The sequence below is a fragment of the Ambystoma mexicanum genome, chromosome 6p (genome assembly GCF_040938575.1).
Source record: "Ambystoma mexicanum isolate Mex_15411 chromosome 6p, UKY_AmexF1_1, whole genome shotgun sequence".
In the NCBI taxonomy this organism is placed as follows: Eukaryota; Metazoa; Chordata; class Amphibia; order Caudata; family Ambystomatidae; genus Ambystoma; species Ambystoma mexicanum.
Genome location: NC_090935.1, coordinates 122,587,515 through 122,659,603, shown reverse-complemented (window position 1 = coordinate 122,659,603; position 72,089 = coordinate 122,587,515).

Genomic DNA, 72,089 nt, shown 5'->3' with positions numbered 1-72,089 from the left:
TCTAAGGAGTCCCCTTCTTTTTTTTAGGAGTTATTCGGGACTAACAGTTCCCCTTGAATTGCGTTGTGAAGAACCTCTCTTGAAGAAAGAGTCTGAATGGTCTGCAATAAATTTGCACACTGAGATAATTAATTTGAGTAAGTATAATATTATACATGTTTGTTTGCATCTTTGAGGTGGGCAGATAGAGATGGACACTATGCACAGATGCAGACAGGATTAATCCAGCAAGCAATGAAAATGGGTGTCAAGAATTATCACTCATAGACATTGATACAATGATTACTGTTTAGAATCAGTTCTTCACATTGAGTGTAGTAAATAATCAGAGGGAATAGCCTATTGTAGTAGATTAAAAATATATGTCATTTTAGTGTGTTTTGCTATTGTGTATTGTATTTTAGGTGGTGATATTCACCCTACTTGATGCTTACAGGAATAAGGAAACTCCCTACAATTTGTCCTGAAGAAGGTTGCAAGAACTAAGGGGCGATGAATGTCGACGTCCCGAAAATACAACCGAAACACGTGTAGAGGCATGCCGGTGTGATTAGGAACACACAGACTGAACCATCAGAGGATTGGATAGACGACTTTTGTTCATTGTGTAAATAGAATTAGAGGCGGTCCATGCAGGAGGCCAAACGATATATATGCCAATGATTTGGTAAAAAAGTAAAAAGTAGAATGGATGGTAGGAGAGAATCAGTATGAGTGGAATTTATAGATATGTGTTTGTCCAAATGTTTTATTAGTATTTTATATGAATTTTTGACATGCAAATAAAAGTTTTTAGAAATTGACAATTGATCATTTATTGGTATTTATGAAGAGATAAATGTATTGAGAGGCTATTCCCTGTTCTGTTGGTCCATTTTTGTTGATGACTTATGGACAATACATATGCTAGAGACAATCCTATGCTCTGGGTACTCACTACCAATGTTTGGAATGGACCCGCTAGGGATCTGGTCAGGGAGACTTTCTGGACAGGAATTCAGCTTGCACACCGGACTCGTCTTGTCAGCGATCAGCACGGCCCTCTGGACACCGCACGGTGGGACTGGACTGGATCTGATGGGTTCTGGTTCTGCAATCAGCAAGGCACTCTGGACACCGCACGGTGGGACTTGACTGGATCTGACCGGTTCTGGTTCTGGTTTGCAGCTATCTGGTCACAGCACGGATCTACTGGGTTGGATATTTGGATTCTGGCAAGAATTCTTAGCAAGAAAGAAGCACAGCATAGCCAGGCTGTTCGCTGTTACCCTTAGAGGTCTGGGGTAAAATCTCGTTTCTGGATTTTTAAAGGCCAAGCTGAGAATGGTTCAGCTTTGGAAATGGGCCTTTCTGTTTTCAAAGTTCTAGAGTCTGGAATATGGATTTCTCTTGCAAAGTGCTCCACCAGCAATCGGATGGTGGGTGAATGTCTGAGTCTTTCTATGTCCTAAGCTGTCTCTATTTAAGTATTTCCTAAAGGGCTGGGTATGCCAAATTCTACTAGGCACACCCCCTTGGTATTCTATTGGTTAGAGTGTTTCCTCTCCCTTGATTTGAGAAGAAAGTGTCATCATGACGGTGTGTTTTATGATCCAGGGAAACTCTCCCCTTTGTTTCTGCACATGAAATCTATTTGTCATACCAGACATATTTACAATTTTACTAACTTAATAGCAACAGCATATTTATATCACAGATGTGGTAGAGTAAGTATTCATCCAAGCCCCATCGCGGTGAGAGGTTGAGTCTAGATTTGGCAATTTTTCGCACTTTTGGTCTCGTACCCAATGTCGGATTTGTCCACAATTTTACACATATGTGGGCATGAAATCTGGGCATAATCATATGAAGTTTCATGTTTCTGACATCACCACAATTGATACAAAACCACACATTCTGCAGTCATGTCCCTGAATATAGCACAGAGTTCTGAGTACTTTTAAAACGTGACCAAAAAATTTCACATTAACAGTACTGTAATTTTAAAATTTTTACAAAATCGCACAGTCCTTTGTCAGCCCTTTTCAAAAATATACTTTTCTGTGCTTTAAGAATAAACAACACTGTCTATTCCCGCCCCCAAAGTTCCTGGTGGCTCAGAGCAATCCCTTCGTCTTTCCTCTGGCAGGGGGCTACTGTTGCCTCTTTCCTCCGGTAGGGGGATACTTTCCTCTCCGATTGACCCTCCCCTCTGTCCCCCTGGGAGGGTCGATCGGAGAGGAAAGAGGTCAGCCATGCAGGGCCTGATCGGTGATACCCAGCTTTTGATGGAGCCGGTTGAGCAGGATGGCATGGTTGACTGTGTCAAAGGCAGAAGAGAGATCCAGTAATATGAGGACAGAGGGGAGATTTGAATCGAGGTTGGAGAGCAGGTCTTCACGGATATTCAGGATAGCTGTTTCCATGCTTCTGGCTGCTCTGAAGCCAAACTGATGGTCATGGAGGCAATCAAGAGAATCAGTATGAAGATTAAGCTGGGAGGTGGCCAGCTTTTCCAGGAGTTGCCCAGGAAAGGAGTGATAGAGATCGGGCGATAGTTAGCTGGGTAGGAGGGGTCGGCTGAGGGTTTCTTGAGAAGAGGGTGCAAAAGAGAGTGCTTCAGGGGGAAGTGAAGGCTCAATTGGTGAAGGAGTGTTTGCTAAAGTCAGTCAGGGCAGGAGAAAGTGTGTCAATGTGGTCCTTGCATAGATTTGAGTTCTCTAGAAACCTCATCAATGGAGAACAGAGGAAAGGCAGACAGAGAAGGAGGGGGGAGAGGTGGCCAAAGGGGGCCAGAGGTAGAGTAGAGAGTAGAGGGAAAAGGAGGAGAGGACGAGAGAGTGGAAAGGATGCACTGAGTTTTAGAGATTAAATGAGAAGCCAGGGCCATGCAGTGGGCCTGGGAGGGGACAGGAGAGCTAGAGACTGCAGAAGGATTGTACAGCTCCTTGCAGATGTGTAAAAAGCACTCCCAGTCTCCTTGCTGGGCACAAAGTCATAGGCATGTGCACAGCGGATAGAAACTATGGCTAATGCGAGAGGATCAATGACTGCCACCTGCTCCTGCCACTGTTTACTCTGCCCCACACACAAAGCCAATACAACAACAATTTATGGGGTTCACATTTGCTGCTAACGCCCTCATTGCAGCAAAATAACCGGAAAATTATAACACACAAGATGTTGTGATATCCTGTGAATTCCGGTGAGCCAACTCACAGAAGAATCCCAAAATCTGCATACTGAGTTGCAGGAATATTGCTTGCAGACACAATGCACACCTGATAGATACCACATGTGGGAAAAAAACATATACAACTGTTTTCTATATGTGTTCTCTCACTGCCGGATTAAACCCTTTGGAGGCCCATAGGCAGTCAAAATATCGGGGCAGCCCCTCGCAAATTATCTCCTAATAAATATTCTTTTTTTTTTGCACTGCTTTATTTTGATCTGTTGTTGCAGGTCCCCTAAAAGGTGTGGGGTCCATAGGCCGGTGTCAACTTGGCCTAATGGATAATCTGGCATTGTGTTCCCCGCATCCGCCATGCCCAGTGATCGAAGTGTATGAAAAGAAGTAGTGGAAACTGTGTACCGCGCTGGCCCGCCCCCTCCCCACAAACCCCATCGCCACGCCCCTTCCCACATGCAATCAAAACCCCCCAAACACATGATCTGCTGGTTATGCGGAACATTTCAGTGCAGTGCACTGAAGTGCACGTTTCCACTTCTTCCTACAATTAAAAAAAAATAAAAAATCATTCCGGAATGGTTTCTTTTTAAAATAAATGTATAGGAACAGTAAAACTTAATTAAAACAAGTATAGGAGCATCGCTCCCAACCGCTTACGCCAGTTAAACATGCCTTGAATGAGGGAGCATGCAGTGTTGAAAAATAGCATGAAAAGTACTGATTTATCAAAGAAAATGTCACTTCCATTGCCAGGTTCACATGGCTTAAAATATTAATTAAGAAATGTAGGATTAACTGGCCACCAGGGGGCGCACGGATGAAGCCAGCCTCCGTGTGAGCTCCTAACCCACGGGCCCCCACAAGTGAATTGAGCCCCCACTTTGGCCCCCCCGTGCCCAACAACGACACCCGGAGCCATTGGAAGCGCCCCCCCACCCCTTGAGCGAAAACCCGGCCAAAATCGGCCTCCTAGTCCACGAGAAAAACTCCGGAGGAATCGACCTCCCCCTGCCGGCAGAGACGCAGACACAGGAGAAGGCCGCGGCCCAGGGCGCTGGACTCCGCCCCCGGCCCTCACCGAAGGAAACCAGCGCGGCACCGGGGCTCCGCAGAGGGGAGCAGCGGACCGCCGCCCGCCCCGGAACGCGTAAAAATCGGCACCCCCCGGGCCTCCAAGAAGCGGACTCCTCGAACGGCCGATCCCACACCACCAGGGATCGGCCCCGCAGAGGTGAGTGCCCGCCCAAGCGTAGGGGCCTTGGACAGTACCCGCCTGATTAGGCCAGAACAGCCGCACGGCCAGGAACCCCCCCCCCCCGCACAAGCAGGAGTCCTGAACCCCCCGGGGCCAGGGGAGTCCTGCCACGAACCGTGGCCCTCCCAGCTGACTGGAACACGGGGACCGACCGGGGACGGCCCTAAATTGGTGAAGGTGCCGCGGCCCCACCAGCTCACGCACCGGCCGCAACGCGGGCTCCCACGAAGCCGCGACACCCGCCCAGCTGCAGAGGACCCGCGCACCAGCGGGGGTCGAGGGAAACATCGCGGCCCCTACTGCCCGTGGTGGAGCATAACGAACCATCCACGGTCGCCCCCCACGCAGCGTGCTCGCCAACACGTCAAAGGGGACGCGGAAGGTTGGGCCCCCACTCCTGGGGCGTGTGCCCTCTTCTGGAAAGGCCCCAAGCGACGAGCTGAACGGAATAAGCACAAGAGGCCCGACAACTGGAACACAGGGCATTACACGGTGGCGCTTGCCCCCCTCCAACATCTGCACCTCAGATCCTCGCCCTGAGACTAGGACCCACACACCTCCGACAGTGCCCTGCTACGGGACGACACCGACGCCCAACACCCCCCGAAAAGACGCTGAACCAGTCGAGGGACATAGATCAGTGCGGAGGGTAGAGCCCCTGGAAATAGGGCGTGTGCCTCCTCCCACTCCCGCCAAACGAACCCACGCCACGACGACCTCCACCCGGGTACTCTCCGACACCCACCAAGTGCCTCTCATCACATTGGTTCCGAGGGTAAGGCCCCTGATCCAGGGGCGTGTGCCTCCTCGTGGGATAGCCCTCCATGAACATACCAAGCAAGCTTGCCAAATACGCCTACACACCGCCAGCCCAGGCTCCCGACCCTGGTTCAACGATGTCGGTAGAAGCCATCGAAACGGGTGCAGCTGCTACCAAGGGGGATATCGCCGCCCTCTTAACCGAAATCCGAAACATGGGCGCCAACCTAGGCGGCAAAATGGATAAGATGACCCAAAGGATAGATAATATCGAGGAGAGACTCGAATGGGTCGAGAATAACCAAGCCTCTATTGACACTCTAGAAACCCAAATGGAGCTCAGAATACGAAACATAGAAAGGAAGGAGGACGAGATTCGCCTAAAGATAGACGATTTAGAAAACAGAGAAAGAAGAAACAACCTACGGTTTTTCGGGATCCCGGAGAGGGAAGGGGAGACAGAGGAAGACCTCAAGCAAACCATACATGACATCGTCAAAATCCTGACGGCGGATGAAGACATTGATGAACTCAAAACCGAGAGAATCCACAGAGCCGGCGGCCCCCCAGGAGGCCCGAGATCAGTCCTTGCCAGATTCCACAGATACCAGGACAGAACGAAGATACTCGCTAAGGCCAGGTCTGGAGGCGCTCTTACACTCGGGGGTGCCCAGATTACAATTTTCCAGGACCTTTCATCACTGACGCTGGCACTGCGCCGCTTATGCGGTCCCCTCACGAGATGGCTAAAAGAGCAAGGCACGAGATACAGGTGGGGATACCCCTTCTCCCTCGCGTTTGAACACGGAACCAGAAAATTCCTACTACGTTCCGAAGAAGAAATTCGAGAATGCACGGCCGACCTCCTCGGTCAGGCCCCGGAAGGGGGGACTCAGGGAACACCAACCCAAGACAGGTCACGCTGGGAACTTCAGGGCCCGAGAAGAAGACGAGTAAAGGGCTCCAGAAAGTATAGGCGGCCCAACGACACACCTGAACACAACCAATGACATACTGGTTCAAGCTCTAAATCCTGACGAATCAGGCTTTCAAGACCCTGGCAGGGAACCTATTTACATAACGGATCATCGCACCCCCTAGCTCACGGTTCTACCATACGGGGAATGAACTGCCAGTCCAGTAAGAAGAAGATTCCGGGGATGGCTGATCCCTGAAACCGCATGTATCATAGAAAATGCTAACTCGAAGTTGGAATATCTGTTGTTTGACACACAGTTGTTTGTTACGTAATTACACGAGAGGGGGGGTGGGGGCTCAAAAAGGTTACCTAGATACTATAAGTTAACGGGGTCGTACGGTTACGACCCTCACTGGTGGTCCGACAGTAGACCGGTTGTTCACAGCCAGTCCAACTCGGACGCCGTCACGGACAGTTACAAACCCTCATCGTAGGATTAAAGATCGACGCGATGGAACAGAGGGTGATGGGAATGAAGACCAATACCCTACGGGGAAGGGGAAGGGGAGGGAAATGGGGAATGACAGACAGAAGCACATATAATCCCACTTCCAATACAGCAATTTCTTACAATGGGCTTCACGACGATGCGAAGAAACTCCACAGACGCACTGATGGCATACAGACATGATAAATCAAATGACACGCAGGGTAAACTTAAAATCGGCACGCTGAATGTTAAGGGTCTTAATTCCCCCACCAAAAGGTCACTGGTGACGAGAGAGTTCCGGAGGGCTGAACTAGACATCCTTTTCTTGCAGGAAACTCGATATAGCAGGGGAGAGGAGAGGAGGGTTCTCTATGCCAAGCTGGGAGCGGAATATTGGGGCTCCGGCCCGCTGAAGAAGGCAGGAGTTGGCGTATTAATCAACAGAAAGATCCAATTTGAACTCTTAAAGTCGTGGACGGACGTCAGCGGTAGAGCACTAGCCCTGGTGGGCAGCATACAGGGCACGGTTGTAACCCTAGTTGCAATATACGCCCCCAATACAGGCCAAGACAGATTCCTGCAGAAGATAATACCTAAAATCATGTGCGAAGCAGAAGGCCAAGTAATTATCGGAGGCGATCTGAACACGTGGATGGACCCGGAACAGGATAGACAATCGGGCTGCTCCTCGACGCCCTCGCTCACTGGTCCCAGACGCCCATTAGCCGCGGACATGATGACCGCCTACAACCTCACCGACGCATGGAAACATGCCAACCCCAACCGAACTGGCTTTACCTTCTTCTCAGCGCCACATGCAACCTTCTCCAGAATAGACTATGTATACCTAACCGCTGACCTCATCGAGGCGATGACCGAAGCTGTCATAAACCCTGTCTCCTGGTCGGACCATGATATGGTCACAGTCACCCTCGACCAAATGGCCCTTCCGCGAAGAAGTTCCAAATGGTGCTGCAATGAAACCCTCTTCAAGGACCCCATCTTTCGAGAACAATTAGAGCAGGACATTACCCAAGACTTTGCGATCAATAACACAGGGGAAACCTCTATGAACACAGTTTGGGAGGCAGGCAAGGCGACCTGGAGAGGACTACTTATCCGAGAAGGAGCAGCTAAAAAAAGAGAAAGACAACTAATAGAAAACAAGATCCGGAACGAAATCACACAACTGGACCACACGGCACAAACGGCCGATCAGGATAGACCGCGAAAGATTAAAGAAGCCAGCGCGAAGAGGGAGGAATTAAGACAACTAGAGGCGGGAAGCATAGCGCGCAAGCTACAGCATCTGAAGCAGAAGCACTACGAACATGGGGATAAAGCAGGCGCCCTGCTTGCCGCAAGACTACGAGGCCAACGCCAAGAGAGGTGGGTGCCCACGATTCAAGCAGAGGAGAACTCTGACGAACCACTTTCTCCCAGCATCCCTGAAGCTTTTGCCGACTTTTACGAAAAACTATATTCAGCACGTGCCCCCTTGCGCACGGAAGCTATAAATGAATACCTGGAGCAGGCACCCTTGCCCACCCTTCCAACGGATACTGCACTCACATTAGAAGCCCCCATAACAGCAGAGGAAATCGAAGAAGCTATCAAAAGACTCCCAGCGGGGAAAGCCCCCGGAAACGATGGATACACGGCAGGATTCTATAAAACCTTTAAGGATGCCCTCCTCCCATTCATGGTTACCCTATTCAACAACATCCTATCTTCCGGTGTGGCACCCGACTCCTTCTCCGAGGCGCTGATAAAAGTCATCCCCAAGGAGGGTAGGGACCCAAAGTTGTGCGCCTCCTACCGCCCAATATCCCTATTAAACATCGACGCCAAAATCTACACAAGAACCCTGGCTGCAAGACTGGAGTCACACATGCCTGCAATAATCCACAACGATCAAGTAGGCTTCATTTTAGGCAGACAGGGAGCAGACTCCACCCGGAAAACCCTTCACCTAATCCACGAGGCCCAAACTTCACAGAGCAACCCAGCGCTACTCTCGATTGATGCAGAAAAGGCATTCGATAGAGTCGACTGGCAATTCCTCGAGGCCACATTGCAGAAGATAGGCCTAGGCCCCACACTTCGACGAGGGATCAAAGCAATTTACAAGTCTCCAAAAGCATCGGTCTCCGCGAACGCCCAATTCTCCCGATGGTTCCCCCTTAGCAGGGGTACAAGACAAGGTTGCCCCCTGTCGGCGATACTCTTCGCACTGTCCTTAGAACCTCTTGCTGTGATGCTACGAGCTGATCCTGCAGTAGAAGGAATCCAGGTGAACGGTAAAGAATATAAGTTAGCCTTGTACGCGGACGACATTCTGCTCCACTTGTCAAACCCAACGTCCTCTGTTCCGAGAGCGATCCAGCTAATAGAGGAGTACGGCGTGCTGTCGGGATTTAAAATCAACAAATCCAAATCTACACTTTTTCCACTCCATGAACCATCGCCGGAACACCAGAGCGCCCTGGAGCATCTCGGGCTGATTGTCGGAGGCCCGACATTGAGATATCTGGGAATTAACCTAACGCGACACCTCGACGGCCTCTACGAAGCCAACTTTCCCCACCTCCTCGAGGCTCTCAAGACCGATCTCAAGAAATGGAAACCGCTAACAATATCATGGATGGGACGCTTGAATGCGATCAAAATGGTGTCCCTCCCACGGTTTCTCTACCCCTTTCAGGTACTGCCTATCACAGTTCCGGATCAATTCTTCAAGCAAGCCAGAAAGGCCATCCTACACTTTCTGTGGAACGGAAAGAAACCCAGAATCCCCTACGATGTCTTAATACTGCCAAAAGAGCAAGGAGGGGTTGGCCTACCGGACATAGAGCGCTATTATCAGGCCACACAGCTCAGGATCTTAATCCCACATCTGCGAGAAAGGAAAGACCTCCAATGGGTCCAACTAGACAACAACGTTCTATACAATGTCACGCTGGCAGAGTGGTTATGGGTCCCCAGATCGAAGCTATCGAAGAAACTGCGCAACCATCCAATACTAGGCACGTTGTGGAACATATGGAGGAAGGGAAGAGCAATGTTAGGAGTCACCACATGGCCCTCGCCACTGAGCCATCTTTGGTCCCCCGGAATTAGGGAGGAGATCCCGGAACATGCCAGATATCAATCCTGGTTCGATGCCGGCCTCGAAAGGGTCGGTCAGCTGTGGAGAAAGGGGAAATTCATTTCGATAACGGAACTAGAGGAGGCCCTCCAAATCCACCCGATACCAGTTTTCCTGTATCTACGTCTGAAGGGCGTCATATCCAGAAAGGAATGGAAGGATACCACGCAGAGAGAACTAACGCCCTTTGAAATGATCCTAGACACGACTACTAACTCCAAAGGCCTAATAGCAAGAATGTACAGAGCCTTAATCACTAAAGACAACGCACCGAATCATCATCTCAAAGCAAGATGGGAACGAGACTTTGCCAGAGAGTTCGACCAGCAAGCCTGGAATAAAATATGTGAAACACCAGCCAAAATATCAATCGCGGCCCAGTACAAATTGCACGCCATAAAATTACTACATAGATGGCAATACGACCCACAAAGACTGTCCAAAATGTTCCAGACCTCCAGCCCCAGATGCTGGCGACATTGTGGGATGAATGCTGATTACTGGCACATGTGGTGGGATTGCCCCAAAGTCCGCATCTACTAGCAGGAGGTCCTGGGATGGATCAAGCAGCTGGATGGCATAAATAGGGAACCGTCTCCCCTCCTGATCCTGTTTGGCCTTGAGGAAGAAGAAGACGAAATGACAAGAGTGAAAGGTCTAATATCTCCCCTCCTACTTGCGGCAAGAGCTGCCCTTGTGATAAAATGGAAAGCCCCTCGCCTGCCCAATAAGAGGGACTGGATACAGATTGCTACAAATATCTACAATATGGAAAAAATAACAGCCATACTACATGACAAAGCGGCGCGACAGGAAGAAGTCTGGCTCGACTTCACCACAAAATACATCACACGCTCGACCATGGAAGATTCGACCCGACAGGGAAACTGCTCCTGACCCAACCCACCAACCATTGAAAACGGAATGACCCATTGATGGCAACCCTTGCGTGTCACAGACCACACAGGAGAACAATGCTCGTAAAAGGATCCAAAACGCGCGTCACGCAGCTCATTACGACCCGAAACACTAATGCCCCGAAGGAAGTGGACATGAGCGATAGGGATAGGGAGGGAGGCAGGGAGGGAGGGGGGTCGGGAAGGTTTTTCTTCTCTTCTTTATCTTCTTTATTCTTTCGTCCTTTTGCTTTCTTCAAGAATGAGGAACGTTAATGTTGATAAATGTTGTTAAGGTGGAAGTGGAATGTCTAACGAAGGTTCGCCCAATGCATGATGTATTCCCACCTGTATGTTCATATTTCTTGTTAAAAACCAATAAAAGCCAAATTTAAAAAAAAAAAAGAAATGTAGGATTAATGTATTCCAACTCTGTAATCAGACCTGAGCGGTATTATGACTGGTCCTTTGTTTTAATGTTATCCTTTGTTTCAGATTTTTTTTAACACTTTATTTAGTATTGCACACAAGTACAGCACATGCATATATATACATCACATTACTACATTGTATTACCTCATACACAGTTATTTCCTTCAGAGACCTCACTAGCATTTTCGGCTTTATCTGCCAGGTATTGTTTATATCTTGCCCATATATTTCTTGGTTTGGATGAGGGCAGAACAGTTTCTATATATAGTTCTTCTGTATCTTTTGTCCATATCATGTCCCTGTCCCAGTCCTCTTTGGTTGGTGGGATTGCACTTTTCCACCTCATCAGTATGGCTCTCTTAGCTTTAAGAAGGCCCAGGTTTAACAATTTCCTCAATATTGGATTCATTTTCCCCACCACCCCAAGCATGCAAATCCCCGGGGACCATTCCACCAGTGGTCTGCCATCTCATCTAGTGCTCCACACACCCGACCCCAGTAGTCTTTCAGCTTTATACATGTCCAGAGCATATGGTATATATTTGCATCATCTGCATTACACCTCGGCCAGGTTCCCGGCGTATCCCGGTAAATCCGCTTTTCTATTAATAAATCCTTCAGATGTCTCAGCCCATAATGACTGCAGCCAATGTTGGATGTATAATGTATGGCCTACGTCGGACAAACCATGTTCACCTTTTTTGAAGATGGTAATCTTTACTCTTATGAAAAAAATAAATGTGGACTTGAGAAGAGTGGACTTATCTAGTGATAACCTGTGATGATAAGCAAAGTGTGAGGACGGGGGCATGCACAGAAACCGTGGTCACAGCAGGGGATGGGACTGGCGGGCAAGCACTTTTAGTAAAACCTCCAAATGTATTAGATTGACAGATTAACAACCCATGGCATTTTAGGTAGACCACATTATTATCTAAAAAGAGACCCTGAGATTAGTGTGAAGACAACTTTGGAAATGGACCCTTAGATTGGAACAACAGGATAACTGCACACCTTAACTACACTTAAGTGCCCCTTATCGGGCAGTATGTGGAGATGACATTTTCAGACAGCATCATAAATAACTTGACACAAGGATCCCCCAAAATATCCCCTTTCCATATACATCTCTTTCATTTTAGTCCCATTTCCGAGCAAGACCTGACCACTGTTGTGAAGGGCCTAAAACTGTCCAGATGCAAAGGGGATATCTGTCCTGCCACCCTGGTCAAACAATGTATAGAACCTCTCACCCTTCTCCTTATTGCCATTATTAATACCTCCTTTGCTGCCAATACTGTCACATCCACCCTGGAATAATCCTGGATTACCGTCCTGCTAAAAAATCCATATGTGATCCAACCATTAAACAAAAAGTACCAACCCATCACTTTTGTCCCAATCCTCTTGAAAATCCTGGACAGAATGGCTTACACACACATCCAGGTATTTATGTAAGACCACCTCATCCTCAGTACTCACCAACCTGTCTTCCATCCCTTACACAGAACAGAAACTGCCCTCCTGGAACTAAAGAATCAACTGGATTAAACCAATGATGCATGAAATCTCTCTCTCCTGCTATTACTCAATCTCTCAACAGCGTTGGATCTCGTGTATCACAAAAATGATACCACCATCTGACCACAGTAGCCTGCTTCTCTATGGAAACCAGCAACTGGGTCTCCTCCTTCCTTGACAACAGAACAGCCAGAGTCTTCACTGGTGAAGCAGTATACCCCCAAACCCTAACAATTGTGGTGTACTGCAGGGCCCTTGTGTCGCCATTAACGTCTATTATGTTTATACAAAACCACTCTAAGACCACCCCAACGCTCTGGGTATCTCGTTCATGAACTATGAATATGATATGCACCTTCAAATCCCCTAACAGGCATCTATGCCAAGGACTACACTACTGTGAATTCAGTTTACAAAATAATCCAAACTCGAATGGCTCAGCATAGCCTTTGCATGAATGCCGGAAACACCACACTCCTTCTAGTCGCCCCCCAGCCTGTCTCTCAAACTTTGATCCTGCATACCACCTCTTCATCATACATGGCCACAAGATTCCTGTTTCTACCTCAGTAAAAGCACTTGGCATCTACCTGGATGCTTCAATTTGCATTGACCCGCCAAATTACATTTCTTATGCAACGGCATACACCACAAAATGTATACAGGCGAGTAGAACTTTCCTGTCTACTGCCAACCATCTGTTTGTTGGCCAAGCTCTTGTGGCGGCTTAATTGGACTACTGTAACACCTTACTCTGTCGAACTTACGAAAATAATTTGTACAGGTGCCAAATTATCCAAAACAGCTCTGGACCTTAATAAGTCTGACGATCACTCGCCAGCCAGGAGAGCGGTCTACTGGCTCCTTGTCTGGAAAGAATCAAATTCAAATCCCTCACAATTGCCCATCACTGTCTGACAAACAACGCCCAACCCTACCTAACCCAGAGGATCATGTAATACACACCAGCCAGACTACTCATATCATCCCAAAGTCACCTGCACCTTACCAAAAGATATAGACGGAATGGTGCCAGTGGGCCCAGCTTCTCTATCGTGGTGGCCACCCTCTGGAAGAATTTGCCACTTTACTTAGACATCCTATTAGCTATTCAGAAAAAATCTAAAAATGCACCTGTTTAACTAACCTTAGACATGTACTTACCTGCCATCTCTGCCTACCGTTTTACATGTCTCTAACTGTGTGACCCCTGGAAGTACTGCAGCGGATTGCACACCCTGTGGGTACATCAATAATGAACCACAGGGGGGCAAACCTCTACTTAATCATCGTAACTGCAACCTGGAGTAAAGGCCCATCAGATGATGTAATCCAGGCAGCAGAGAATGAGGATCAGTGTGTTCCACTTGTTCTCGCACACAGAGAGATCTAAATGGATTTCATGGAATGAAATTGAACTCTGGCTCCCATAGAGACAGTCATCATCTGACAACTACTCCACACCTCTGTAAATGCTGACATTTTGCACAAGTGCAAATCATGAATTTGCATGCACCCATTTCTGAATTCTATTTTTAGGTATGGCTATTAAGTGGTGCAATATGCACTGTCTATAAGCCAAAACTATTGCCATGGGAAGTGATGAAAGGAGAGAGATGGGTTGTGAGGAAGGCCACACAGCCTATTGGTGTTGTTTGGTTTTTAACAGGCCATGGACATGCTCCTCCAAATGCCAGTCCAACCTACTCCTGAACCTCCCCTACCACAACATTTCCAGGGATCTACTTTAGATAATTATTTTCTTGTTAAGAGGATCCCATTGTTATTTCTAAGAAGTGTTTCAAAAACGAATGACATAAAAGCATCTGTATACCCCATTCTTACTGTAATAAGAATATCTCAGCTACTTGATTGATAAGCAATCGTTATGTCATTGCATTGGTCCTGCGCACTTCAATACTTTTAACCAAGCTTTGACAAAGCCAACAGTGTTGGCTCTTATATAAGGTTTACATCGACATTTCCCAGGCTCTGTCATTATACGCTGAGTTACTAACAACGTTTTCCAGCTGTTGTCATCTTATGTCTAGGTAGTACCATTATAAAGGTGCCTGGAAAATGACTTCCCATTCAAACACAAAATCAATTAAAAACTGTTGACTTTGCCATCAATTGTTTCATTTTTAAAATCTGGCCCCTTACCTCTTCATTTTGTATATTTATACATGTATGGCAGGTCTCTAGAAAAGCCCTGAAGACAACGAAGTATACACACAAAGTGTGTTACTTGAATGTGCATGTGTTCAATAGCTGCTCAGAACAAGTCCTGGCACCAACTGATGCTTACGACGATCCTGAGCGAGTCGTTTTTCGTTGTGCATCCTGTAAGTGCAAAACACTTCCACATATATGGTACAGCCAAACATTACAAAGTTTCAATCCTACATATCTTTCCTATATTTGTCACATAAAGCGCACAGCTTAAGATGCCCCATTTCAAAGTGGGCCTTAGAATGTTTGTAATAGCCAACTCGATCTTCTAGTCATTAGAACCACACTCTATTTGGTTTGAGGCCCAGAAATGCATCTAAACAGCTTATTGTGTGAGCCACAGATTTTCTCAAGGTTCAGCAGGACTGCAACCATTCACAACACCCTGATTCGACCCCATCCCAAGACAAAGTTTGGGGAGTACACAGAGGATTGCAATATGCCCCAAAAATAAAAGGAAAACTGCTGTTTTGGCCACAGGAACTGCATGCTTATTCAAAGTGTCTCAACATTGGTATGCAGGTTTAAGCCAGGTCTCAGACTAAGCTCACGCCCAGCTCGAAACCAATAATTGGGTCTATCGGGCTTTCCAGGGGAAATGTGGGCATTAGGCAAAACCGATGGCCACTTCTAGGACAGGGCCATGTGACCCAAGTATGCAGATAGGGATGCCTGGATTGTCACCAGAGACCATAGCAGGTAGATTGGAGGTGGCCAGGGCATGACTAAAAACATCAACAGGTTGAAGAAGTCCTCTGAGACCATATGGATGTCACAATGGTGAAAACACTGTACCTCTGCAACAGTTATACCACAACATCCCATCCCAAATTGCCAAGAATAATCTAGGATTACCCCTGTCCCAAGTATGGTCATAACAAATATAGCATAATTATTAGTGTCTGTCCAAGACCAGAGAAAGGAAACCATTATCTTTAGAAGATTTAGAACGGCCTCAAAATATTTAAATCAGTACCCCAAATATACAAGATGGCAAACAATCTGAATTTGGTATAACGGGCAAGTGGCCATTTTAAGTGCACAACATATTTGCTTTACTCGGATACATGCTTTAGAATGATATGATATGATAGGTTATTCATAACGCTCTTGATACCCAGAGGTTTCCAAGCACCGACCGGGTATCAAACCTGTATTGTTCTGTGTCATCTTGCTTCCAAGGTGAGCACGTTTCCCCTGAGCTATCCTCCCGAGAATAGCAGCTTGCGCCTTCTTACCAAAGCCGGACAAAACCCCTTTCCAATACCACCCAACTGTAATGGTGTTAGCGCAAACCGCTCCGGCATTATTAGCGCGGGATCACGGGTTGGGCATTAACGGTAGATCGACATTCTCCATTGGGTCCACTGGACCCAATGGGGCATTTCGGTGCAAATACCGTACGCTACTGCAGCCGGCGGTAATTGCGCCAAAAATAGGGCTCTCAATGGGATCTTCACCTACAGCAAAAGGTTGGATGAAAAACAGCCCATTTAGGGCTCGTGATCGGGCCAACCCTTAAATGCATTGATAATAGCATTACCGACACATTCAATGGCGAGCGCCCAACTCTTGATGAGGCCCGTAGTGTCTTGTATGTTAAAGCTTGCACATCTGTGCAGCTCAAGGTTGAATTATGTGAGCACTCTCTTGTTGGAGACGCCATATAGCCAATGTCCCATATATATAGAAGATGATGGACAAGCTTGTTACCAGCCAGCTTCAGGTATACTTAGCAGAACGCATATCAAGCCCCTCCACAATGCCTTGCTTACCCATGGTGCAGCCTTTCAGAATTATGCTAATGATACCAGTTCACATTTAACATATCTGTTAGCCCAATCACATTCTAGGCATTTAATTGTGATTGAACTAAATATGTGTTTAGATACCTTTGATTGGAATAAGACTCTGGCCGTTGAAGACTCATGCCGCTGCCATCTCAGTATATTCTGTTCAGTTAGTCCGTCAAACCTTGGATTTAAAAAAAAATCTGGTCTAACAAAGCACCAAACACTTTCTCCAGGTAATTTAATTGAAAATAGATGGGCGATAATGTGTCTCTATTGAAATCCCTCTAAAACAGAAAAGCTCTTTGTTTCTTTGAGACTAAGCTTTAAAGCCTCTTCCAAGAATTTGAACATTCAGGGCAATTCTAGCTCAAGGTAAATTAAAAGTAAAATAATTAGGAGCACTGTTTGGTTCATATTTTCATATGCCTGAAAATCAGATAGTCAGGAGAACTGTTTATCATCTCCTTCTCCAGATTAAACTATTTTTAACACTGAAGCATCTAGTACATATCACCCATGCGATTATATTTTCAAGAGTTGACTTCTTTAAGTACGTATTTATAGAAGCTCCTCAATAGGTAACCGGTTGCCTTCAGACAGTGATCACTATTTATGCAAGGTTCATTACAAATGCCCTGTGGAGGCAACACATAACTCAGATATTTCTAAATCTGCATTGGCAAACTTTTGTTCCCAGAGTAAAGTAAATATGTGATTCTTGTAGATCAAATGGTAATGAGCAACTTCACCTTACACATTTTTTTCTAAATCAATACCCAACCAAGTTCCGAGAGGTCTCAGTGGAAGAAATGTATGGTTGTGCCAAAAGTCAAATGTTCTCGTGAAATGGGACATTCTTTTACCACTGAAACATGGATTTTGTGGAATTCTCTCCCTGAAGAGAGGCCTATGCCGAAAAGCTATTAGCGTTCAATAGGAATCTTACAAACTGGCAGCTTGGATAAATAATTCTGCTGTGCCCTGAGGCATTTCTGGTCAGACCTTTAGTTCAAAATGAATACATGTTTTGAGAGCACACTTGGATGCTGGTCATATGCACCCGACAAATGAGAAAAATCGAACCACCCAACTTCGGTGTATCCGCTGTAATATCAGCAAATTCAATGAGCATTCCATCAACTTGGAGGATAGTATACTCAAAATGTGTGTTGGTACAATTTTCAATTAAGGAAGGTATCCTTTTCTCACTGCCCCCTGCCCCTACTCCACCTTGAAACAATCCATCCTTTCTCATGTTTTGCCAAAAAATGTACTGTGGCCAATTTACCAATGTACAAAATCTTCATAGCCGACATCCTTGGCACGTCAATATTATTCCCCAATGTATGGGCACAGGTAAACAAATGCCATATACAGAGTAAACAACTTAGTAAAGCATGTTTAGAAATATTTAGCCACCGAAGAAAGCATGTTCAACAGTGACATCATTCCTACTTTCTGTAAGCTTGAACACAATTGGCTCAGCAATAATTGTGCCTATCTATAGTTTGGGGGTTCCACTCAGCAGAACGAATGGGCCTGTAACACCCAGTGCTCTCTATTGATCCCAACTTAAACAAAGACAATATTATCTTCTGCTTCTGAAAATTTGGGATAAACCTTGAATTCAGGGCTTGGTGTGAAGCTGGAGCTCAAGACCAAGAGTATACCACCTTCTTAAGCATAAAGCGCCCAGATGCCTGCGGGTTCGGTGCACTATACAAATGTAAAACATAAATACATAAATACATTCACAGGAAACAAGGCATGTTTTCAGCTATGGGTGTTTTATTACTGCATTCAGCCTTTCGGATACTAGCCCAACCTAAACTTCCGTAACTACAATTGGATCACTCACACTTTTGGGTGTAGTTTGAGATTTCCAGGTTAGGCATAGGAATGTTAGCATCCTCATAGACCTTGGAGAAGAAAGCAAACCATTCATGTTCCAAAATCAGTGTCCCGGGAAAGTTAGATGACACATGATCCCAGGACTAACCAATGGCTAAAATGCCCTGCTGACCCTAGCTTATACTGTTCTTTTCCCATGCCATTTTGCATACCTTACTTGACCTAGTTATAATCAGATTCCTATACTTAGCTCTAGCCTTTACCATCCTAGTGGGGTTATGTTAACCTATCCCCAAGTTCTCATACAGGCAGCTGCTTGGCACTCATTCACTCTTTATCATAGCTGGACCAGATTCCCTTTTCATTAACTACAGATTTCTGTTGATTACTAATGCCTACGATTCTTCCATTCATTTGTGCGGCTATCTGGCAAGACTATTAATAATTCTTTTATGAGGGCCTCAGCATTTGATGGAGACCAAATGATGGGCCCGTTCCCTTTTATTACCTGCATATCTCCCTTGTGTATTGCCTGCTCCACTGTACCCACAAATAATATCTGATGTAAGAGCCAGAGGGTTATGATCTGATTCAACCCACTGAAGCATTGCTACACACTTCAATAGTCCCCGCCAGAATCATTGCATAAGTAATAGTCCACGATTATTGTTGCACCTCTGGCACCATAAGCGGGCTCTTGAGGGTAATCTGACAGTGTGTGCTCATTGGCCCAGCAAAATCCAGCTGCAATGTTAAGACCCACTAGGTACCCCCACACTTCTGTCAATCCACATGTTTAGCCTGTACAGTTGTAGTATACTACCAGGTAGGTCTTTCTCATCCTCCACCTCACTAGCATATCCCCCAAGAGCACACACTGCTGCCCTTCTAATGTTGTAAAAACATTTTCGCATAATACCGCTTGATAATGAACATTGCCCTAAGCACATTCGCATTGCACTGAAAACCTCATCCGAATGAACCCGAATAAAAGCTGACTACGTCGCCATTTTAGAATCATCCGCCATTTTGTTTAACTCCTGTTTCTGACTCATGTTAAACTTTGTGTTTTCAGGTGCAGCAGGAAAAAATTAACTTTGCACCGTGTCAACACAGATAAACATGTTGTGGCTGCTGAGGGTGGATTGTTTGTCCTGAACTAAGAAACCTTGGAGCTAAACTAGAGTTTAACTGAACAGTCATTTAGATGTTGTCTGTACCAATAGCGTCATCCTCATGCAAACAGTGAAAAGAATGCTGAGCAATTGAAACTGTGTGCCTTTGCTGAAATCCTTAGTGTTTGTTTCTTGAAACTGGACTTACTCTAAGCTCGAAAAGCAGATGTTACCATTGTATTTTGTGTGCAGGAAAACATATCTAGTGTTTAAAGAAAACATCAAACAATGTATAATTATATGAACTGTATTAGCTATGTGAACTGGGTATGAACTTCAAGAGGGGCTGGACAATGTAACCAGGATTGGGGAAAAGAGTATATAAGTTGATGTCTTTGTAATGCCCAGCACTGTCTCCGCTCACAGTGTCTGCTGGTACACACTGTGAGGTGTTGGGAGCCAGATAGCTATCTGCTTATTAAAATTGTACATGTACCTATGAACTCGTGACTGCCGTATTTCATTTTTGGTGGTACTAAGCCTCGATTTTTCTCTTGATCTTTCAATGTGAGCACTAACATTCCCACCAAACATGATAAACAATTCCTTGCTAATAACAGAATTTGTTATCAAAATATCTAGGATCTTCCCAAGTGCCAAAATGGCAATGGAAAAAGTGTTCCCTGCAGATTCCCTTGGGTAGTATAAACATTCATAATATTGCATTAAGCACCCATTCCCAGGGCTGGAACAGGTGGTAATGGCTCGGTGGTCTGAGTTAAAGGCCCGCGTGAAACAAGGGCATTTAACACAGGCCCCAGGACGTTACCACATGTTCCAGCCCTTGGAACGGGTGTTTAACACTTTTAGAACCCATCCCATAGGCTGGGATGAGGCTAATTTAAAAGTATTTTCCTGCCGTGAACGGGTCGCCTTGCGGCATCCCGTTAACGGAATGAAAAGACTGTTCAAAGATGGCCACCATGGAATGGAAACGTGGATCTCCGTACGGAGCCCCTCTTTCATTTCTATGGCAGCCAAACTGAAGCAGAGCGGAAGGCGCGGCAGCAGCTGCAGCGGCATCACTCGCTGCGACCACCGCAATCAGGTAAGTGGGGAGGATGGATTTTTTTTTTAAAAGGGAACCTGTGGTGGAGGGAAGATGGCGGGCAGCCAAACTAACAATCAGGTGGCTTGGAACATGCACTGAGATCGCCAGTGTCAGCCCACATATCCAGCCTCCTGATTGGCTGGCTGCCCCCTCCCCCGCAGGGTGCTAATATCCATTAGGGTTTCACATTATAGCAGAATGGAGATGTATTGGATTGACTCACCCACACTAACTTTTAAAACTGAGGCCACATTAAAGATATTAAAATCCATAGTGAGGAGGGATAGCTCAGGGGCAACGTGTTTGACAACGCAGTGCAACACAGGTTTGAATCCCGATCCTGTGCTTAGAAAAGATTTGCCAGACTGATCTATCCTGCCATTGCCATCTTTGGCTACTTCGAGGGATTATGGCAATTGGTTGTTTCACAGGACTCACCGATATGAAGTCAGTCAATCCCAGATATAGCTGCACTGTGATGTATAGTTTTTCCTAGTAGGAGTATTGCAGCCATTACTCATCCTAGGGTACTTCTAGGTATCCCCCATACAGGATCAAACACAAGCCCACAACCACAGGCTCAGTGATTATTGCAATACTGCAATTACTCTTTAGATTAAATGATTTGCTGTCCAATCCATTGGTCAGGAATGAGGCATGTGCTGTACTCAAGCTTGGAAGGAAGGCATATATATGGGCTGTAAACTGCAGCTCTTTTTGTGTGCTTTAGGAATGTAATGTCCCATTTGCAGATCTTACTAAGAACATCTTGTCAAAAACAATGGTTACTTAAATGAACCATCACTTATAAATATAAATAGTTTCCACTTTAAATGCTCTGCTAAAACAAGAGGGTGACAAGTAGTAATTGTGAGCACACAGGGCATCTGATTGGCCACTGGGGAGGTGGATGTGATTGTTACAGGGACCTGGGTGTTACAGCAAGGCCAAGCTGATACAGGTAGACAAATTAGCCCAGCGCCTGGAAGAAGTGCATCCCCTCTTGAAAACAATCTACATCCATGTGCATACTCATGCACAATCCCCACCCTATCTGAGTCTTGATGGTCTGCTCCCCACTGTTTCCTCCCCTGCAGCCAAATTGCCCACCCTCTGCATTCTTTGTTGTTACCTCCCGGGACCTTTGTTTCTCTGCTTGCCTCACCATGTTCTTAGAGAACTAAATTGCTTTGCTAAGTAATGTACGCACTCAATAAATACCAAAATAAAAGTCATAAGAAACTCATGGAAGCTGGTGCCTGCGGAGAGCCTTCAAGAGCGTGGGGACTTGGGCCACAGCACAGACTGCCCATCGCTAGGGATGGCCCTGGAGCAAGGCCAACGTTGCAGCCAGCTAAGCAGCTTCAGGAGAGAGGTCAATGTCTAAAGGAGCAAGCAGAGGGTAACACCTGAAGCACTAGGCTTGGTGGCTTTCAAACTCTTTGGCGGGGGCAGTGGGGTTGTATGTTGCATGCACTGTGCCTAAAGAGAAGCACTTAAGTTTCCAATGTTCTCAAACTGGCGCCATTCAGAAGGAACGCTCTGGCACCAATGCGTGGGCAGGCCACCCCCAATGTGAGAAATGTGAGTTAGAAATGCCCTCCTTAACTGCCCTGATCGATGAGAGCTGCTGGGCGCATAAGAACCAGCTCTCAGCTCGGATGCCTTTCGTGTACCCACAGCTGGCTAGTTTGCGATCTAGAAATGCAATCGCTCCCTCATCCTCTGCCAGTCGCAAACACAAGGATCATCACGCACAGGGGTCAATGTCCAATGCTTTCCAGGAAGACGGCTTGAACAGCTGGAGGGGAAACCAATCCCTTTGATGTTTTTGCTGCGCAGAATGAACAGACAGCAACTGCTAAAGGGGCTTTTAATTCCTAGGTAACGCGATCAATGTTTCCGTGTAGCAGCCGCATGGAGGATATTGTTGTGCACTGCGTGAACCGTATGCGCAGTAGTTCACGAAGGCGTTAGAAATCGCAAGCTGATAAGACGAGATGAAGGGGCTTGAGCTATTTCAATGCGCAAATGTGGGGAGGGGCAAGTACGTTTTGTGGGGGAGGTTTGGTAGGGAACAGCGGGGAGTATTAACCTCCAAAAGTCCTTTTCAATGTGTTTTGTCTTCTCAGAAGTGATTAGTAGTGATAATGTAGTATTCAATACTAGAGAATAAAATAAGAGATACCACAAATCTGTTCAGTATTCTGGTAGTAAGTGACTAGTACTCAGCACGCTAAATAGTCCTCATATGGTAGTCTGCTTAAAAAGAATACTATGGAATATTAACCATTATGAGCTATAGTCTCCAAGTACTATAAAAAGAGAAGTTAAATACTAAGCGCCTGATTCACAGAAGCGTTTTATAATGGTGCAATCCCAAAGGAAAATGCTCTGTGAATCAATGTGGCATTTTTAATTTTTATTTATAACACACTTAATACCCAATAGTTTCTAAGCACAAACCCAGGGATTGAACCTGTGTTGCTCCATGTTGTATATTCCAAGGCAAGCACGTTGCCCCTGAGCTATCCCCCTGAGAATTTTGCAGTTTATTTGTGTTGAGATGCCACCCATAAGCTTCTGAACCATTTATATGGAATTTTTCTTGGCCTTTTAAAGTCCTGTAATATATACACACCCCTTAAAACCATAGCACCTACTTCTGTGAACTTACTGAACATATTACTAATGCACACACTTTAATTTCCTTTGAAGTGCAGGCTATTTACCTCCTTCTGGAAGTAATTCATATGCTCACTTATCTGCGTGTGATGCCCAGATGTGGGTCCTGTGCCTGCTGGGTCTAGAGACCCAAACTACTCCTCATTGATGACGCCCAACAAGGCCAAAACATGTCTGGGGATGCTTGCGAAGATGGGATTTCATCTAGCAGTTCAGGCTGGACTGCCCATTTGGGGACAGGATCACGCGTGGATTGTATGTGGCCTTTCAGCTTTCTGTGATGGCTTGGCAGGCAAGGAATAGTGATCTGGAAGGATGCCCAGACAATTGCCTGCAGGTTTAAGAATAATTCTAAACCTTCCAGCCATGACCTCTATATTTTGCTATCTCTAGCAAACCAGGCTACCTCTAGCAAAGGAACCAACCCCTGCTGCCTCTACAGCTCACCTGTAACACACTGGGTGCTCCTCTGCTATATGAGAAGCACATCATTCCTTCAAAGCTAGGTTTCTGATTTGCAATGTCTGTACATACCTACATGCGTACATACATCTATTTAAAATGATTGTGTGCTGTGTCCATCAGGATTGCATGAGTAAGGATTGCTACTGTTCAGTTCCCCGACAAAAGGCGATCCCCAACATATGCTGCTCAAAGGTTTGGCCCCTACTCATGGCTTCCAACCTCCAAGGGTGCCAACATGGCTGGTCATAGGAATAACAGCAAGGATGATGTTTCATGATATAATACTTCAGGGGACGTGTTTTATATTTTGCTTGTGGCCAGTCCTAAATCAGTGGAAAACATGTATATGTATTTCTCTTTGGATGATGTCTGCGCATTTGCAACTGTGAGATCGTGCTAAATAACATTCTGCATGGGAAAAATAAATAATATAACGAGATGGCCATTGAACGTCAGTGGAATGGCTGATATGGCAAACATTTGGCTTTGCCTGCTCGATTCTGAGGATATGGTTCAATGGGTTTATGGTAATTTCATCTAAAGCCACTGCATTAATACCATTCCATCGAAATGGACATTTTTAGATGGAGGGTCTGGGTTGGCTCTAGAAATGGAACCTGCCTGTGCTGAGCGCTACTTCTATTTGGGTTGGAAGACTTGTTCTAATGATTCCTGCTGTTTGGTATTTGATCAGTGGTTTGATCCTCAAGTCAGGATTCTCAAAGAACACCAAGAACTCAGGACTCATTACAGACGAGGAATATGACTACCTCAGAACGGATCACCCAGTTATGCCAACCCTCTACTTCCTGCCAAAAATCCACAAGACCTTTGACACCATTCCAGAAGGCAGACCCATTATGAGTGGGATTGGTGGGATCACTGAAACACTAGCAAGATACATTAACAATGTAATACAACCACTTGTCACCAAGATCCCTACCTACCTCAGGGATACCATGCACACCTTGGAATTACTTTCTAGAATCAAATGGGAACCAAACTTCATAATGGCCACCCTTGATGTCAAGGCGTTGTACATATCAATTAACCATGAACTTGCCATATCAAGTATGGGGTACCTCCTCAAACACGAGTCAGCGTCACACCTGGACCAAGTGGAAATGACCAAATCCTTCTGAAATTTTCACTCAACAACAACATATTCATTTTCAATGGAGAATACTACAAGCAAACAAAGGGGATCGCTATGGGAGCCAGCTATGCTCCAGCCTTAGCCAACTGCTTCATGCATGCATATGAACAAGAGCATGCAATGAAGGAAATAAAGTACACCAGCCTTATTGTCAACTGGGCGCGCTTCATAGATGACTTCATCCTGATATGGAAAGGGACTGAAGATGAACTAAACAAATACATGGATTACCTGAATGCTAACGACTATGGCATTGAACTAACCAGCCATATCAGCTCAGAACAAATAGACTTCTTGGATCTCAGGATTATGATAGAAGACAACAAAATTACAACCAGAACCTTCCGCAAACCAACGGAAGTGAACTCAACCCTGCATGCACAAATTTGCCACAGAAAGAGTGTCATACTAAATATCCCGAAAGGAGAATACATCCGGGCAAGAAGAAACTGCAACACAGACAAGTCCTTCACAGAAGAATGTGACTTACTGGACCGTAGATTCAGATGTCGAGGTTACTCCACCGAAAGCCTGACACCAGCAAGAGAGCAAGCTATGCACATTGAAAGATCTACATTGCTTTCACCCAAACCCAGAAGACAAGATGGCAACCCCAAGATTAGATTTGTAACAGGATACAACCAAGACAGTCATGCCCTCCAAAAAATCCTGACCAAGCACTGGGAACTACTCCGCATGGATGAACATATCAAACCTCAATTGGAAACATACCCTAGCATGTCATTCAGTAGAGCACCAACTCTAACGAACCTACTGAGCCCTTCCTTTCTCTCTGATAAACACGTCACGGCACAGGACTGGCTCAGCAAACAAACACCTATTGGCTTCACAAAATGTGGAACATGCTCAAAGTGCAAGTATGCGACTCAAACTAAGTGTGTCAAATTCACAGGTTGCCCAATATTCAAAATCACGGAGCACATCAACTGTAAAAGTAAATTTGTGATATATGCTCTAATCTGCGTATGCAATAAAATATACATTGGCAGCACCATCCGAGAAACTCGCATCAGGATAAGGGAACATATGAACAGTATACATTCACAAGATCCAAAACTACCACTGGCCAACCACTGGCAGAAGAATCACCGGATGGATGACAAGAGCGAGATAAGGTTCATCGGACTGAAAATTGTCCGGCTGGGACCCAGAGGAGGTGACAGAATCCAAAAACTCAGACGAGAAGAAGCGCAACTAATCTGCCACTTCAGATGTGTTAAAAATGGTTTAAACAAAGATCACAACCTCAATGTCTTTCTGTAACCTTATCAATCCCTCTTTTGCCCTTACTCTGACACATTCCCAGGGGCCTACACATCGCCCTCAAACCGCCATGGAATTGACCAGGCCTTTGGCCCTAACAACGATCACGACCAGACCTCTCTGCCATCATCATCCCAAGCCACGACGGAAATGTCCGGGAGTACAAGATGCTCATGTCACACCTCGCAATGGACCCCAACCCCCAGCCACTTAGGACGGGACCAGAGCCACCATAGGCTCTTTTACCAGAATTATGAGGACCAATCAGCTCCCACCATCTCTCTGGGCTTCTCCCAGCACGTCCAACTAGCATAGATTCCACTCATCAACGACCATGCACTTTCTAGGACCCCCTTACGGCCTTCTCAGCCGGGATCCCTCCACCTACTCTGGCCCCACGTGGGCATTCCCAGCCAGTGTGCCTTCTAATACCCAATAGAGGCACACTTACAAACACAATGAGGATCTCCCTCCTTTTTAGACAACAGCAACTTAGCCTTGCACACTCCCAGAGTTTGATCCCCACCCCAATTGCCCTCCGCAAGGCCCCTTGTCCCAAAAGGCACCATTGTTCTATCAGGCACCAGCCACCGTTCTAACAAACACCAATTTGCGCACACGCGCGCTTGCCTCCACAGGAACACTACACACTCGCGCATGCGCGGTTGCGTCCACAGGGACACTTCATACTTGCACACGCGCGGCTGCGTCCACAGGGACACTACACACTCGCACATGCGCTGACAGTCAAACATCGGCTGGTTGGCGCATGAGCGAGTATTTAATCATGGCGGCACTCGGTCCTCCTCAGAAGCTGCAGGGAAGCAACCCAGCATGAGAATCACTCGCACACAGGTAAGCACTCCTTTTCCCCCCCAGCTCACCCAAAGGGGGGTGGGGGTTTCCTGCCTCAAATGCACGGACCACACGCCCATTCCAACATGGAATGGCGCGGTTGGGCACAATCTGTTTTTACTCCCAGCTACCTCCCAGGGGGGAGTTTTCCTGCCTCAAACGCACGGACCACACACCCATTCCAACATGGAACGGCGCGTTCAGGCACATTCCGTTTTTACTCCCAGCTACTTATCAGCCACTATGGCACGGGAGTCTGCTATGGGCCCTCACTAGGATCTCCAAAACTGCAATTTTAACAGCCATCCACTGTTTATCTTCCAACCACTAATTTCCCTATGAATTAATTACAGGGCCCAACAAGAGCCAAGACTGCCCTAAGGACAGCCAGTACAAACACGACCAGGACCACACTTGGGGCTCTCAGCATTGCTTACATGGTAAGAGGACCACCCTCCTCTCCACCAATTTTCCTACCGCTCGCTCCCTCCTGCCTCTCTTGCTAACCTCTCTCTGTTCTCTCTCCCCCCTTTCTTTTTCCAACTGTTATGCTAATCCAACTATGAATGGAATGTATAATCATGTAATGCTTTTAATCTGTAACCACCACCTCACATCACCCACCACGTTAATTCAATGTAATTAAACATGCTTGTCACAAAATGTTATTTATCACACATCACCTTGCACTCTTGAATATTGTTCAGCCTTGAGAAAGACCCTCCGGGTCGAAACACGTGTCGGCTGACCGAGCTAGCGCACAAATGCCAGAACAGTGTTCTAGACACTCACCATTGTCTTGAGAAGAACCACTCCAAATACCATTAATAAAAGCGAACCTGTATCGCACTAACTACCGTGTTAGAAGGATTATTTATCCCGAAATTTGAAGCAAGATAACCAGGAGCAAACTCACTTCTCCTGGACATTTTTAGATGGAAACATTTCAATAGAATGTTATTAGCTGGAATGGGTTTAGATGAATTGACTAGGGTGAGTGTTGTGAAAAATTAAATGAGCACCAAGACCAGTGTGTACATTATGTACTTAGTGATTCAAGTCACAAACCCTTTTATCACAGACATATAGGTCACATATAAAGATCTTTAATCATTCCTAGGATCCAAAATTATTTTTTGATTTCATGTTAAGTTGGATGGAACCCTCACTGGTACTACCTTTTCCTTTTTTATAGGGGTATTTTGAAAGCGTAAAACAGGAGTGCAGCTGACTGTGCAGTTCAGAATGCGTACTACATGCTTATGGTGACCTGGATTATTACAACCATCCATCTGGTTCACCAAAAAACGCAAGTGTTAGGCAGCCTTATCAGGTGCAGGAGAAGTGGAGGGAAGAGGCAGATGGATGCAGGCAGGCTGGGTACAGAGGTAAGGGGTTATGGTGAAGGGAAGAGGCATGGTGCATATTGATGCAGAATGTGGGTAGCCCAAAAGGGGGGACAACTCATTGCCAGTGTGGATGTGTGTGTGTGGAGATATGGATGGGTCCCACCATTGGAATGCAAGCAACATGGAGATGTAGGCATGGAGAAGGAGCAAAGTCACCCGATCTGGGAAGAATAAGAAGTCACACACAAGGGGCATAGAAAGGAAACATGGACTATGTACCCTCGTAGAACCCTTGGAATTATAACCTTCTATCAGAAAATACTTACTTTTTTATGAAAGAGTCCCAGATGTCTAAGGATTGAGGGAACATTTTATTGCTGAAACTGGCTTGTTTGAACTGTATTTCTTTTTTGTGTTAAGTACCTGAATGAATGCTACGGCTTGTAATTTTGTGAACCATTTTGATCGCCATTAGTGGTGGCACACATTTTATTTAAACATCTCACTCTGAAATTAACCTACCACAGCAAAATCTATTGACTTTGCCAATATTGTTGAATGGCAGGGTAGCCTAACCTACAATAGGACTGGATGCGATTGGTCAGCTCAGCCTGCCTTGATCAGAAGGGGTGTGCAATGGTTCATGGGACTTCGGTGTCACCATTAAAGATGAAATATCAATTCACATTGATTTGGAAGATGCGTGCAACACATTCCCACCATGCCAACAACCTGCTGAAAGGCCAGTGGTCAAAATGAACCACAACATGCTGTCAGCAAACCCAGTTGGTACCCAGACAAGGCAGCATCATTCAGACCACAGTAACACCACTGACATGACGCTTAACCAGTGTTTTTATCCAGGCTGACTCACAGATCAGGTCATGCTTGCAGGGTATTCCCAGCCACAACAATGAAGATGGGGGGTTTGTGACTTTTACAGGATTTTAGTCATAGTCAGACACTCCTATAGAATGCATGCCCCCAATCCTGATTGGTTGGGTAACATTTCTAGTCATTGAAAATAAAAGGGTGGAGCTCAACTGTTCATAATACATTTCACTGCAGTAATCACTTTTATTCAACATGTCATAAAATATTCATAATTTTAAGAATTATTCAAAATCATAGGCAATTTGAATTTAGTTTCATATGCTAAAAAGACTATGGGCTCATTACGAGTCGGGCGGTAGCAGTGCCGGTAAAACCGGAAGTCTGGCCGCTGGACTTGTGATGTTTCCGGCGTCTGGCTTCCCAGAATTACTGGGACCCTGGTGTTCCGGGAAGTCATGTGCTGGAAAAATGGTATTCTCCATTCCCATTTCAGTCCCATAGGACTCAATGGGAATGGGGATGACGGTAGCACCGGCACCATTCATAATGGTGCGGATGCTTCTGTGAAAGTCTGCAAGCGGGTGCCGTCCACCCACCAGGTCAGACCTGGTGGGCGGGTGGCCATCCGGCCCACAAACTTGTACTCCGCCGGTCCGGTAACACCATTGTTAGCGGACCGGCAGGGTCGTAATAACCCCCTATGTCAAGATAACACGTTTCCTTTGGTTGCTAAGTGATTGGATGAGGGATTTATAGGTAACATTCATTTTAAATGCATGAATAGTATTGGTTCACATAGCCCATTATATTTCTGGGATTCTTTACGTTTCATCTTTAAGTTTCATTTCTTGGGAATGTGAAACTATGATGCTAGTCGATCTCTCAGACATTAATTAACCTGGTTCTGCTGAAACAGGACCTTCATTGATTGATTTGGGGCGGGTTCACACAACAGGGATAAGGATTAGTGCAATAATCATTGCGTGCAAGTAGTCGCCCTCAATACGAAACTGTTGTCTCACAAAAGTGGGCAGCCACCTGTAGTTATTCCTACAAAATGAGCTACAGTCACCTCTACTCTCCCTCAGAAGAACACTGCTATTTCCCATATGGCCCACTGTTCCTAGGCAACACCGGTGTGCCACCAGCCAAAAAGGGATAGTGAGAGAGACAACAAAGTCCTGTTTATGCTTCAATTTATATATATAAAAAAAAACATGTTTATTCTTAGTAATAGTAATGCGAATCTATCTACCCCAGGTCGGCCCATATTCTGGGGTGATGACACATTCTTACCACTCTGCGAGAATTAAAAAAAACCAGGAAGGTTACATTCAAAGGGGGACTTTTCAGCACATGAGCCCCTCACTTGACTATGTTATAGTTGCAATTAGAAATCATAAAAAAGAGTACTATATGTTTCGGTAGTTTATTTATCTTGGCTCTTTAAAAGGATGAGGAAAATATATCCCATTCTAATGAGATCAACCTGTATCAGTGACTTGTATAATTAGTGTTGCATGTGTCAGGACCACCATAACAATGTAATGAATTCAGCGTTGTTGTAGCCCTTCCTTCGCTCAAGTTCTTTATTTGATGAGGTTGTTTGATAAAATGGTATATGAATGAGTATGAGACTATTCTGAGCGAGACGCTTGTTTCTACCTCTCCCTCAGTGAGGTGCCATGTTTTCTCAGCTACGAGCAGAAAACATCTTGCCTCCGATATCGTGAGCGCACGGGAGGGAGTGCTTACATCAGCACCTTCTGACATGGTTATAAAGCAGAATCTTCTTGTGAAAGCCACACCTCCGACTCAAATGGATTTTAAAACGCCAACCTAGGACTGTGGAAGTGTTTTCATTGGAGAATAATGCTAATGCCTGATGCATCTTCACTTTCATCCTTTCTAACTTCTAAAGCTAATGTACAATGTTTGAAGTCATTTGCAACATGACTCGGTAACATTTTACTAAGAGCAGGCCTCCAGGTACACAAGCAGCCCTGTGCTGCCGTTAAAGAAGCAATCCAGTGAAACATCAATTTGGAAATACCAAGCACTATATTCCATCTTGTCTAGAAAAAGGCTGAACAGGCATTACCTGGCCTGTTAATGCTCGCCCTGATTTCGTTGTATTGCTTAAATACAACTCGGGAGGATAGCTCAGGGGCAACGCGATCGTCTTTGAAGTAAGACGAAGTGGAGCAACACAGGTTCGAACCCCAGGTCCGCGCTTAGCAACTTCTGGGTATTAAGCGCAGTATAAATAACCAATCATCAAACAACATGTCAATCCTGGGCTTACTCTTTAACAGGTGCAACACAACCTAATCATACATACCATGTGTAGCGAGTTACACTTAATCACTATGCTATTAAAAATATTCCTGCGCAGAATTTGTCATATATTATGGAGTACATAGAGTCTAGCAGATATGAATAATAGTTGGTATGCCTATTTCCTGTACTTTACACATAAAGGGCCTCATTAGGGGAATTATGTTAACAGTAACAACTTTGGGTCTGATTACGAGATTGGCGATGCAGTCAGATAATGGCACAGAATTTCGGTTTTGGAGGATAAGTGGAGTATTTACATCAGAACGTTGTATGCTGAGGGAAAGGTAGGTGCACATTACATAATGTACTTTTAGGACCCAGTCTATAGAACACACACTTCTTCCGGACTTACTAATATCACTCCAATCGAATGACTTGCTGCACAACATCCTGTCCCCACCTCTGTGGTCAGGTACGTGCTATTAAAAACCTATTCTTTTTTTATCGGGGGACTCTTATTTATATGTTTTATGTTTCATTTCTTTTGAAGACCCACGTCATGGCTAACTCTTGCTTCTGTCTCTACGAGACACGTCACTCCCCTTTAAATTAGAAGTATTTTTACTGTCATTCTAATAAGTGTTCTTTAGTCTGCCACTTTTACCAACTAGTACTTTACTTTCAATTTACTTTACTTTATCGTGGTGGTGGGGGGCAGGGGGGCCAAGGTGCACGTATATAGATATGCATACGCCCCTGATGTATTTGACTACACCTCCTGTCAGCCCTACTAGGCTATTCAACAGGGGCAGTATAGCGCAGTGGCAACACGCTCGTCTTGGAAGCAAGTTGACGCAGAGCAACACAGGTTTGAATCGCGGGTCGGCGCTTAGAAACCTCTTCAGTATTAAGTGTGTTATATTTTAAAAAATCTATTATAATTAAAATGGGGTGACTGGTGGGTGCAAGAGTTTGAAGCAGGTTGCAGAGCTTTCTTCGACAGAGTATGCCAGCAATCAGTAGTAATGCCAATTTTAGTGATGTTTTTATGTATGTATGTATTTGTGTGTGCAATTTATAAATTGCTGACTTTGGTATTCAGCTAAATGACACGCGTATTCTCTGCAACTGTTCATCAAAGATGTGCACACATTACATTAGCCTTAGCCAGGGCATTCAGTTGTGATTGGCAGATAGCTGAGCGGGATCTGTAGAGATAGAGGTACAACGCAGCATAGTTCTGTCTCTCAAGTTAAACTCAATGCAAAGAAGGCGATCACCAGTCTCAAAAGTATCTACTGCCAGTGTGTAGTTTCTGAGTTAATACATATTTGCCTGTAGTCTTGTCTGTGCTCTGGCTTCCCTGTGGACAACTGACAAGGTTTATGGCTGAAGGGCCAAGAACCGTTGCATATCTTGGGCTTGTGCATCCTGTGTCGTTGATAGCCGGGTAAGTCATGCATGGTCTGTGGCAAACGTGAACTTTGGTAATACAAGAGAGCCTCTATGGCCCACCAGATTGCGAATCATTCAAGTTCAATGGCGGCATAATATCATTTTCGGGGTGGATTTTCTCGCTTGAGAGAGGATGGGCTGTATTACCTGCATCCAAACTTGGAATAGTACCATCCCAGCCCCATCTGAGAGCCATCCTCCTGCAGGATAAACAGCTCATTATAGTTGTGCGTACTTGATAGGGAGGAATGTCATATGGAGCTCCTTAATATATGTGTCTGTATTTCTGGATCACTGGATATGCTTGAAGTTGCACTCCATCAGTAAGTCAGTAAGCGGTTCAATGGTTGTTTGACACTGAGATTGACACTATTAATCTTCTGACCTGGGTACTTGACCCAGGGCATGGTCACAGCGCCGGCGCAAGGTGCGCTCAGAGGGTGCAGCTGCAAAAGGGCGCAGCTACAATAAAGGGCACATTGCTGCAGTGTCATGTAAACACTGCCTATTTTTGAATCACATTGTGTTTCTTTAATAGGCGCTATTTACCAGCACTGCATAGCAAGCGTACAGTTGGTTGGACTGGCTTTACACCTCACTGGTCAGACTTTTGGCTATTAGGTAAAGGTTTCTCATGTGGTCAACCCATTTCAAGCTGTATACAATTATGGCATCTGGGTAGTGTTGTAGTAATTAGGGTATGCATTTCAACCGGGCACTCATTTCAGTGGTGCCACTGATTTCAATGGAGGCAGTGTACGCCATTTTAAAATGATTCTTATGTTTCAGCACGTTTTAGGTGTATTGTAGTGCTGATGTGTGGAAATGAGGGTACATTAAAGAGGGTTTTGATGTGTAGCATAGGGTAGTGTATGGTGTTTACAATCCTAACATTAATAAATACTAATACTACTAATCTTAACAATACTAACATTAGTAAGTGGACTGGGGGCTGTAAATGCATGCATTCACACTGCAGTATGGGCATCGGAACATACATTTGAAAATGGAAAGCTGCACACGACTTTAGTTTGTGGACATTAGATTCAGAACACAATGAGGCAGCAAAGTGTGTCTTGCAAAAAATAACTCCTTTGTTCAAACAGGAAAGTCAGAAAGGATGTCAGGATGCCATGTTGCATATGTCAATCAGGCTAGAGAAGAGTGCTATACTAAGGTCACTATAGAGAACCAGGAAGGGTTTGGGAAGTTACTGGGGTGTTGGCTGAAAAGGGGAGGTGAAGATTGACTTATGACACCAAGACAGAATGCATTAAAATGGGTGGTGAAACAATATGGATCTTTATGATAATATAGTGAGAGAGGAGGAAGCAAAGAGAGCTTAAAAAGCTAGTTAAGAGGAAAACAGGGGTTGGCTCGAAAACGATCAATAGAGGAGAGAAAGGAGTGAGAAAGGAGAAAAAGAAAAATCAAGGAGTTGGGATCGATTGCTGGCTCATGAGCATTGAGCTGATCTGGCAGCAGAAAGGAGGGAGAGACCTTGCTACTCTTTGCAGGCAGCTGAGCGTGTGGGAGGGAGGGAGTGATTTCCCCAAAGGCGAAGGGCATCCAGCCATGCAGGCAAAATCGGCATTGCATCATTGGTGAGTATTAGTCACAAGATAAAAGAGAACTATTTTATTTGAGATATTTTATATTCTAATTGGTGAAGTGTCAAATTACACACCAAAGGGAGAAAGCCTCTCTATACACCAGAGAATAAATCTGCTTTCCTGCACGCAAATAATAACTTGTTGAAAAGGCGGGTTTTCTGTAGGAGTGCTAAAAATTTGGCAGTTTTACTGCTAAGGTTAAAGAAAAAGAATGCACGTCTTCTGCCAAGTTTGCTAATGTATAATTATTTTGTTTGAAGAAAAGAGAGTTTTCTTTAAAGGGTGGGGGTTTATCCAGGGAGTTTAAACGTGCGCTAATTCACAAGCAAATATAAATGTTCTGATTAATTACAAAAGCTGTGCGTTTGCACGTTGCATAGTCTGATTCTATCCTGTTGATAACATGCATGGTTAGATCTGTTGATTTATTATAAGCTTAGCTGAGGGCAAAGGGGGATAGATAGCAAGTGGAGCTATTGCTAAAATGCACTTGCCTCACTGACCTGTTTGTGAAGGGGTATTCCAATGTTACCATCAGTTGACTAAAAGTATACAAGGGAGGGATGGCAAATGGCAAATGAGGTTGCACTACTCCACAAAGTGTAGGGGTGTTTTGTTTACCACTGTTGGGAAAATGTGAAGTTCCATGTTATGTTTTTTCTCCTTATTACAACAGGCACATCCACATAGATGCTTTGCTAATGTTTCACTCATATCCTGTGCATGCAAATGTCTCATTGTGTTGCCGGAATTTTCAAATGTGTTTATAAAGGCGCAGATTAATGTACGCCTGTGTGATAGTCTGTTTTTAGTGTGGCCTAGTCAATCTTTCACATGCAATGCGGAAATCTTGGGCAACTGGTGTGATTAGCTCAGTATTAAGACTTGCAGGTCACTAGCCAGGGATCCCGGAATAAAAACATGGCATTAAATTGGTAACCAATTAACTAATCCCGCACATCTTAGTAAAAGCTTATACAAGTGTTTGCAACAAAACTCATTCATGCACATGGTGAAAGTGGTCAAAATATATATTCCCTACAGTGGGCAACAGGGAAGGTTTGATGGGGCAGTATAATTGTGTCCATCACCCAATGTTATCTGGCTGAGGCCCCATGTAGGCCACATGGAAGAGCTGAAAGTGGTGCGTGAGTGTATCAAGGGCATTTTCCTCCATATCTTCGGGATCCAAGGGGACCTTCCAGTAATGTGTTTGTTAAATCCATGGTGGACATGTACTTTTCCTGTATTATCTTTTTGATCATCCTGCAGATTTGTGGCATGGGCTGGGCATTGACATTAGATATTAAATACACCTTTCCTGAAGTCCATATTGAACAGTCAACAGCCTAGTCACCAACATGGTTGTGAAAGACCTGTGGCTCTGTAAGGCTTCAATGCCTCCCAAGAATCCTCTTCACCTCATCTTTGACCATCTTTAGACATGACTCAGGTAGTGTGTGGGCTCTCACTCTGACTGACTTTCCAAGTTATTTCATGATTTGGTGCACATACTTGTGTACCCGAGAGAGCTGATCAGCGAACATAACAGCAAAGTAGTATAGGTAACTCTGAAGGTCTTGTAACTGACATGAGGTCATCTCTTCCTGTATTACTCTTGGTAAGTGGCTAGCACTCTTCTCCAGTCTCCATAGCTTGCTAAGGTTTCAAGCAGACCATGAGACACTTTACATGATGTATTTGAGAGGACTTCTTGTTCTTGTGATTATCTCGTTGGACTCATTCAGGTCACTGAGAACTAGTGCAATCCTATGGGGTACATGCCAATGAGCCAAGAATGTCTTTCCTAGGTGAGTAGAAGGGCCAGCAAGCCGTCACCTACTTTGAACAGTCTCAACTTTGCCTCTCAAACCTATAGGCATTCCTGCTTATCCAGGCTGCTGAGATATTGCTGTGCTATGTCAAGGATTGCCTTAAGGTGCTTCTGGGGAGTCCCCACAAGCTCTTTAAGTTTTCATTATGAATCTTATTCTCCTGACCAGTACTCTTTCATGATAACCAGGACACTCTGGGTTTGCCCCTGCAGACCAATTAGAACAGGGAAATGCTGGTGGACGCTTGGGGAATTGTCTTTGTTACGAAAAGGGTCCATGCTATTATTTTATTCCATTTGTTGGCATAATGTGTGACCGATTTCTGGACAAATGGGAAATATCCATTTGCATATCAGTCTTTGTCCCGCCCACATGGGCAGACCAGCACTGAAATGCTATGGCAATTCCCTTCTGAAACAGCAACCCCATACACGTGTTTCAGCCTTGTTGGGCCACATTGGTGAGGTGGAGCTGTGCCTTTCTGAGTACAGTGTGCAAGGGGTCCACGTCTGATGACCCTAGGAGACTTAGGGGGACTAAACCTAAATCCCTTAAAAAATAGTCCATAGGCGCCCCTCTGCGAGAAGGAACACGGCCCATTGACCTGTTGTATGGGATGGCACCCACTCGAGAGTCTGCAGCCACACTTTAGCTCACTGTACCTTTCACAGATGCAAAATATCCATTAGCATATGAGTCTTTGTCCCACCCACATTGGCTTTCCAGCACCGAAATGCTATGGCAATTCCCTTCTGAACAAGAGTACCAACAGCAACCCCATACCCATGTTTCAGCCTTGTTGGGCCTCATCAGTGAGGTGGAGATGTTCCTCTATGAGCACAGTGAGCAAGGGGTCCACATCTGGATGACCCTAGGAAACCTAGGGGGACTAAACCTAAGTTCCTTAAAAAGTCAAAAAATAGTCCATAGGCGTCCCAATGCACTAACAAACACGGCCCATTGACCTATTGTATGGGATGGCACCCACTCGAGAGTACACAGCCACACTTTAGCTTACTGTACCTTTCACAGATGAGAAATATCCATTTGCATATCAGTCTTAGTCCCACCCACATGGGCAGTGTATGACCGAAATGCTATTGCAATTCCCTTCTGAACAAGAGTACCAACAGCAACCCCATACACTTGTTTCAACCTTGTTGGGCCTCATCAGTGAGTTGGAGATGTGCATCTCTGAGCACAGTGAGCAGGGGGTCCACGTCTGGATGACCCTAGGAAATTTAGGGTGACTTAGATTAATGTTAAGATAAATGTAAAGGACATGTTGTATCTGATCCGGGAGAAACCAGTGATGGTTATAGATAGTGGGTGTAAGAGAACCTTCCTAACATCACTCCTAGATAACTTTTGACATGTGCTGGAATTTCTTTTTCTCTTTGCAGGTGTACCCCGGGCCAAATGAAATGACTAGGACTGTGATCTATGTCTTTGTGAACCTCTGGAGTCCATCGAATAGATTAAGGAGAGGGTAATCTAGCATGACTTTCCGAATGATGGGGTTAAGAACAGCTGATACCATGTCTGCCCATCTCCCTTCACAGTTCTCATCAACCAATCCAAGAAACGTCTCTGTTCCATTTAGTAGTGACTCTTACGTTGTGTCTCATATTCTATGGACATGGCACCGTGGAATTGTGAGTGAAGGGAGCAATGTTTCCTATGAGCCTCCACTGCTCCCCCAAGATGTACCTGCTAACCCTAAGTGTTCAGCTGATCTAAGTTGGGGTATGAGCCTTGCATTTGCTCCATTTGTTTTATGGGGACCCTGGAATAAATAGGAGAACCACAAAAGAATAGCGTCTCATCATTCCCTGTATGTCCTTGACCTCCTCAGGCTGGGTGGGCAGATGAGCACAAGAGAGAGAAAGAGAGAGAGAGAGAGAGAGAGAGAGAGAGAGAGAGAGAGAAAAAGAGAGAGAGAGAGAGAGAGAGAGAGAGAGATACACTTTTGACAAACCATTCTTTCTTCTGGTTAGTTCTTCAGCTTTCTTAGTGGGACACGTCCTATAGACAAAAGCATCTCGAGCAGCAAAACCTATAGAAAGTATTGACTATAACAGCGAGTGTCGACTGACACCCAAGAGAAATGCTAAAGGTCAGTCATGAGCATTCACATTTGGAGGTACGCGTCAACTGACAATCCTAGTGATCTTGGGCAGGTCACTTTATCTGCATCCGTTTTATTTAGGACAGACACAATTCATGTAGTGGTTTGCTCTTTCAGTCAGAAGTTCTATAAGAGTCTTGTGTTGTGTCTGTTGCGTAAGGCCACTGAGGATTTCAAGCCATTTCTCAGATTCCAATAGGAGAAAATTAGCGGGGTCTGAAAGTAGAAATAGTTAATTTCCTGTGGGGGTGCTTACTGCGTATGAGCTGGCTCGTTAGAGCGGCTGAATCTCTTCCTTCGGGTGCCATTGGGATCTTCATTTTAGTGTTCTCATTTCGCAGCTCGTTTGCAAAACACACTGTGTGATATTTCACATGCCAGTAAAAACGAATAAGGTAAAAGAAGCCATCCATGGGGCGTGAGGCTGTGTGTATAAAAAAACTTGTTTGTAGCTTTTATATTGAGCTACCTGCAGACCACTAACATAACCCGAGACTTGCCTTTAGAAGAGGCATGCCAAGCACAAGCCTACGCATTCTGTAGCAGAGCTCTCAAGTTTCCCATGGCCATGCGGGAGAAGGCTATCCAGTCCTGTTTTTGCTTGGAATGTTGGGAGTTTGTCCTGAATTCCAAATTGGAAAGAACACAAAAGTCCCAGAATCAAAAGGATGGTGGGGGGAACAGGATTGGATGACCTTCTGACGGTGGCTACGGGAAACTCGAGGGCTCTGCGGTGGAGAAGATGAGGGTGGTGACACCAGTAAAATACAACTGTGTGTGACATAAAGACTGTGGTGGGAAAGGGAAGAACACCCCCTCGGGGCACAGTTATAATCACCATGGGAACCATTCCCAAAACCCTTATCAAGGGTAAAAAAAAAGGTGTGGCTTGCACCCGCATACTTTACATGTGATTCCCAAAGCGGTACATGCCTAACTTACTTCTTTGATCGACATTTGCACTTTTTTCTTCTGAAAATGGCACACCTTGCGTAGACGCAACTGGTGCCATCAATGCAGTCAATCATAGGGGTCAAGGAGTGTGTTAGTGAATTTGTGGTGTGTCACTTGAACAGACGTACACACCTAAAAAGGCCCAACTAAGTGCGTGGCTAAGTGTTCTGGCATGCGGATAAGGCAGGCAGTCTAGGTTTGCGAGGCCACCGTTTGCCTTCATCGTCCGGATTTGCGGGACGCTGCTCCTTTAAACGCGAAGCATTCACGAAACATCTGGCAAAATGTTCTGGCGTGTTCCAGAGTGCTCGGAAGCATCGTTAGCCAGCAGCCCATCATTTGTTTCTTTGCTTTGTCCCTGCTACATGGCCTTTTGGGTCTGGCCATCTCTGTCCTTCTGGAAAGATGTCTGTAGCAGCTCTAAAGGGTTAACCTTTGTTGATATTACCTTTGGCCAGAGGCACCGCTCGTACCCTCTCAACTTACCTTCTGTGACTCTCCGGAAGTGTGTCTACGGTATAGAAGTACCGGTTTCCTAGCTTGGCTGATCTTTGCTGTCTACAAGAACCTATTTGAACATGTTCCTTCGGAGCGGCTCGTTGATTTCTACGGAGTCGGTTGCCTCCTCCCTTCCAATCTCAGATCGGGACATGTTGCTTGCTGTTTCACTCCCTCTTCCGCAATCACCAATCTCACCATCAGAAACTGAACTAATGGGCCTTGTCCTGAATGACATTGAACCTTGCCCAATGGTCACTGCCTTGGCAAATAATTTGAGTGACCATGTCATCACACAAGCAAAAATGTATATATTTATTTCCAATTATAGTGAAAACAGGGCCACATATTCAAGCACTATCACCCGCTGCCCCTGAAATGTCACTACAAGGCAAAGTCCATTTGCGGAAATCCGTGGATCTAGAATCTTCCTTATCCTCTTTTTCTTTGGCTGCCACATTTTTTCCTACCAGGCGGCTCTATGCGGCCTTCAAATGTACACCTGGCCCAGTCGACCTTTCGGTCGCAGAAGCATTGGGTGAAATCAATCGGGTCTTAGCAACACTTGTTTCTTTATAAGAGTCCCTGAAAGCAGAAACCAAATTACACTCGATTTTACTCGAATCCCTGTTATTTAAATTTGAAAAAGTACAACTGCATCAAACAAGCATAACTATGTCACTCAAACAGGGAATAATTCTGGAACAGCTCTAAAATCTGGTGATTTGACAGATGTAACCAAATCAGTGAAGTCTCACCATATAGTTGTGGGCTTACCGCAACAGGACACACAGTTGACCAATGTCTTGTCTAACATGAGGTTGCCCTCTCCCTCTTGCCCCTTGCATTCTGTGTCAGGAGATGAACTTTCTCAATCTGTAATTTTGACATGTTTCTCAACCCGTCTTGGATTTGAGGGACCCAGTGGGTCCCCGACTCCCTGAAGAATTCCTGCCTATAGTAGCAGACCTTAAGTGGGGACGGCCACAACACCTCCCCCAACATACATTCTTTACCACTAATGTAGCAGCCATTGGTTCTCAGGCAACTAAATTAAATGACAAAGGGCTAATGAAAACCAAAAAACCTTGTATTCCCTAACATAAATAGACAAACCTTTCTTCACTGTTTGCTAAGAAAGCCTGAGATCAAGGGCAAATCAAGGTCTTCTACTCTAGACTCTGCTGTATGAAGGTCTTGCCTGGTACAATGTGAATTAGGAGCAGGGAGCGGTTTGGTAACAGGAGTGGGCTGCCCTAAGCCTAATCACTCGATATCTGTTTCACTGGTTTCTTACAAACCTCGGTCTGGACATCTCTTTGTGTGTGGTGTTCCAAGTGAGTTACCCCATGCTGGTTTAGTGCAGAGAGCCTCCCAAAACTAAAGTGGAGTTATGGCTAGGCCTGCTTGTTCATCTTCTTGTTTGGCTCTGTCTCCCAACCCATCTATCTCCCGGGACGCTCTGGATACTGGGCGTAATGCTCAGTCCCAGAATGTTCCCCTTTGAAATCTTACTCTTCTGCTGTGGTTGAGGTATTGAATGCTTGGAATGCCCTCTCGTTAAATGGAGGTCAGTCTCAGGCACCCTCAGAAGTTTCTAACCTTTCCAGCAAAGTGCCTACCATCATTTCCTCCATGGGCCCGCGGGACTCCACATTAGTCTTTAACCCCCTAACAAGCACCACCCCTCTGGGAAGTCTTTTTTCGGCTACCTTGATAGACCTAAAAATAATTCTGCTATTCTAAAATCTGCCCAATTGGGGTTGGGGGCTCGTGCAGTTGACATGTTGAGGAGACTTCTTGGTCCATATGTATTGAATGGATTAAGAGGTGGTGCTGACTTGAGACGGAAACCTACACCATCGCCTTCACTTGAGGGGATGCCCTCAAGTCAGTTGTCGGTTATACTCGAGAGTGTTATACCAGAAAATGGGCAAGTTTCACTGAGCCGTTCCAACATGTTGAGGTTGATACGATCCCTTCCAGCCCTTGCCTTGATTTGTTCAACTGATATTGATCGATTTTTCTTCTGTGATCAATAACGTACTGATCGCATTGTCCTATCGTTAAAATCTAAGTTAGTATGGGATTTATTACTTAAAGAGCTAGATGCCATCAGATCGAGGGCCTTTGATCTTACCATAGATTCTCCTCCTACCCCTCTGGCATCTCTTCCCTTGGTAGGCGAGAAGTCTTTGTCAGACATGGTTGAAGCCTTGTGTATAGAAAGTGAGCATTTAAGTGTACTGGATTTAGAAAGGTCGGCCACTGGGTTTCCATTACAGGATCAACACAGGTTCAGTTCCTATCAATACCTCCATTCTCATCCCTAACATTGAACCCATTGACTTTCAACTGTTTCTGTTGTCATGGAACACTAGGGGCGCCTAGCACTCGTCTCTCAGACAATGGAGTGGGCACTTTTGCGTATGGCTCATCATGTAGTTGCTCTTCAAGAGACCTAGCTCACCCAATTCCCTGCCTTGGATGCTTAACAAATTGCACCCCAACCGGCAAGAAAGGGTCTGTTGGGTAGGCCATTTGGTGGTTTGGTGACACTGCTTAAAACAACAAGTCTATTATCCATTGTCTCCTCCATATCCACACATTTGGGCATTTTGGCTACCCATATTACAATTTGACTAGTCACAGTCTGAGAAATCTTGCTGTTTAATATATATTGGCACATTGGGGTATGCCGGCTTGAATCTTTTGTTGCTCAGATTGTTGATCACTCCAACGAATGGATGGCTGACCATGAGAATGGTCATCTTATTTTGTTGGGAGATTTGAATGCATGTTGTACATATGTAGGTTTTGACCAAACAGCTAAGCTAGGTTCAGCACTCAAAGTTTAGTATGTGAAAGTCTGAACCCAAAATTCAACCACATGGTTGAATGACTTGGTTTGCTCTACTTCTGTGTCAACTCCTCTTTTTGAACAATGTTGTCAATTATTGATTTGTGACAACTTGTTCAGTGATGATAGTTACCTTTCCGCGTCCTTTTTGTTTCCAACTGCATCCTCTTCCCTTCCTGTAATTGTAAAGCCACAATATGATTATTAATCTGGCTGGTAATCGGATGAGTTGGAATCCTCAGAGAATAACCAAGGTTAACATGATTGTCTCTTCCCTTTTAAGCACTTCTCCTTTGGAATGGCAATTTGAGGCTTTTGGAGCACATACATTTTGAGGATTTGTCAATGATTTGTTGGATAGGGGCCTTGCTTTAGGGACTACCCAGATTAAAATACTTCAAAAGCATAGGCATGTCTTTAAATCCGATGTAGTTAAAAAAAAAGAAAGGCATATGCGAGCCAGCATTAGGAGTATCAAGAAGGGTGCTTATGGTGCTACCACTGAAAGACACTTAGCCATAAAACAAATTGTATTAGCTCATAAAAGGTGGTTAAAATACAATTGTGCCACATTACTCCAACTAGACACTGAGGCTACGCTCCTTACCCTGCTCAATAACAACTTGCACACTTTTTGGTCACTTTTGAATGACATGAATGGGATGCAGCTTTCCACCAGACAGCATCGATTCCTGAAGCCTTCTGGGTGGCCCATTTTGAAAGGGAGTTTGGCTTGCCTTCTCTTTTGTGCTTGTCCTGTCAAGTATTTAGTCCCATTGATTCGTATGGCCGGTCCTTGTACATCAACTATGCCACAGTCCTGAGGATTATAGACAAAATGAGCATGTCTAGACCCTCAGGGCCAAATAAGTTGCCTAACCTTTCCTTTAAAGGGGACCCGGCTGTTTGGGTCCTGATCCTAACTATTCTTTTGAACAACATTGTTTAATCTGAATGTATGCTTCCCTCTTGGTCCACAGCTCACGAAATTCCTATATACAAGAAGGGCTCCCGCTATGAGCTGGCAAATTATCGCCCGATTGCATCCTCAGATGCAGAAAGTAAAGTGTTTTTAGCAACTCTTTTGGAGCATCTAGTAGCCTGGCAACGTTCCATTGGGAGAATTCCCAAATGGCAAACAGGCTTTCGTAAGAACCACAATAATGTCCTCAACAGGGTGATTCTAAAAGCTATCTTGAGTAAAGTTGGGTGTGCAAAAACAGTTATATTCTATTTAGCCACTATTGATCTGTCTGCTGCTTTTGATGCGGTAGACTGTAATTTACTGTGGTCTAAATTAAAGAGAAGGGGCATTCCGGTCGGGCTTCTCCGGTTATTAATTGCTGTACACACGAAATCCAACATCAAAATTCAACTAGATGGTGCTGGCTCTCTATCACAAAATGTTAGGACATTTGAATGGGCTAAGGCACGGATGTGTACTTGCTGCTTGCCTTATCTGTCTGTATCTCTCTGATATAGGGGATCCTCTGACTAACACTGTACTGGCTTCTCCTCAATTGCACACACTGAATTTACGCTTACACAGATGATTTTATATTATTATTATTTTATATTATTTTATATGACCTCCAGGGGTCTTCAGTGTCTCTTAAATACATTTCTGGCTTTTGCCACGGATCACAATTTGCACATTAATGTATTGAAAACAAAAGTCCTTACCTGTGCTGTTAAGAACAAAAAAGCTAGCCTTGGGATATACATTTTATGTAGACCAGGTTTAGCTGGAGAGAATGGAACATTTTACCTATTTGGGATTTTCTATCTTAATGCGCAAATCCAAATGTGGTTTGAGTGATGGGTTGCTCGCTCGAGGAGTTACCCAGGGAAATGAGTTAATGAGTGTAGACCTAAAATATGGCAAACATTCCATTCTCTCAACTATCAAATTTAATCAGGGGAAACGAATCCCCAAACTGTTGTATGGTATTGAGCTTTTGCCTGACTGGGTATGCAACATCCTTACTGAAGGGAATCTTTGGAGACAATTTTTTCATGCATCGAAAGGCTTTCCAATCTCGTTCATTCGTTATGATCTTGTGCTCCTGTATTTGAAATCTAGAGCATAGTGGAGGCATTTGGCTCTCTACTATAACATCTTTTCCTCTGATCTAGAGCCGTGCCTATACACTGATCTGAAGATGATTATAACTAATGCCAAGGATTATTTTTTTGTGCTCTTTTACCAAGGCCTGTTCTTCATTCTCTTGGATCTGGACTTGCCGTTTCGCGATTTACTTGAAAATCCTGAACGAGTAAAATGTCTTCTATATAAGCAGGACTGGGTCTTTACATTGGATGCTATACACTCTTATCAAACTTTGTCCCATCTAAAATTTTATTACAAGAAAGTTAAAATCATTGCTCCTTTTCTACCAATGTATCCGCATCCATCAGTTAGGCAATCATTCATCTGTTTTAAATGGAATCTGTTACCGACACGCGAATTACTGACCCGTTTTAACGATCATTCTCAATTGTCCACTCTTTGTCGCTTTTGTAATCATCCTTTAAGTGATCAAAACCTAGAACACCTGATTGCACATTGTCATGAGCTGAATGGAAACCGAGAGGTATATTTTAAGAACTATACCACACACAGAAAAACTGAAGGCGCACACTTGTATTGGCATTTGTGTTGAGCAGGATGGTTTACATCAACTCTGTTAGCTGTTGTGGGGGTTTTAGTCTCATTGAAGCTTGAATGAATTTAGAGTGACCTTTGCACTTTATATTATACATTTTTAAAATGCATCACTTGATGTCGTATATTGCTAATGAAATTTTATATGTCAAATGTTGTTTTTGTATCTATTTTAAGCTTCTGTGAAAGGTTTGAAAATAACCAAATGACAATAAAAAATTAAAATAAAAAAGGCCCAACTTACAGGCCGATTCATGGAATAAATGTGCGCTGAAAAAGCGCGCGGCGCAGGCCGGCGCACAGGTCAACCAACGTCGTGCGCCACGGCCACTGCGCTATCACTCCGAGCGCAGCGCACAGCTCTAAAGTAGGCGGAACACAGGGCGGGACACTCGGAATGGGGAATAAAATGGGGCACAACACTCGGAATGGGGAAGAATGTGGGCGGCACGGGGAAAGTATAGGAGGCAAGTGCGCGGAACGCCCACACGCTCGCATACAACACGTATTCATGGAATAGAATAGGGCAAAAAAGCGCACGCTCAAAGCAGCGCACAGGCACAAACAGGCACAAACACGACCGCCACAAGAAAGCAGGCGGTAGCATCTCTGCGCCTGCAAGAAATGTGCGCTAAAAGGTGCGCCAACAAATAGCACCTATATACAGACATGATCAATGTCCAATACTGTGGCCCTCCAGGACAAATGACGTACAAAGGGGTACCCACAAACACAGACACGCGCTGAGAGAAAAAATAAACGTGTGCGTGCATACCGGGGTGCGCGGGAAGTTGCACACGCGATATGGCCGGGTACGTGGATTACAGGGGTGCGCGGGAAGTTCCACACGCGATTAGTCAGGGTACGTGGATTGCAGGGGTGCGCGGGAAGTTCCACACGCGATATGGCCGGGTACGTGGATTGCAGGGGTGCGCGGGAAGTTCCACACGCGAAAAGCTAGGCTACGGGAATTGCAGGGGTGCGCGGCAAGTCCCACACGCGAATAGCCTGGGCGCGTGTATTTCAGGGGTGCGCGGGAAGTCCCACACGCGATATGGCCGGGTACGTTGATTTCAGGGGTGCGCGGGAAGTCCCACACGCGATATGGCCGGGTACGTGGATTTCAGGGGTGCGCGGGAAGTTCCACACGCGATATGGCCGTGTACGTGGATTTCAGGGGTGCGCGGGAAGTTCCACACGCGATATGGCCGGGTACGTGGATTTCAGGGGTGCGCGGGAAGTTCCACACGCGATATGGCCGTGTACGTGGATTTCAGGGGTGCGCGGGAAGTTCCACACGCGATATGGCCGGGTACGTGGATTGCAGGGGTGCGCGGGAAGTTCCACACGCGATTAGTCAGGGTACGTGGATTTCAGGGGTGCGCGGGAAGTACCACACGCGATATGGCCGTGTACGTGGATTTCAGGGGTGCGCGGGAAGTTCCACACGCGATATGGCCGGGTACGTGGATTTCAGGGGTGCGCGGGAAGTTCCACACGCGGTATGGCCGTGTACGTGGATTTCAGGGGTGCGCGGGAAGTTCCACACGCGATATGGCCGGGTACGTGGATTGCAGGGGTGCGCGGGAAGTTCCACACGCGATTAGTCAGGGTACGTGGATTTCAGGGGTGCGCGGGAAGTTCCACACGCGATTAGTCAGGGTACATGGATTGCAGGGGTGCGCGGGAAGTTCCACATGCGATATGGCCGGGTACGTGGATTTCAGGGGTGCGCGGGAAGTTCCACACGCGATATGGCCGGGTACGTGGATTTCAGGGGTGCGCGGGAAGTTCCACACGCGATATGGCCGGGTACGTGGATTTCAGGGGTGCGCGGGAAGTTCCACACGCGATATGGCCGTGTACGTGGATTTCAGGGGTGCGCGGGAAGTTCCACACGCGATATGGCCGGGTACGTGGATTGCAGGGGTGCGCGGGAAGTTCCACACGCGATTAGTCAGGGTACGTGGATTTCAGGGGTGCGCGGGAAGTTCCACACGCGATTAGTCAGGGTACGTGGATTGCAGGGGTGCGCGGGAAGTTCCACACGCGATATGGCCGGGTACGTGGATTTCAGGGGTGCGCGGGAAGTTCCACACGCGATATGGCCGGGTACATGGATTTCAGGGGTGCGCGGGAAGTTCCACACGCGATATGGCCGTGTACGTGGATTTCAGGGGTGCGCGGGAAGTTCCACACGCGATATGGCTGTGTGCTCCCAGGCATTACCTGTACACCCTCCACGGCCCCTGCAGGCAGCACACACCACAGGGAACTACCCTGCACACCTGCTCATGTCTCCCACCACCCCCACCCCCCATCCACCAGGGACACCCTCCACCAGGCCCCCACCCATGTCTCCCACCACCCCCACCCCCCATCCACCAGGGACACCCTCCACCAGGCCCCCACCCATGTCTCCCACCACCCCCAGCACTGTGGGGAACCTGCCAGCAGGCACCCACCCATGTCCAACCCATGTCTCCCACCACCCCCACCCCCCATCCACCAGGGACACCCTCCACCAGGCCCCCACCCATGTCTCCCACCACCCCCAGCACTGTGGGGAACCTGCCAGCAGGCCCCCACCCATGTCCAACCCATGTCTCCCACCACCCCCACCCCCAGCACTGTGGGGAACCTGCCAGCAGGCCCCCACCCATGTCCAACCCATGTCTCCCACCACCCCCACCCCCAGCACTGTGGGGAACCTGCCAGCAGGCCCCCACCCATGTCCAACCCATGTCTCCCACCACCCCCACCCCCAGCACTGTGGGGAACCTGCCAGCAGGCCCCCACCCATGTCCAACCCATGTCTCCCACCACCCCCACCCCCCATCCACCAGGGACACCCTCCACCAGGCCCCCACCCATGTCTCCCACCACCCCCAGCACTGTGGGGAACCTGCCAGCAGGCCCCCACCCATGTCCAACCCATGTCTCCCACCACCCCCACCCCCCATCCACCAGGGACACCCTCCACCAGGCCCCCACCCATGTCTCCCACCACCCCCAGCACTGTGGGGAACCTGCCAGCAGGCCCCCACCCATGTCCAACCCATGTCTCCCACCACCCCCACCCCCAGCACTGTGGGGAACCTGCCAGCAGGCCCCCACCCATGTCCAACCCATGTCTCCCACCACCCCCACCCCCAGCACTGTGGGGAACCTGCCAGCAGGCCCCCACCCATGTCCAACCCATGTCTCCCACCACCCCCAACCCCCATCCACCAGGGACACCCTCCACCAGGCCCCCACCCATGTCTCCCACCACCCCCAGCACTGTGGGGAACCTGCCAGCAGGCCCCCACCCATGTCCAACCCATGTCTCCCACCACCCCCACCCCCCATCCACCAGGGACACCCTCCACCAGGCCCCCACCCATGTCTCCCACCACCCCCAGCACTGTGGGGAACCTGCCAGCAGGCCCCCACCCATGTCCCCTTGGCCCCAGGTCCTGACGATACACAATCATGGCAGTAATGGCCAGCATACCCAGCACAAACACCCAGGCAAGGATTGCATGCACCCACATAGTGAATGCAATCACATGACACAACCCCAAAGGCAGGTATGCAAAAGAACACACGTCTGTCACACACACATACACAATGGGTGCAAGTGAATGTCAAAACCCATATCATGACATGTAAGAAACCAAAGAGAAAATAACACAAGTGTAAGATAATATAAAAATGTATTAAAAACACAAATCAAGTAAACCAATAAAACATACAACTATGTGGCAAAGTAAATAAAAGGTCCATGTCCGAGAACAAAAATGATAAACCAAAAAACAAAGGATTAAAAAATCAATATAATTTGTCCAAAGCAAAACCATGTAGTAGGAAATCAAAGAAAAACCATTACGTCATGGTGTAAACAATAAAAAAATTAAAAAATGTATCTCCCAAAATATAACAATATATACAGGAATGTTCCAGGGTCCATGAGCCCAACAGCACAAATGAAACCTAATACTAACTAATAAAATAAATATGTACAAAAAAGTGGCCATTGTCCGAGCGGTCCAAAATAATAAAAATAAATAAAGGAAACCTAGCACTAACTAACTAAAAAACTATATACAAAGGCAGCGGGCTAGTCCTGCGGCTCACTTGGTGATGCTGGCCAGGGCATCCTCGAACTCCATGTCAATGTCCTGGAGGCGGGACTCTGTCCTGGCCCCGAGGTCTCGCAGGGACAACCCCATGTGCTCACCAAAATCCCTGCGAGCCTCCTCGAGGCACTCAGCCCGCCTCAATGCCCGATGCATGGAGATCTCCGCCCTGGCCATGGCGAGCCGCTCCTCTTCCGCCCGCTGCCGCTCCGCACCTATCCGCTGGCCAAACTCCTCCCACACGGAACACACCGCCATGCAAGGGTTGCCCTGCCCTCCGGCCGATGCCTGCCCCTCTGATCTTGATGGCCCTGAGCCATGATGCCTCCCACGTTGAGCCCGCTGCTGCCTCCGACGCCACTGCCTCTGCCAGCACGACGGCATCCAGGCTGATGGTAACCACCGACGCCGTCATGCACGTGCCCTGCCCGATGATGCCGGCACATCTTCCATCTGCTGGGGTCCACTTGCTGTGTCGTCCACCCCTGCTGGACCTCCGACTCCCAACTGTGGCAGGGATGGGATCCCCACCGAGCTGGCTGCATTGGTCGGGGCAGGTCCACAGGGGGCCATGGTGGCATCTGGGCCGGAAGACGGCAAGGAGAACGACCGTTGGATAGCCTGCACAGAGGAGGAGAGGGCCGTCAGATTGGCCAACACATGCAGGAACCCCCCGAACATGGCCGATCCCAATTGGGCCACGTCGGCATGGTGCACTTCGTGATGACGTGCGTGCTCCTCCCGGGAAGCACGCACGTCATCACGAATCACAGCCGTGCGCATCGCGACCCCAATCAGGACCTGCTCCACGCGGCCAGGGGTTCCCACGGCCGCAGGTGGAGGGGAGTCAGTTGACATGGACACCCCCACTACCTGCGGACGGGCCTGGGACGGGGCATCCCTGCTGGTGCATGGTGGTGCACTCACAGGGTCAGGGACAGCGACATGCACAGGCACCTCCACGGTGACCTGTGCTGCCTCCTGCCCCTGGCCCTGGACTGCACCACTTGCACCAGCAGGGATGCTCCCACCAGGCCCCATGTGTGCACCAGTGTCGGCCTCCTCCTCCTCTGTGCAAACCACCAACCTGGATGGCTCCTCACCGTCTCCCGCCGTAGCAGGCCCCTGTGGGGGCTCACCCACCCCTTCCGCTGCAGCCGTGGGGGCATCCCCGCCGCCTTGCTCCACAGCGCCGTCTCCGCCCTCTTCTTCACTAGCCGCTGCGTAGAGGGAGACAAAGGACACAAGCATCAGGCTACTGTAAAATGGTCCCCTAGACAGGAAGCAATAGCAGATGAGCACCCCTGTCAAAGTACACTTCCATCATGTCCCTCCACAACACATGGGTCAGTCCAGGCAAAACACACACAGTAACAGGCATGGTGCATGCCATGCACATTTCCATGCATGTCCAATTGACTCTTGAAACATTCAATGATATGTGACTCACATGCATCATGGCTCATGCATATCACATGCACACACTTCACCTCAGTCACATCCATCTGGCCCCAAACACAACGAACACAGGCGAAACAAGGGTTAGTTGGGTGCGTCACAGAATATGTGCATTGTCACACACATGTGTCATGCATCCATGGCATGCACAAGTCACAGACACGCAGGTCAGGCACACAGACATGGCTACCATATATGTACCTGGCATCAGCACCCATCCTTCACCCCCATCCATGTCCAGGTACAGAGACTGGCATGCTCTCATGTCCTAAATCTGCATAGGGCTCCCCATGCCACATTTCAACACATGCAACAACCATGTGGGTCACACATCACTGGTCGCACATGCATTACCATGATGTCCCTGCACACATACATGCATACATGGCCCATGGCACACATACAGGCAAGTATCATAGAACCAGCACACCGCAACATGCCCTGTCTCACACAGTAATGCTTGCACACTTACCGCTCAACTCCAGACGGGCCTCCCTCTCAAGGACCTGGGCGTGGAGCGCTGGGCGTACGCGTTCCAGGACCCTCTTCTGGATGGAACTCATGCGGCCCCGGCCCCCCTCCACGAGGCGCCGGGCCTTCACAAGGGTCCTGGACCTCAAGTCCTCCCAGCGCTTCTTGATCTTCTGGACGTTGCGGGTTGCCACCCCCTCCGCGTTGATGGCAACCACACAGTCGGCCCAGATCCTCTCCCGTCCTTCCTTGCTGGCGCGGGACGATCCAAAGAGGGCATCATACTGCCCCAGGACATGCTCCACCAGGACACCAACTTCGGTGGCAGTGAAGCTGGTGCCCCTCTGCCCCTCTGGCCTGGGGTTGCCACTGGTGCCAGATGTCGAAGTGCCCGACATGGCAACCCCAGAGGCAGGTGTGGGTGGGCAACTGGGTCCTGGGGCTGGGCTGTGGAGCGATGTAATCCCAGTTGGGAGTCTTCAGTTCCAGCAGGGGTGGACACAGCAACTGGACCCCTGCAGATGGCTGATGTGCAGGCACCAAATGGCAGGGCACGGTGGCAGCAGGCAGGCAGGCAGGCAGGCAGCAGCAGATAGCACGTGGGAGGCTGCTCAGGGCACTGGGGGGGGCAGTAACTCGGCCTTCTGGGCAGGAGCGTGGTGTTCCGTGTGTTTTCGGGTGGCCAGCTTGATACGGAGTGATTTGGCACGTGAAATTCCTGCACGTCAGCGTGAAATCCGAGGAAAGGGCCTTAGCACGTAAGTGCATCAGCACGCATACGCGATTCTATTGGACCAGAGTCCCTCACCACGTAAGCGCGTCTGACGTGATCCGCACGGGCGTTCCCCACTCAGCACGTGATGACGGAGCACACGTGGAAATACTGCACGTCAGAGTGTCATCGCGTGTAATTGGCCAAAAGTGCGCGTACACGCGATTGGCCAATGTACGTGTATTACATCGCGTGTAATTGGCCAAAAGTGCGCGTACACGCGATTGGCCAATGTACGTGTATTACATCGCGTGTAATTGGCCAAAAGTGCGCGTACACGCGATTGGCCAATGTACGTGTATTACAGGGGTGCGCGGGCACTTACACACGCAAGTACGTCAGCGCACCTGTATGCCTGCTGCGTGGGAATTTCCACACGCTATTGGAGTGGGAACTAGATTCCAGGGGTGCGAGGGTCACACGCTCGCCTAGAACACGCGCAAGGCATTAATTTGCGCACTTATCAATAAACAAGCCAGATGCCAGGATGAACATACCGTTCCTAGCAGCAGTGGCAGTGGGCTACCAAAGGAGGAGGAGGAGGAGAGTCAGGGCCAGAATATTCACACCCAGAACCAGCCTATTCGGGATGCCTGATGACCAGGTGTATGGGAGGTACAGGTTTCCAGCACACATCATACTGGACCTGGTCAGTGAGTGGGAGGATGACCTCACATCACCCACCCTGTGCTCCCAAGCACTCAGCCCCCTGCAGAAGGTCCTGAATGTACTGCACTTCTTGGCCACTGGATCCTTTCAGCGGACAAGTGCCATAGTGGGTGGTGTGTCACAGGCCACGCAGTCACGCTGCCTACACCAGGTCTTGAACATCATCACTGCACGGCCATCAGTCCGCAGGCACATATATCTCCCCAGGACTCATGCAGAAAGGCGGACGTGCATCCAGGAATTCTATGGTGTGGCTCAATTCCCCAAAGTGCTTGGTGCAATTGACTGCACACATGTGGCTCTACGTCCACCCAGGGCAACAGAGCACATCTATAGAAACCGCAAGCACTGGCATTCCATCAACGTGCAAGTTGTATGCAATGCCAAGGGAATAATCACATCAGTATATGCCAACTATCCCGGGTCCACCCACGACAGCTTCATCTACAGAATGTCTACACTATGCCGGGACCTGGAGGCTGGCCAGCATGGAGATACATGGCTGCTTGGTGAGCATGAATGCCACTGCACATGCATGCATGTCAGATACTGGGTCATGACACAACACCACTAATGATACCCATCACCACCTCCGCAGGGGACAGTGCCTACCCTATCAGCCCCCACATGATGACCCCAATCCGGAACCCCACCACGCCACCAGAGGTAAGGTACAACACAGCCCACATTGCAACACGGGGCATAGTGGAGCGCACATTCGGAGTGCTGAAGTCACGCTTTCGCTCCCTTGACCGTTCTGGCGGGCAGCTGTTATATGCTCCCCGAATAGTGTGCAGGATCATAGTGGCAGCATGTGTCCTGCACAACGTTGCAACACGCCGCGGCCTGCCCGTGGACATGGTGGTGCCCCCACATCCACAACACACATGCACGCCCGCTGCGCATGGGAGGGGAAAGGGCACGGGGGTGGCAGCCCGTACGCAACTGGTGGCCAACTTCTTCACCTAGGAATCACAGTGCTGGCTAGTGCACACTGCTCTGGCACATACCATCTGACAATCAATGATGACACTACCTGACAATGTCACAAAATTACTCGACAATAAACTGTCAGATACACATCAGCCTGAGATTGTTAACATGGAAGTGTCACTATGTGTGCACCCCTACCTACACATACACCAGCAATGCATCACAACGAGAAGACACAACTCCATCAATCAAATATGCATTGCCACAGGCGATTCACTACATGACAACATTGCCATGTCACCCATTCCCTTCACAGTCCCGCCACTGAGGACACCATGTCATGGTATGTGAGAGCAAACAAACTGGCCATCACAACATGACACCGGTGTCACAAATAGCAGTGCCCCAAATGGAACATAGCCGCACTTGAACAGCTAACCGTGCTGGAGCCACTACTACACACCTGTGTAAGAGTAATTTCAATCAAATTACACACCAACCCACCCTGAAGCCCACCCAAACAAGACCCAATGCATGTAATCAATGGTAGTCTCATTACCTGATTCTGCTGGTATGTCCTCACCGTCCAGATGTACAGTGATGGCGCCACGCAAAAGTGTCAGTGCACATCTACCGACATGTAGTCTGACTCCAGAGAGTATGCCCGTGTGAAGAACTGTGTGAAATACCTGCAAAACATGAGCAACATATGTAAGTAGAGGCACATATCAAGCCATCATGCATAGTTAGGTGCAACAACAATGTACACTATGAATGTCTACACAGTATTGACTATGGACTGGCCAACAGCTCATGGGAGTCCAATGTCACTGTGTACTTTGCTGTCACTTGGGCACACCCTTTGCAAGCCCATGGAAACGGAAGCAGGAGGGGTGTGGATGTCTGCTACCCAAGCATCTAAACCAAACTCAGGACAAGCCTGCATGTGCCCAGCCACAATACAGTGTATGCCCAGGTACCCACACAAGGCAACACTCTTGGAAAAGAAAAAAGAAAATTGAGAAAAAATGGCCATGAAAGGGCCGGCGGGGGGGGGGGGCACCTATGAGGTCCGAGGACAGGATGCACGCCACAATCCACCTGTGTGGATCATGGGAAACTAAAACACCCCATAGGCTCGTGGCCCACACGGCTACTCTGTTGTGGGAGATGAGTCGCTATCGCTCTGGCCAGACCCTGCAGCTGACTCAGGAGGTGGGGGAGCTGCCTCAGAAGATGGTGTGACAATGGGAGGCAGCCCACGCAAAGCACGAGTTTGCTCCTCCATGGCTGCAAGCAGGCGGGTCTGGTAGTTCTGGTTCTGGGTTATAATCATGCGGAGGTCCCCATGCAGTAACTCCCGGGATGACCTGACCTCCGCACGAGTTGCCTGCATCTCGGCCGAGAGCGTCCGAGTCAGACGCTCCAGCTGCTCCTCTGTCCTTCTATGGGATGAAGCCTCAAGCTCTAACAGGGTCGACCTGAGGTGACGGAATTCTTCCCTCAGGCCTTCCCTGTGGCGCTGGGACTCCATGGAAAGTGATTCCCGCAGAGTCGCCAGTGCCGCCCTCCTGTCCTTGTTGGACGCCAACATATCCTCCCTGTGTGCCTGGCTGATGGACTCTGTAGCCTGCTCCAGTCGCTCCATCAGCCTTTCTGGGGGGACAATGGAAGTGGCCACCCTATCCATGGCCTGTGCAATCATCTCGGATGATGCTGCCTGTTGGTTGGCCATACCGTAGATGGATTGCTCCCAAGCGGTATTGCCAGGTGGCATACGGCCAGCACGTTGACGGGCAACACACCTGCCTGGGGCAAGGCGGACTGCGCCTTGCTGTGCCGGCAAGGCCTCAGGCTGCAGGACTGCATTCCCTCTCTGATCTGCAGCCCCAGGAACAGGATCAGAGATTGTGTGGTGTGGCCCTGCATCCGTAACCACCGGAGGCTGAGCTGCCGACACTGACATCCCCATTGAGGGCAATGGCCCGGCTGCAGGTGGGTCGGACAGAGGAGATTCTCTCCCAAGAACACTCACCTGCGACTGCACATAGGTGTCATCCTCCGAGTCTACACCTGAATACTGCTCGGGGGAGGAACCCCCAGAGACACCCCTCGACAGCACGACCTGCAGCACTTGTGGGTTTTCACCCACAAACACACCACATCCCTCACTTGTGGAAGGTCGGCCCGGGTTGCCCTCCTGGGACGGCTCAACCACCACATCCCCAGCATCAACAAGTGCTTCATCCCCTGCAAAGACATGAAAGAGAAAAATGGAAACAGGCATTAGCACCATGGCATGCAACAAGGGCTGATGAACAACAGAGGCAGTAGTTCTACGACACATGTCCCACATGACTGGGAGACCTCCTATGCATTCACCATTACTGGGTCTGTAGGGGAGGCTCAGGGCATACAATGTACAGATTGGAGAGCAACGCCTGCTCACCATGCTGCCTAGCACTGCCATCACACATTGGCCGGTGATTGCCATGTCAAAGGCACATGCCATCACACACATGGCATGTGACATAGCCACCAAGTGAAGAGGGAGAGGAGGGCAACTTTTTTGGATTTCTACCACTCTGGTCCTGACATTGCATCATCACATCAATAAGTTGACATGTTGTACATGGATCTGCTAGTCCAAATTGGCCACGATGCACAGTGCCTTGTCTACATCAACAAAATGCAGTAAACAATGAGATTCCACCTCCCCATCACCTGTGAAGGAATCATATGGCATTCGTGAGGCACCGGTCCAGAAATGTATGAAGGTACAGCGGAGCACTGAGGGGTGGTGGGGCAGTAGGGGATGCCAGTCAACAATCCTACTGGTGCTGGTGTCATTCATGTCACGCAAGTGCAGGGGTGGGTGGCACAATGATGTGCAAGGGGAAGTGGCGGCTGGAAGTGCTGTACAAGGTAAGTAGGACTTAACGTCAAGGGCAGATGGTGTTAGGCGCAGACAAGTGCTGGGGGGGGTGGCCTATAGGGGTACAGAGACAATCATGCAGTGCTGTGGGCTCGGAGGGGACAGGGGAGGTACACACTGCATCTGGCTCGGCAAGGTCCTTGCAGATTTCTATCTGTCCTGCAGAGTTGTCACATGCCGCAGATATGTGCCCTTGGATTGGGGATCTCATCTTGGTGAAAAGGGTGAGGCGCTATTGCCTTTGGAGCATGTGGCAGGCCAGTTTGCCAGAGGATGTGCATGATGCAGGACATTCCCTCTCTGCCACCCGGCACCTGTGGTCTGGGTTCACATGATCCGAGTCATGCCAGGACTCTGCATTGGCATGGGGCTTCAGACAGGTGGTCATGACCGTGGCAAAGACATCCAGTGTACCGGACATAGAGTGGAGCATGGAGTGGGCCCTGTCAGGATGGGAGTGAGCCTAAGGGGGAGCTGGATGGGGGGGAGATTTTGGCAGCATGAGCCTCGACTGACACACACTTCATGGGTTGGAATACCAAGAAGGTGTGTGACAGTGGTGAGGGTGGCTTTGCCTGTGGTGTGGTGAGGGTGAGCTGGGAGGAGAGGAGAATGTGATCACTCCAGGAGAGAGGAGTGCAGAGATGGACGGAGAGTGGAAAGTCAGATGAGATCAGAGCATCAAGAGTGTGCCCTGCAGAATGAGTAGGGACAGACGGGAGTCTAGAGGGTGAGAGGGAGTTGCTGAGGTCACAGAAAGGTCACGTGGGGGGGTCAACAAGCATGCAGGTGGATGCATACAGCAACAAGGAAGAGGATTTCTGTGTCTGGGGACATGAGTGAGGAGGAGAGGTGAGGACACTCAGAAAGGAAGTAGTACATTTGACCAGTTTTCCCAGACACAGTACGCACAGTTTGTGAATGTCAAGGTGTGGTAGAGAGAGACGTCACACAAGCCATTCCAGAGTGGAGTAGGTCTAAGTAGGAGTGACAGTGGCAGGAATACCCTCAGGGAAGCCAAGGGCACACCCCCCCTGCACAGTAGTGGCGGGCAAAGGAGAGGGTCTCCTGAACATCAGGTAGGAGTGTGTGAAGGATGCAGACAGAGCTGGCCGTCAGACATGTTTCCATGAGACCAAGGATGTCAAGGTGCATAACCTCAAGTAAGTGACAGATATCGGAGGAATGCCTGATGCAGCCGCAGTGAAAGGAGTGTAATTGTGGAGGAGGTTGACAGCCTTGGAGGACTTACGGGGAGTGCTAGAGATCAGAGGTGCAGCATGTGTAGGAGTTGGAGTGGGAGGCGGAGAAGGATCATGGGAGGGTGCAGGGAGGCAGTGCAGAATTAATGAGGAGAGAGGAGGGGGGACAGCAGGAGAGGTAAGGAAGTTGATGAGATGTGGCTAGCATTTCTCAAGGAGAATGAGGTTGGCCTAAGGGCCTTGGACTGAGATGCTCCCATTACCATGCACATCAATTGTGGCCTCTGAGGATTGGAAGGAGGCCAGGAGTACACCCCAACGGGTCCCACCATTGATGGTGGAAGAGGAGCAAGGAGAGAGGACAGGGACCATGTGAAGGGTCTATGGGACAGGCAAAGGCATGTATGAGCAGATGTCAGTGAGAGTTGGCTTTGAGTAGGCTCAGATGCACTTGTCAGCAATAGGGTGGGTCGCATTGGAGGGCAGGGTGCCCTCATTTGACTGTTAGCAAGCAGGTGTCGTGAGTAGGGCACGATGGTCTGAACTGTAGAAGTCAGGGAAGATAGACCATGAAGAGCAGCATGGAGTGTGAGGGAATGGGGCTCGAAACCAGACGGTACCAAAGCACACAGGTAGGAGGTGGATGTCAAGGCAACATCCACAGTATGACAGCATGTTGGTTGGCATTTATATACAGAGGACGCATTAGCATGTGGTATCATTGCATGTCAGGCATGTGAAGATGAAACTTGATTGGCTGGGGGAAAGTATAGGAATGGTATGTAAGACATCAGATGAATAGACAGGGGAGTATGAGCAACAATGTAGTGACAAAATGACAATTCCAGGGCAACTTCCATGGTGTAGGGCCATATGTGCACTGTTGCCAGTTGGGATAGTGCTGTGGGCAGATGGTGTTGCACTGAACATACTGGATGAGGCACATGGGTGCCACTATCTACTCTGCCACACACCCCCTTGACAGGCACCCAACATGAATGCTTCACACACACACCATGCACATGGATAATACACACATGCATGTGCACTCACCGGATGATGCCTCGTAATCAGGGAGATCTCCCACACCTTGGAGTTGTCCCTCGGTGACGTAGGATCCAGCTACGGACTCGTGTGGTGTGAGTTCTATTTCCTGTGCTGGGGACCCACCTCCAGTCACCAAGGTTGCGGCATGACTTGAGGCCAGCTTATCCTTTGCCCTGCGCTTAAGGTCATTCCAGCGCTTCTGGCAATCACTAGCTGTGCGCCTCACTACTCCAAGGGCACTTATTCTGTCAGCAATGGTCTGCCAGTGTGCCTGGCGTCTGGCATGTGTGGTCTTGGACCCTGCAACGATGACCATTTCCCTATCATGATCTGACACATACTGAACAAGTGCATTCAGTTCGGCGTCTGTGAAGCTTGGCTTCCTTGATGAGCCGGACTGTGCAGCCGTGCCTGGGGAATCAGCCTGTGCCGGACGTGCACTCTTCCTCTTGCGCTTGGAAGGGGGTGGGGATCCAGAGTGTCCTACGCCGCTGTGGACACTAGGGGCAGGAGCCGTGGTGGACTCAGTACTGGGTGTGTGGGATTGCACACTCAGCATGGGAGTAGGTGCAGGCATTGGGGGTAGTGGGATGGGGTCAGGCCTGATCTGAGGTGCATGAACTAGGACCGACACAGTCTTGGCAGGGTGTATGAGAGGTGGGGTGGATGGAGCCACACCCTGGATACGGGGGCCAGCAGATGACCTATCTGGCATAGATGCGCGTGCCCTGATGACACCAATGTGCACCGGTGCACGTGCAGTGGACCTGCTGACCTGGATGTCAGCGATGGGATCACCCTCGGACAGGTCTGCTGCCACAATGGGCTGGTCCAACAAGGGCTGATCAGGGTTGGTATCAGCCACATGACCCTCAACTGGGGGGGGGGGCATGGGTGTCCCTGACTGGTCCTCCAGACTGGGGGGGACAGGGGCACCCTGCAAGTCACAACCACGTCCCCTAGTGGATCCTCCACGGCCACCACGTGTGGCTCGGCCACCTTTGCCACCCTTACGGCTTGCACGCCTCCCAACCATGGCACTGATGTTATTGTGCGTATGGGAGTCGGTGTGCACAATTGTCCTGGGCAATTGGGTGTCAAAGGGGTTGGGTACCAGATGGTATTCGTACCCTAGTGCAGTGGCAAGGCTATATGACACCCCTGGGGAAAGATGACAGGTCACGCAACGCACAGGCACCCCAGAAAAGTTAAGGAACGTGCACAATACCCCTCCTAGACCACGTGTGCTGATGGAAAACCCTGCACTACGCTGTGGCATCCAGTAACACAATGAACGTATGCGTGTCACACGCAGCCTAGAATGACCTCTGAAGGGGTAGTCTACACACGGGGCAAGCACAGAAGTTAGATACGTGCGTGACTCACCGTCTGCCAGGTAAAAGAGCGTGAAAAAAGAGCGCGTTTGGTTGGCAACACCCCCGCCAAAAGAAGATGTGTACGCTGTCTGAGGAGACAGGACAACAGTAGAAGGGGACACTGTTTGAGGGAACAGGCCCAGGTAACCCAGTACAAGAGGAAAAAGAGAAAAAGCTGTCAGAGGTAACAGGGAGTACGAACTGGAAACGCTGTGAAGTAAATCGCGTGTGAAACGACAAGAAGTACAGAATTCACCCACTCGCTCTCCACGAAAAGCACGTACAAGGAAATGGTGTTCAACACTTCCTTATATACAGGCCCACACGTACAGCGTCACTTACGGCGTGTACGTGCTTGGCCCATGTTCACCAATCACACGCTTTGTCACTTCTGCGTGTGGATCCTTTTTCACCAATCACACGCTTTGACACTCCTGCGTGTAGCTCACTTTTCACCAATCACACGCTTTGTCACTCCTGCGTGTAGTTCAATTTTCACCAATCACACGCTTTGTCACTCCTGCGTGTAGATCCATTTTCACCAATCACACGCTTTGACACTGCACGTGCAGGTAACTATAGACGCACATATGCTGGTGACGGGTTTTCGCGCGATTCGCTGAGTGTGGGGTTTTCACGTGCAAAATCACTCCCTATCAGGCTGTCCACGCGTCCAAACACGAAAGACCATGCTCCTGGCCAGGAGGCCGATTTACAGTCCCCCAGAGCCCTGAGCACGCTCCCACCTGCCATCTGCTGCTGCCTGACTGCCTGCTGGCCACGTGCCCCACAGTGCTGGTGGGTGGGGGTGGTGGGAGACATGGGTGGGGGCCTGGTGGAGGGTGCCCCTGGTGGATGGGGGGTGGGGGTGGTGGGAGACATGGGTGGGGGCCTGATGGCAGGTGCCCCTGCACTGCTGGGGGGTGGGGGTGGTGGGAGACATGGGTGGGGGCCTGGTGGAGGGTGCCCCTGGTGGATGGGGGTGCAGGGGGACATGATCAGGTGTGCAGGGTAGTCCCCTGTTTTGTGGGCTGCCTGCAGGGGCCGTGGAGGGTGTACAGGGTACACCTGTGAGGGCCCACCCAGCCTAATCGTGTGTGTAACTTCCCACGCACCCCTGTAATACACGTACTAAGCCAATTCGCGTGTGAGAATTCCCACGCACCCCTGAAATACACGTACCCTGCTGAAGTCGCGTGTAAAACTTCCCGCGCACCCCTGTAATACACGCGCCCAGCCTATTCGCGTGTTGAAATTCCCGCGCACCCCTGAAATACACGCGCCCAGGCTATTCGCGTGTGATAATTCCCGCGCACCCCTGAAATACACGCGCCCAGGCTATTCGCGTGTGGAACTTCCCGCGCACCCCTGAAATACAAGTACCCTGCTGTAATCGCGTGTGGGACTTCCCGCGCACCCCTGAAATACACGCGGACAGGCTATTCGCGTGTGGAACTTCCCGCGCACCCCTAAAATACACGTAGCCTAGCTTTTCGCGTGTGAAACTTCCCCCGCACCCCTGAAATGGACGTAGCCTGGGATTTGACGTGTGAAACTTCCCGTGCACCCTTGGAAATCGCATGGGCCGCTTGCCGTGATGGTCCAGTGTTAGCGCAGCCCCTTGCGCTGGTTTGTGATTTTTATGAGATTTCCCAGCGCAAGGGGCGTTCCTGGGGGCGTAACTGGCGCTGCAGCGAGTCGCTGCACCACTGTGCGCCACGGCTGCCTGGGGAAGCTAAAATCCATGAATACGCTGTGCGCCGGATTCGGTTTTGGCGCACGCGGCTGGCGCAGACTATCGCAGGCGCACGCTGTGCGCCAGCCGCGTGCGCTACTTGTGCGCTGGATTCTATGAATTACCCTGTGTGTGTCAGTTGTGAACGTTTTTCAATCGGCAAATAAAATGTGTGGTTTCACCTAAGACTGAGATGGCATGATTTGCTTCCAATGATACACTAGCTAGACTGCAACCAATAGGGATTTTTTCTCAGTTTGGATCAGGCACGAGACAGAATTTTTTCCTCAAATGGCGCAAGTTGCGCTTGTATTCCCTTGCAGGTTTTCAGAATCTCGTTCAAAGGTAGAAGTTTCAACCGGTGGTGGCAGGCACATTGTTTTATTGTAGGGGGCAGTGTGTGAGCCCCATCCAAGGGTGTTAAGAGGGGGTCTATGGACAGTAGGGACACAGAGGGAGCTCCCCCCAATTGCCCAGAAACATTCTTTTTAAAAAACAAATAAGCATTTAAAATTGTCTATTTTATAGCACCGTTGCTCTGAAACTATCCCTTTTTGTATGGTAACACATGAACCAATCCAATAAATGCCAGGCGGGCAGAATCGCAGAGGACCCGTTTCTAAGACCTTTCCATGATCCCTTTGCCCATAAAATGATCCAGCATTCTGCAAGAGGCAAATATTAAGAAGTACATTTTCATACTGGCTCACCATGATGGTTGGGCCAATGTGGACAGTATTCCCATATTCCCACTTACGAACAGTCACTTTGGCGTTTCCCAGAATGCCATGCAATCTTTCATTGATATACATGTTGCATTTTGCCTTTCAGTTTCTACAACAATAGCATTTTATAAAGTTTACTTGTAATGTACCCACATCACATAGTAAAGCAAGCTGTCAACATGTAAAACCATATAGAAACGTATTAATTTAAAGTTGTGTCATTGTACCTTAACTTCTCACATCCTAATTGACTCCTGAATGTAACACTACAATACCCGCACTGCAAAGTAAGGTGAGGCTGTGACAGATCAACTTCCGGGACAACAGTGGTCCACGGTGGATTATTGTTTTCTAAACCATCAATCATCCCCACACCGCTATTAAACCAGAAGGGATACGAACAGATTGGACACACAAGAAAATTATAAACCTCCTTGTTGAATTTGGGTAACATGGACAGAACGGCAGGCTTATCTCTGAAAGGTTGTGGATTGTTGGTTAGTTGCAACACAGTGAAAATGCAATTACCCAATGATATAAGGGACTGTCCAGTCCAGGGTGTGTACACATATCTACTTTCTTATTATCACAACAGACAGTTCTAGCACAGTACAAAATACAACTCATCCTGTAAAGGAATTCAGAGGACAGACAGTTTCAAAGAAGGAAAAGGGATGCATTCTGGATACTAACAGGAGGGTAGTTGGCATAGTAATTAATTGCAATAGTTCAAGGATAGTTGGTTTCAACACAAAGGGAGCAATGTGTCATAAAACGTCACTAGGGACCTTCAGAGAAGGACTAGGGGGACAGAACCACAATGTACCTTGTGCTGTAGGAGTTATTGGTGCTCGACAGGGTAGAGTCAGTTTCAGGGTACTTTGCAGTTCTGCGACAGAGTTGAAGATGGGAGACAGCTCGAGTATTAGGCAGCAGGCAGTTTGGCGAGCAAAGCTGTATGGACGGATGCAAGCTAGCCAACACTGTTGCTCAGGGTCATGAATTGTTGTCTCAGTGCTGGTCAGCATTTCTGAAGCACAGGTTTTATCATCTCGGATAGCTTTAGTGATTACGGCATAACAACAGTCAGCGGTGCATTCAGTTGCATATTGAGGTGCCTGGCTGGTAAATGTTGTTAAAGCCGAAGTCAGTAGATGATTGTCGATGCAATCCTCCTAGCTTCTACACTGAGCTCATGTTGTCCTTTAAGGCAGCCTGCCCAGAGCTACTGAGAGTGTGGCAGGCAGCTGCTTTGTCCTTGGTTTGTTTCAGAGACTATCTGGAACTTCCCTCTTCAAAAGCTTGATGCAGAGCCTCGCAGGGCATGCTGTGTGCTGCTGGCTACCAGTTCTGAAGCTGCTGGAGCGTTCTCTGGATCCGGTATCTCCCTATGTTCCCTTGGAGATGTTTGATGGAGGGATCTTGCTTCCCTCTTGAAGGTCCTGACATTCCTTTACTGGCAGAATATGTAAGGCAGTGTTAACCTTCAGCCAGGGTCCAATCATGAGTTCTTCCTCCTGCTTCTGGTGAGGCCTTCAAATGATCTGCCAAAATAGGCGTTTGGCCCTCTTTTAAAGCCAAATGTGCCACTGGATTGGTGCAGGCTAAACCTACCTTAATGAGCCAATCCTGGGTCCTCAAGAACCTTCACCTGTATGCATTAGGTCCTAACCAGAGTGTTTTGCAACAGAAAAGCTAAAGAGGTGATAACATGTAATACTATTGTCAAGTGACTCCAATCAGGCAATCCCACTAAGTCAGTGCCTCATCTGGGACGCCCAAGGGAAGCCCTTATTTATATATTTTTATGACAAGTTATACTCTGGATGATACACCCTTATATAACGCCCCTCTCTTTGAATCACCCTGACCTCACTGAGCCAAGAAGTAGGCGTGTTTTGCAATTTAAAAGATTTATTGGAAAAATTAAACAATATATATATATCACACTTTTATAATAAATTAATATTTGATATCACACTTAGGCATATGAATATAATGTTGATCGACAATAGATAATCTGACACTAGCACACTTCTTTACAATCAATGAGGAGTTAGTATAGGAAGGATAAGGTAGCAGAAAATACTTTTATGGTTTCAAGGAAAAGCAATGAGGGAAAAATGCAGCACAGAATAAACTTGATATGATTTCAACAAAAGATAATATGATCACTCTTTCTTTGACAATTCCCTCCCCCCCTGTGCAAGATTAGGAGATGGAAGGGGAGCACACAATTCTCAGGAATACAAAATGCAATACAAATGTTCAGTTCCCCCCAGCGAGCTTAGAGGAAAACAGGTATGATTTTAAAGCAGGCAAGATCCTTCTTAATGTGGTGGCAATGAAGTGAAAAATATGCTGAAAATGCTTTTAATTCCCTCTAGAGGTTCAGGGTGAGTGAGAGATACTTTAAATCAGTTCAGGTCAGCCCTACCAATGATATCGGGATGGTTATCAGGTTGAAAACGGGATTCAATAATGGAAGCAAAAGACAAATATTTTTACACGTGGTTGAAATTAAGCAAACTGTCAATTCGCGGCACTTGTCGATCGCGATTACGGTGGAACTATAAGGAGAAGCAAGTTGGCTCTAGGTTTGTTGGAAAGCTTAGAATCTTAACTTTAAAATGATAGTTAAAACTCGCTTCTAGCACAAACGGTTCAATGGATACGGATGATTTAGTGGAGGTAGATTTTCAGAAATGAAATTACAGTTTCAGAATGACAGATGCGCTTGGAAGGTCTGAATCAACAGGATGGACACACAATTCCGTATGATGCAGTTCTAATAGGTTAAAATAGTTTGAATTAGAATATTTTAAACTAAGAGATTGGTTTTGCACAGTTCTGGCTGAGTACTCACACTATGAATTTGAAATAGGCCGTCAGGGTCTGGTCAGCAGGTTGAACTGGACTCCGGGTGGTTTCTGGTACTCGGGTTCTGGTCTGTGGTTCTGCTGGTCTGGATCAAGTGGATTCTGGATACAGCACTGCTTTCTGGGTTGCTACCGGTTCTGGCAAAAGTTCTTGGCAAAGAATCCAACAGCTCGCCCGGCTGTAGGATAGTTTGGTTGGATTGCTGGATTCTGAAGGCCTGCTGAGAAGAGTTCTCAGCTTGTGGGTTAGGCCTTTACTTTAAGTTCTGGTGTTAAGTTCTGGGTCTCTGGATATAAGGTCTGGAATCTGGATGTGAAGTCGTCCGTCAAAATGCTCCACAAGAAAGTGGAAAGTGAATCTCTTGCCTGTCCAAGCAGTCTCTTTTTATGTGTTTTAAAAGTGGGTGGGTCGGCTCATTCTGCATGCCCAACCCTCTCATGATTTGATAGGTCAAGGATTCTCTGTGACCTGATTTGAGAAGGGATAGTGTGTCAGAGTGAGTCAGTGTCTTACAGTCTATTGAAGAAACACCTCTTTGCTTTTACTTAGAAAATTAATTTTCCATAACTAACAGGTTTCCCAGATACACACGTCGTTGAAATTACATACACATTTCACAGATTAATTTACGATACACTCTCGCCCAACTCTGATCCCCCTCAGAGCCTGGGGTCACAAATGGCAACATTTTGTGCTTTTTGGTGACTTTCGACATATTGGTTTGTCCTCAAAATTTACACAGATCTGCACCCCTTCCCTGAGCATATTACTGGAAATTACTATGTCTCTATGCTAAACACAGTGTCTGCAAAATTAATAAATAGCGGGGTTCAGTCCCAGAACACCGTACAAAGTGGAATTTGGGCTCAAATAGTGAGGGCATTTTTCATTTTTAGGATCCCCAAATTGTACATTTCTGTGAGCTTAATACAAGATTTTAGAAGCATTTAACTTAAACATATATTTGCTGCAATATGAATCCACAGTCCTGTCTGGCCCGCCCCTAGGAACTGGGGGAGTCAGGGATCACATGTCTCTCCTTTCAGGCAGAGCTCTGTTTACAGTCCACACCCAAATCAGCATACTCCATTCAATTGAAAGGGTCTATTGTGTTGGGTCCAGCAGGTTGCAGGGAAGTCCCCTCCCTCTCAATCAACAGGGCCATGTGATATCCTGCCTCCTGGTGTGGGTCTCTGGGGTGTTAAGAGTTCTCAGGAAAGGCATGTCTTTTGAACTTTTAATTACATAAGACCCCCTTCTGTTCACTGCATAGTTCTGCAAGACAGCTCTCCTGTCAGGATTTATAGAGCGCCAGCGCCGGTCAGTGTCCAATGCCAGTACTGCACCTACTTTTGACAGCTGTCTTGAATTAATACATTTCAAAAGGAAAGGATTTTACTTGATAGTATATGATCCTTGCTTGACATGGCATTGATGTGGATCTGTAGTAGAGTAAAGTAAAACACTCAACCATAGTTGAATTTTTGTTTGGTGGTTCCGGGCCCATGATCTTAGCAATTTTTGACATTAATAAAAGGGTTTTGAACAGAACCATCTTTCTTTGCACTGGTGGATGGTAGGTCAGGAGACCATTTTGGTGTGCGCAAAACTGCACGGTTCTCCTGGATTCTGGCGCAATGTGGGCTTTTCCACCCTCTTGGAGTTCCTAAGCCCACAGCACCAAATGTTGCAGCATAATAGTCCAAACATGGGTCAGGACACCCAACAATCCCCCCGCCCGACTGCGCTTTGATTTCGAGTCGAGGGGGAGTCGGGTGCCATGGATGTTTTGATCCGCACACTGGGATGTGCGCATCAGCTTCTTCCGATTCCGCAGATGACAAAGTTCGGCATCTTTTCCTCTATCAGGGTGGATCGATCAGTTCTCCTCGCCAGTCCTGATGGGAGTTTTGGGCAGTACCCCGGGCCCCTCGGATCTTTGTCCCGGTCCCCAGATCATCTTCTGTGGTCAGTCTCCAGGTTTTCTTTCTCCTAGGATGACAAAGCAAAGCGGCAATACCTATTCGTAGACATTTCTCCCCCACTATTGATATAGTGGGGCGGCATATACATTTTATAAATCAATAGACATTTACATTCTTATTTAAAAAAAAAAACAAGATATAATTATAAGACATTTTCGTTCAAGAATCATAATATTTTAGAGACTATATGTGGGATATTTTAGGGTTGGAACTGAATTACTCTGGAGCGGCCCCCTCTGGTATTGCAGAGGACACCTCTAGTTGCTGCAGAGTGTGCCTGGGATGGCAACACTTTAACTGATTTATATGGACCCACTTGTGTTCCCCTTCTGCCACACTACCTTTGGGGATGCGGATCTTGTAGGCAACTGGGGAGATCTTGTCTATAATTTCAAAAGGTCCCTTCCATGTAGGCAAACATTTTCGCTGTTTGGCCTGGTTTCTTTGGACATTGTATAGATAGACCCGGTCTCCCACAAATATATAATTTCCTGGAAGTTTTCAAATCGTAATGGGTCTTCATGCTATCAGCTGATCTTTCTAGATTTCGCTGAGCATAGGCAAAAGCATGTTGGAGGTGTTTCCTTAAATTCTCCACATACTCATGAGTTGTGGAGGCCTTTATCAATGTCTGCTCTTGGGTCCTGTAGAGCAAATGCTGGGGAAGCACCATCTTGCATACAGTCATCAGCTCAAATGGTGACATTTTGGTTGCAGATGAAGGGGTAGATCTGATGGCCATTAGGACCAGAGGTAATCGGATATCCCAACTTGGCCCAGAATCTGCCACAAACTTTTTTAGTATGCTCACAATGGTCCGGTTGTAGCGTTCTACTTCCCCAGAAGAAGCTGGCCGGTAAGCAATATGTAGCTTCCTTTTGACCCCCAGTATCTCCCACATCTTAGTCATTACTTCGCTGGTAAAATGGCTACCTCTGTCTGACTCAATCCTTTGGGGTAGACCAAAACGCGAAAAGATGTGGTTGATCATCAAGGCAGCTGCTGTTTCTGCCTTGCAGTTTGGGGCCGGGAGACATTCCACCCACTTGGTAAACAAGCATGTGACCGTCAACATGTACTTGTTTCCCCTAGAGGAGCGAATCACGGGACCTATGAAGTTGATTTGCAAATCTGACCATGGCAGTGTCATCCCCCTCTTTTGGAGAAGCGCCCGGTGTGTGAGGGATGTTGGCTGAAATTGTGCACACACAAGACATCCCTTCAAGTATTGGTCGAGGTCCTGCCCCATGTGTGGCCAGTATGCAACCTCTCTTAAGATCTCAAGTGTTGTATGAAACTCCCTATGAGCGTGGTGGCCGCATCATGGATGTGACTAACATCAGGCTTGGGAATGAGGTAGGGACCACCCACTGATCATGGCCGGCTTGGGATTTCCTTACCAACAAACCGTCTTGGATTCAGAAAATCTTTGGACATTTCATCAACACTCTAAGGTCCTCTTTCCCAATGTAGTTGGTATCCGTCAGGGGAAAGTTCTCAGGGTCCTCAATGTGTTGGTAAAACTTACCAATTATTGGATCCCCTTTTTGAGCCGTAATCAAATCAGCATCTGGGGTCTCCTTACTCCATTGTGCAGTTGAAAGATCATTGTGAGCATTTGTCTGGGACCTAGTGATAGCAGTGACCTGGATTTCCCCCAACAGTGACTCAATCTCTATTAGAGCCCCTTAGATGGCCCCGGTTTTGGCCAGCTGATCAGCTAAGTCATTTCCAGTTTTGTCTGGTCCCTCTACTTTGGAATGACCCTTGATCTTCTTCCAGTAGATGGTCATCCCATTCGAGGTGACCAGATCATCAATGTTTTGAATTAACTTCCCTTGTTTCAAGGGTTTGTTATTAGCTCATAACATGCCTCTGGTTTTCCAATTAACCAGGTGCTCCACGAACCCGTTCCGTACATAATCTGAATATGTGATTATGACCAGTTTGTGGAGTTGATGTTGGACAGCAGTGAGGATGGCTTGATGCACAGCCATCAATTCTGCCACCTGACTACTTCTGGGACCAATTCTGTACCCAGCGGAGGGTTCTGGGGACTCCTTCACCCATGCATTCCCTAAGCCGGCCATCAGTTCTTTTTCCCCATTGTTCTCAACATGGTAAGAGCATCCATCTACATAGACAGTGGGCATTCCCTCACACTTGTCTTCTTCAAAGACTTTGTGTGGGGAATTAAGGTATGCTTCCATGTTGTCCTTGATTTTTAGACTTTCGTCCTCGAGACAGTTTTCTCTGGCACAATCATGCAAGTCAGCCAGACCTTGCACGAAGGGACTCTTCTTGTTTTGGCCATATCTGACCTCCACAGGAAAGCCTTACATTGACAGAATCCAGGAAGTAATTCGGGAATTACTCACATTTCCGGGCCGGATTCTGTCACTTTGGAGATATTGCAGAGGCTGGTGTGGAGTCTCCACTATGATGTGTTCCCCCTGGATGAACGGGCGGTAATTCTTCAATGCCCACACCGTTGCCAGGAGTGCCTTCTCACAATCGTTGAATTTTTCCTCCACAGAGGGTAACGTTTTGCTCGCATAGGAGATTACTTTATTGACCTTGTCATGCTTTTGGTATAATACTGCTGTCAAGCACGTATTAGAGAACCCGGTCTCCAGGAAAAACTCCTTGTTTCTGACAGGGTAAGCTAGGCAGGGCGCTTGTGAGAGGCTTCTTTTGAGTTGTCTTATGCCTCGGATTGTTCTGGACCCCATTCCCACTTGACCCCCCCTTCAAAAGATGAATCAGTGGTCTAGTGATCTCTGCGTAGCCCTCAATGAACTTGCTGCTATAATTAGTCAGTCCAAGGAGGCTCCTTAGTTCCCACAGAGTTGTGGGGTCTCTCAGTTTGTGAAGTGCTTCCACTTTCTTTTCCTGGGGACAGAGACCCTGAGGAGTAATCTCATGCCCCAAGAAATTAACACGGTTTCTACACCTCTCTGCTTTCTGAAAGGAAAGTTTTGCTCCGGCGGCCCTCAACTGTGTCAGAACATAACGGATCTCCGCTATATGTTCCTCCACAGATGAACTTTTGATGAGGACATCTTCTACATAAGCCAAGTTACCCCTTGCTCCCAGGTCGGGCATGGCCTTGTGTAGGAAAATGTTGAACTCATTGCCGGAGTTGAGGTATCCGAAGGGAGTCCGGGTCCATGTGTACTGCTGGCCCCCAAAGGTAAAATCCAGTTTGAATTGGTCCTCCCTACTGTTAGGCACGGTCCAGTATCCTTTGGTGAGGTCTATTGCAGTGAATACCTGTGACCCCTGAATCTGGTCCAGCCCTTGGTCAATGTAGGGCAGAGGCCATCGGGAAGTATGGACCCGTTTGTTGAGCTCCCTAAGGTCGGCGCAGAGTCTCCACTGGCCGTTTGGCTTCAATATTCCCAGCACCGGATTATTGAAGGTGCTGTGGACTGGACGGATTATTCCCCGGGACTCAAGGTTCTTAATTATTTCAGTAATGGACTCCATGGATGCGAGGGGCAAACGATATTGCTTCACAAACACTGGAGTCATGCCAGGGTCCATGGGAATTGTTGTTGTGTGGATGTCGGTGCGACCACAGTCATATGAGTCTACCGCAAAGAGATCTTGGAAATCCAAGAAAACTTTTTTCAACTTTTGCTTCTGTTCCATAGTCACACAGGCATCAGCTAGGTTGACTCTCTCTTCTACCATCTGCCTGAAGCCTGGAAAGACTTCTGGTTTTGCTATCTCAGCGGCGTCCTCCAGCTGGGTGGAGAAGTCCCTGTTCAGAGTGCTGATTTGGACCGGAGGCTTCAGGTGGGAAAGGCAGCCCTCATGGACCTGGAAGATCACCTCATCCCCTCTGAAGTCACAAGTCACATCGTCCTTACCATAAGGGTAAGAAGTGTACACCAGGAAGTTCCCCCCATGCCGGGTCAAGATCCTGTCTGGTATTGTATTGTCATCACTGTCACTGTCAAAACAGTCCTTGGGGATTGGTCCTAACAGTTCATTTCCTAAATCAATGGAGAAATGTCGGTCATCAACCGCCATTCCAATAATGGTGCTCGCGGCTAGAGTAATACTCTTTAAGTCGCTGTTATCCACCTCTATTGGAATGGTGTCACTTTCTATGTTGACTAATGGTTTTGGGTTTACCCCCAACCCTTGCTGTTGGAGAGAAGC